This window comes from Copidosoma floridanum, unplaced genomic scaffold (genome assembly GCF_036245765.1).
Source record: "Copidosoma floridanum isolate Cflo_tuat_1 unplaced genomic scaffold, Cflo_Japanese_pri ptg000016l, whole genome shotgun sequence".
Lineage (NCBI taxonomy): Eukaryota > Metazoa > Arthropoda > Insecta > Hymenoptera > Encyrtidae > Copidosoma > Copidosoma floridanum.
In genome coordinates this window covers 11,585,960-11,658,048 of record NW_028321893.1, presented here as the reverse complement: position 1 = coordinate 11,658,048, position 72,089 = coordinate 11,585,960, and the positions used below count along the sequence as shown (strand labels likewise).

The window sequence follows — 72,089 nt, the reverse complement described above, 5'->3', positions numbered from 1 at the left end:
ATTTTAATTGTTCATCTGTTTTTGTATGATATCATACTAATACGTACATAAATTTAAATGACACTTAATTATACAATAATGCGAACCGTGGAAGAACTGCCCTATTAGGCTTATTGTTACGAGATAACTTACACTATTAGTCAAATTATTTGATAATTATTCATTATGCTGTTAGATGTATACGTGTTAGAAGTATGGGTTTGGGCAGGTGACTTGGCGAATGAAAATACAACACTCGAAATATAGAATTAAACTTGGACACGTTTATTTACTCTATCTTTAGGTTTAACTATCTTAACACTTTAGTATCTTAAGTACGGTAGCTATGCAAACAGAAAAGGTAGGATGAACTGTAAGTAAGATGCGAAGACAGAGTATGTGTGTGTTAACAGACTGACTGACTGCGCGAGAGTGAACAAAAATGTAGTTACTTGACGCTGAAGTGCAGCGTCACTGCGTCTCGTCTTCTTGCTGTTGCGCATGCATAATAATTCAGTTACAAGCGCCAACAATACATCTAACACTCCCTCCCGCTCGTATCTGAATTTATTAAAATGAAAAGAAAAGATATATTTTAACATTAACACTGAAGATTAATGAATTTTAATCAGCCAATGATGTGGAGCATGTGGGCTTCTGGGTCACTCATTGTGGTTGATTCCGACGAGCTAAAACATACACAGAAAATACATTCATCAGCATGTCTACTATCATTATCTATCTATTATCAATTTACTAATTTTACTATCTCAAGTTCAAATTTAATTATCATGCTTTTTACGCTAATTAACATTCAAAGTTTCTTTCGTTAGTCTTTCATGCAGTTCAAACGGCAGGGGTTTTGGAAAGATACCTGCTAGTTGTTTCTTGGATGAAATCCATTGAACAACTATTTTTCCTCTGGATACACATTCCTTAACGTAGTGAGCCTTTATCTCGATCATGTGTCTCAGTCTTTTGCCACCATCTATCTTACAGACAATATAATACTTATAGAGTGCTCTAGTCCAATCAATTCTTGACTTGCGTCACACATTGCCACATATTATGCTTTACAGGTTGAAATGGCAACATAATTCTGCTTTCTTGTTTTCCAGGCAACTGTATCCCCATACAGCCTTAGGAGATATCCACCTGTTGTTATTGAGCCTTTACAGTCTGCCAAACTAGCATCTGAATAGGCTTCTAATAATGTAAGTTAATCCTAGGGTTCTTGTGTGTTGTAAATATCGAAATACCCGTTTGACCATTTTCCAATCATCTTCGGTAGGGCCGATTTAATGTCTACTCAGTACATTCACCGAGTATAAAATGTCTGGTCTAATTGTGTTGGCCAAATACAGCAGGCTACCGACTGCTTCTCTGTACGGCACATTTTCTCTCGTTATCGTTGTTCTTAACTCTCCAGCATCTCCAGACTCTTCTCTATCTTTTCTTTGCCGATTCAAAACTTGATTTGTCACCATTGGTGTTCTTTGGGGTTTTGACTCGTTGAATCCAAATTTCTCTAACATTTTATCGATGTATGGTGTTTGCGTTAGTGAAATTGTGTGAAGTTTTCTATCTCTTTCCACTTTGATGCCTAGAAATGTGCCAACCTCGCCAAAATCTGACATCTCAAACTCAGATTGCAGACCAGTCTTAATTTTATTCATTTTGCCTACACAATTGCTGGCTATCATCATATCATCCACGTATAGGATCAGGACTAGAAAGTTATCTGCTTCTCTCCATGTATAGAGACAGGGCTCGCTCGTATATGACCGTAGTCCCAATTTAGATGCAGTCTCGCGAAACTGCTCATCCCATCTTTTAGGGCTGATCTTAAGTCCATAAAGGGCTTTTTCCAATTCACAAACCTGAGCTTTCTTGAAACTGTCACCATCAAGCAGGCCTTCAGGAATCTCCATGTATATCTCTTCTTTGATAGATCCATTTAAGAAAGCTGTCTTGACATCAAGTTGGCAAGTCTGCAGATTGTATCTATTGATTATTGATATTACTGATCTTACCAGGGCTAATCCAGACACCGGGACATAGGTTTCTTGCAGATCGTACTTGTTCCTATCTTTGAAGCCACGAATCACTAACCTCACTTTGAACTTCGTGTTTCCATCTTTATCTATTTTTCTCTTCAAAACCCACCTGGAGTCGATGATGTTGGACTTGCCACCTTCAGCGCTCACGGTTGGTCTTTCTACAAGTTTCCACACTTGGTTTTTCCGCATTGATTCCAGTTCTTCATCAATTGCTCTGAGCCATTTATCGCGATCCGGAGATGCGACAGCTTCTTTGTAGTTTGAGGGATCTTTGTTCAGTCCAGCAATCAGGGCATGTGACATTTCATCTTTGACTTCTGCGATCAAACAGTCAACATCGCCCTTCGATTGAAGCAGTTTATTCAACTTGTTTGTGTTGATGGCTCCTGCAAAGCTCGTATCATTTATTCTAGTGGGTTGCTTAGGGCTTTTTTGACCAAGATCTCCAACTTTCTTGGGCCGACCGCGCTTTCTCTTGACTACTGGTTCTCCCTCCGTTTCCAATGACTCTTTAGGGTTAGTTTTATCAAACTTAACGAACCATTCATCTTGTTTAATATCTGTCTTATGGTTTCCCCAGTTTGCTATTTTGTCCTTTCCCCAAATATCTCTGAACACGAGTCTTTCTTGGAATTTTACATCTCGACTCTCATAAAGTTTTCCATCTTCAGGTCTTAAGAAATAATAGCCAGTGGGAGTATAGCCAACCAGCATGACTCGTATCTCTTGTGGACCGAATTTGGTTCTAGTGTTCCTTTGTATCTTGATAAAAGCGACGCAGCCAAATCTTCTGATTTGGGTTATGTCTATCTTCAGATTGGGCGCAAACTTTTCTAAAGGGGCTATCATATCGTTAGACCGGTAAGGTGTCCGATTGTAGGCATATACTGCACTGCTCAGTGCTAAGTCCCATATGTGCTCTCTGATCCCGGAGTCGTACATGTAAGCTCGCACCTTGTTTTGCAAAGTACGATTAATCCGTTCTGAGACTCCATTGTGCTGAGGGGTGTCTGGACAGGACAACTGAAGTTCTGCTCCCAACCTCTGGAGAACTTATACCATTTGGCCTCCTGTAAACTCCGTGCCTTGATCGGTTCGAAGATAGCATTTCTTTGCATCAAAACCCAACAGGTTTCGTGCGCTTGTCACAAAATTGTCCAAACAACGTCCTGCTTTACATTTTGTCTTCACTTGGTATGCCATAGTCAATCTTGAGTAGTCATCCGTGTAGACTTCAGTTCTCGCTCAAGAGCCTACATCTTTCTTTGTTGAGTGGCTAGACGCTGCTCAAACTCAGCTCAAATCGCCTCTTGAGCCCTCCTACTTTCTTCTCTTTCCTTTTCCAGGGCCTTTTTATGTTGTGAGGCAACAACCTCAAACCTCATCGACATCCAGGAGCTCTGTTGATGCCTCTCCTGTTCTATCAGCTTCCTGATCTCCTCAATGTCTTTCTTTGAGGCTTCTGAAATTTCGTTTCGTGAGTTTATCATTTCTTTAGGTTTGATATTTTGACCGGTTCTTTTCATTAGTTCTTCCTTAACTTCATAATTTGCATACGCCATTTCTTTATGTAAGCTATCTAGCTCTTCCTTTAGGTTATCTTTCCTGTTTTGCAAATCTTTAAATTGTCTACCAATCGAATCTAGATTTTTGCTTTTCAAATCTTTAACCTTGTCGTAAATTGAGATATCAGTAAAATTTTTCTTTCTATCTCTCAAATCTTTATTCTTATCTTTAGATGAGGTATTACTCGAATTTATTTTTTATCTCTTAAATCTGTATTCTTATCTTTAGATGAGGTATCAATCAAATTTATTTTTCTATCTCTCGAATCTTTATTCTTATCTTTAGATGAGATATCAATCAAATTTATTTTTCTATCTCTCTAATCTCTACTCTTATCTTTAGATGAGGTATCAATCAAATTTATTTTTCTATCTTTAGGGCCTTTCCTTTGGATACGCTATTTAGGGACGAGTCGAATTTGCCCAGCACATTTTTCTATCAAGTTAAACAGGTCTAACATATCTTGATTGTGATGTGCATCTCCTCCCATGTATGCAACAGTTTCATTATTTATGGAAAATATGGCGTGGTTGTTTTTACGAGTTACGACCACCTCGTCTAGTTCCCCTAGATCGTCTTCAATCTTTTTATATGCATCATTTATTATATTTATGGCATTTTGACCTAAAATTAACGGGGAATCAATAGGCAAAAGTATTTTATATTATGTTTGCGTGCGCGTTAGGCTATTAGTTTTCTTGTAGAAGTGACACGGAGATAAAGCGTGAGTAAATGCGAGAGAAAATGGCGCTAGCATCATGTGCGGCATGGATAGATAGAGAGAGAGAGAACTAAAATGGCCGATAAACAGCATTTACTACGACGCACGCCACCAGCCGTAGCGTGAGAGGACGCGCACACTCAGTTCTGCCGAACGCAAGCCATAATCAAGGCGCGCATCCCCTCCTCGCCTCGAGGCGTCCCCCTTGGCGATGACTGGCAGGTTTATCGAGAAACGCGCTTCCTTTGTCACGATGCGGGCCCCTCCTTCACATAAACAAACGCGTGCTGGCTATCTCGAGTTCCGCGAATCTCCGTAAAAACAAAGGAAAGCCTTCTAATCAAGGGAACCTCAATCATGCAATCTTAAGTGAGCTGTCTTGCTCCATCTTAAGGCAAGACACAAATCTTTTAAGGGAAACTGTAAACGAACGTGAGTTAACGACAACAACACTTCACGTAATTACCGAGTCTTCAAAACAATATATATTTCCAGTACTTACTGCTGCTCACTTTCTTCTTAATGTCGACCTTTCTAATTGCTCCGCCCGAAGCCTCGAGAGTAGGGCCAACGTCCGCATCTCAAGGGGATTCAGCTGCTGTGCCTCCATCCTGACTCTGCTCTGCTGCCTCCTGGGGCTGTCCCTCTGCCGCTTCAGTGGTAGTCGGGGTGAGAGAACTGCCAGGCTTTCCGTCTCACAGTGCTCGCTACCCAATACAGAGCTCCCGGTTGCTTCCGCCATTACGTTTACACGTAAAAAAGACAAGAGGAAAGCACACAGGGAACGCGCGATGAGCTCAAGCGCGGAGTGGAAAGAAGAAGAAAGAGAGAAAAACAAGACGCAATCGAGCAAATTCCACACCCACACTACCATTTAGGGCCCATAACCTGTTAGTATTATGGGTTTGGACTGGTGACTTGGCGAATTAAAATACAACACTCGAAATATAGAATTGAACTTAAACACGTTTATTTACTATATCTTTAGGTTTAACTATCTTAACACTTTAGTATCTTAAGTATAGTAGCTACGCGAACAGAAAAGATAGGATAAACTGTAAGTAAGATGCGAAGACAGAGTATGCATGTGTTAACAGACTGGCTGACCGTGCGAAAGTGAACAAAAACGTAGTTACTTGACGCTGAAGTGCAGCGTCACTGCGTCTCGTCTTCTTGCTGTTGCGCATACTTAATAATTTAGTTACAAGCGCCAACAATACATCGAACAATACGTGATTAGAAAAAAATTTTGTTATTATTTGTTGTTTAAGTAGAATACGATGAAACTAGAATAGTCTTGTCTGTCCGAGGTTGAAAAATTAAGTATGTGTATGTAAATCTTGAAGCAATAACTTGATTAAAAAACTATTCGCTGGTCACCATTGTAATTTCATTAAGGTAAAATAATTTGTCAATGGTGGAAGGTGTAATTAAAAAGTAAGCTTATTAACGGGGGTATGTACAGCATTGGTAGGGAAAAGGGCTAGTGGGGATCATTGTAAGGTTGTAGCAAGATTTGTGTAGAATGCCCTACAGAAACAACTATATAATATGGATATATATATATACATAAATATGCAGATATTGCTATTGATCGAAAATTTAATTTAAAAAAAGCTACAATGTTATCAAAGAGCACATGGGAACTTTAACAAAGATTATAAGGAATAACCCAATAGCGAAAAAGTATAAACATTTACATCAAGCTAAATACGTAGACAAAGCTACCAAATTATAAAATAATAAAATGACGAAAAAAAAATAAAAACATACATTCAATTAACCATTAACTGCCGGATCTGCTGATATTATAGTTTCATATTTGGGACTTCCTGAAAATTTTTATTAATAAATATACCCCACAGAATTATCAGACAACTACCCTAAGAAAATATTTTTATGTAAAATGTCTTATTGATCAGATTGTAAGTCCATTATTTTTTCCTCTAAAAGATTTTGGCTGGTTATATTAGGATCACTTTACAAAAAATAAAAAACTTATTATGATCTAATGTTATACATACAGACTGTCTTACAGACCAGATGACGAGAATTTTATTACAAAATATATTTTTGGTAAAGTGTTGGAATACATTTATACAATTGAATTTTAAGTAACGTGGGCTACTACTTCATGCACACATTTGAATAACTGCATGCTTTTTAAAAAAAATACGCCTGAATAAATAAATACACTTACTTCTGCTTAAATTTTTTTAGGTACTACGTAATTTACAAAATGAGTCATTAAACACATGCTTTACGACCCTTATACAGAACATACCTCGTATGCTTTATTCTAATAAAAGTTGTACAAAATTTCCCAATACCTGTTACAAATATTCTACAATTTAAACTACATTTCAAGTAAACAGTAACCTACAATATAAAGAAAACAAATAACCTACCTGATAAATGTATGTTTACAAAACTTGGATAAAAAATGAAAACTTTCGTAGATAATTAAAAAATTCTACCTTACAACAAATGTTTACTGATGAAAAATATAACTGTTATATCAACATTAAATTTTATGCATTAATCCAAAGCATAAAATATATTTCTGACTACATTCATACAGGTAGTGACAGAGCGTACACTGAAACTAAAAAATTAAAAGATGAAGAAATGGAAATATTTAATAAAACAAATAGTTATATTGACGGTAGGTACGTGGGTCTTACAACAGCACGCTGAAAAATTTGTACAGTCGTATCGGCAGTACAACACTGCCGAAACGGCAGTGCTGGCCGAAGCGATTCTTGTACGGCGCCATCCTGCGGCTATCGCAGGAGAGTCTAGAAGTTGTGGCAGTACGTACATAGCTAATCCCTCAATTCGGTACCACCGCCGAAATCACTGTATTTACTCCCGCAATTTCGCGCTTACAGCTAACACAGAAGTACATAGGGGTAACTGATCCAATTACTGCGTAGTCACCAATTACTGTGCACTCGGTGGTATTAAAAAATAAGAAAAATAGACTGTAAAATTCGTGTGCTTCGATACTGTAACACGTTCGGACATTAATAACGTTTAATCCAGAATCATACGTTACATTATGACAATCATAATTGTTTAACTGAAAGACTCTAAGCGAATCGAACCTAAAAAACTTTGTAGTCATGCGCATTAATTGGTGTGCACTCATTGGGTCTGAGCTTCGGAATAAAAAACTTATGGAAGATACCTGGGTGGTAATGAGGGCGCAGTAGTTGGTGCTGATTTTATAACTGTGCACAGTAGTACAAGCACATAATATCAGCACTAAAACAATTATTTGAAATAAAAAATAAGTAACATAACTGAAAAACATTTGTACTTTCAATCCCATAAGATGCTGCAGATAGAGATATAGTAAAACTGCTTCAATTGACTTCGAAAAACATGGAGAAATGAGAAGTTTAGCAGAGTCGAAAATTTCAGTGCTCAGTAATTAAGTCATGAATACCTATTTATAATATATATTATGTAGTAAGAGTATGGTTACAGATATAATGTAAATAAGTTTTAATAAAAAGAGAAAGAGAACCTATCAAAAATGTGTACTTTCATCAGATTTCTGTTCATGTTTTTGTATAATTAGATATTTAACGTTCATCCATTCATTTTTATTTCATTCAATAATTCTTTTTTAATATAATCAAAAATGATAGACAAAACTGTATCGCATGCATGGTTAGATATAAAATCGCTACAAAGTAAATATGCTCTTGTATATACAAATACTTCGGTGTTCTGTAGCGTAAATGTATACGCATTATATGTTATAGATTGAGTTTAGCGATTAAATGTACACACATAAAGCATTGCATTAAGCGTGTAGAATGTATGCATTGCATATAGCGCAGGAAATAGTACAGTGGTTTTGACGGTGGTACCGAATTAAGGGATTAGCTGTGTACGTACTGCCACAACTTCTGGACTCTCCTGCGATAGCTGCAGGATGGCGGTGTACAAGGATCGCTGTAGCCAGCACTGCCATTTCGGCAGTGTTGTACTGCCAATACGGCTGTACAAATTTTTCAGTGCAGTGTGTTGACTAGAAGACTTTTAAATTTGTGCTAAAAGTCATATAAATATAAATTAAGCTGTCTACCTTGGAAACAAACAAAATCTTATATTCGATAAAAATAATTTTTTAAATCGTGTAAGACATTCAAACGCAACTAACAGCCTAGATATAGTTAAACACACATGATTATTTCCAAAATCAAGTAGGTATGTAAACATTTTATAACATTAGATTTGTAATAACAAACTTAAAATTTGGGAAAAAGTAGAAAATTTAGTAAAAAATATTACAATGGGTTAATTGAACAAAATATTTCTAAAGGATCATGTATGGTTATTTTTCTAAATTATTTTAAACTGAATGAATGGTACAACATCCTTCAAAGACATTAAAAAATGTAAAAAAATTAAATACTAGACGTTCAATGATATGGCAACTGAAATGGGATTAATCGATCGTGACTCTCAAATTGATAATACTTTCGAAGAAGCAATAACTTTTCGGTATCCTATTCAATTGAGACAATTTTTTTCTTTTAATTTAAGTCCAGAAAATATTCAAAAAAACGAATTAAAAGATAAATAGAAAAAAATATTGCAGAAGATTCTGTTGATAACATAGATAATCGTGCTGTATCATACGAATTCTGTCCGGAAAGTATCAGGCCTACATCTACAACTATACTCTGGCGTTATTCTTCATCATCCGGTGTATAGCATTCATCAAAGTGACCTCTATTTAATGGAACAACACAGTTCCAGCGATGTTTTCACTTCTCGAAACAGTCTTGGAACTCACTTTTAGAGATGGCCTTAAGTTCTTTCGTCGCATTATTCTCAACCAGCGTTTTGTCGTCAAATCACTGTATTTTCCGGATCATAACCGTAAACTCTTGACTCATCACCAGAAATAACCTTTCTAAGCAAAATATTATCATTATTGACCATTTCTAAGTTGCCCTGTGCGATTTCTAAGCGGAACTGTTTTTTGTCTGCTCTGAGAAATTTTATTATCAACTTCGTACACACGCGTGTCATTTGTACATTTGAGGTTAAAATTTTCCAAATTATAGTTTTTGGTATTCAAAGGTTTTCTTCTAGTTTCCGCACAGTCATACAACGATCTTGTTAGATCGTAAGTCGCACCCGCTCAATATTATCCAATGTATTTGATGTCGAAGGTCGGCCAGAACGAGGATGACTATTAACAGAAGTACGGCCTTCTTTAGAACGATTAAACCACTCTTTTATTCGTGTTTTGCTCATACACCCATTCCCAAAAGCCTTCTGCATCATCTACATAGTTTCAGAACTCGTTTTTCCGAGCTGAACGCAAAATTTAATGCAAACTCGTTGATCTTGCTGTTCAGTCATTTTTAACAATCATGGAAATCCACCAAACTAAAAAAAAACTTTTTAAACAAAGACGCGCTGCGCATTAACTATCGGTCCGAAAGAAATCAACGAATAACCGCTGAGTTCGTAAGGCCTTACTATTTACGTTTATGTACCACAGAGGTCACTCGAACACTACGATGTGGAGTTGTAGAGGTAGGCCCGATAATTTTACTGTACATTAACTAAATCTTATAATTAGAAGATAAGTCATGTCAATATTTCAATCTAGCTATATGGAAACGAATCAAAAATACACAAAATCTTGTGGATGGAGAAATATCTTTTAGTAAGAAAACGTTTATATCCTTGTACATAAATTTAATTAATAATACTAAAAAATATTACATACAATTTTCGGAAGAAATAATAAAAATTTTTTCTTTAATGAATCAAGAGATTCTAAAAAAATTTATTTATGGAAAACATTAAGTTGTTATTTTAATTTTCATAATAAAAAAATTTGTCAATAGCTTGGACTACCATAGCATAACTATTGCTTCTAAAATGACAAATTATAGGACTTTCAGACTTCTGTTGGACTGAAATAATACAGAAAGCGTGTTTTAAGAACTTAGAAACAATAGTAAAAAATTAGGAGAAAATAGTTTAATTATTTAGGATAGAGCTTCAATGATCCCAAAAAAGCCTTAAAAATAATTGACAGGAATTTAAACGATATATGTAATACAAATATATAATTCATTACAAAAGATCGCTGGTTTAATTGTTGTGAAAAGTGTTTTCTTTCTAACGAGGTGTAAAATAAATATCAAAATTATTAAATTTTCTTTTTTCGCATGTGCACTTTGGTGGTGTGGTGTAGCGTGATCTGATCAGCAAGATAAAATGAAAAATTCACTCTAGTTACACAGTGATTTAAAATCATTAATTTTAAATCGTCAGTTTAAAAAGTTTTAAATTTAAATATTACAGATAATTCTGTTTCATCTATTTAACGGAAAGACTTTTTGTTCAAGTTACAGTAGTAGGGGGTTGGCGCGTGGAGCACACAGAGAGGTGGATCCTCGCTACTAAATAAATTTATATATGCTATGCTACGTACGTGGTATGTACACACAGTGTCACACTGACAGCTTTCCTACGGAGATTTACGAATACACAAACACATAAATCAGGAGCTGACGGCCCTAGTGCTCTCTAAGCTAAGCTTTCAAATTATTTTCAACTGCACATTTTGTGTGTATTCCAGAAATACTTTTATAATGAGATATTATTGAATTTTTTATCATCTTGAATATATTTTAATATTTTCAATTCTACTGCACTTGATCTGTTGGTTAATTTACGATGTAAATGTTGTAATAGAGCTAAAGTCAACATGAGTCACATTCGCCAAATAAAGATTCGTAGTATTTTATACAAAATAATTGAATATTTATTAATTTTTCTCTATGACTCAAATGAATTTTAGCTCAATATGTGTACATAAAAATTTAAACAGTATGGAGTTTTTATTGCACATATTTTTTTTTCTCTTAAACGTTGCGCATTATCTAGGTTGGAGACAAAATGGTAAGCTTTATTGAAATATTGAACATATTTTTGTGCAAAGGAACGGATTATTTTTTTGGTGGTTACTAGGGCTACCATCGAGATCCACGGTTAAAATATTATATATGATTATTCGTTGTTTTTTCGATTTCGTATGAAAATACTATGTTATAATTTTCTATATATATTTAATAATGCAACTATTTAACCTATTCAGACTTTAAGAAAAAAAAATACTTGCTTGATATAGCACCACCTCAAGGGTAGTATGAAATTGTGTGAATGAGTTATATGTATAAAATGATTATTAATGGAGTGGTACAAAATGTCCAAAACGGGTTAGAAGAAATATTTGAGCATTTTTTAGACTATGCTATTATTGAATTAAAATCATTTACGTAGGCTTTAAAGTAAGAAGTAAAAGGTGTTAATTAAAGCTTAATACCCTATCTCAAAATAACAAATGTGTGATTTAACATACCTTCTTTATTTTTAGTCAATTTCAAGTCACGTGAATTTATACTTTAAAGAGTACTGACTAATTTTAAATCGTATTAGTAGAGCAAAATCTTTTGAAATATTAAGCACAGTTGACGGGATACTTTATAGTTCATTTCAAGATCCTGTTCTTGCTTCAAATTAAGAAGAACACAATTTTTCAATTCATAATATTTTTGAAGACGCGCGTTACGTTATGCTGCCATGACAATTGAAAAATTTTTTTGCGTGGTTTTTAATGTCTGAAGATATTTGAAGCAAAAATTTATAAAAAAAAAATTTGAAATAATTTTTATTAAAGATTTTAAAAAAGAAAAAGAAAAAAATGCTCTATTACAGCTGAATTTAAATGTTTAATTTAAAGACAACTATAGAAGATTTCCAAAAAAGCCAAAGAAAAAAATGCTCTATTACAGCTGAATTTAAATGTTTAAAGAAAAAAATGCTCTATTACAGCTGAATTTAAATGTTTAATTTAAAGACAACTATAGAAGATTTCCAAAAAAGCCTTTAATTGACAATTACAAAGTTCTATTAGATATGAAAGAAGAAAAAATTAAATCATTGCAAGTGCTAAATAAATGGAAAACAACTAATGTTTGTTTTGATATTTTTGGCAAAGATATTAACTTTTTAGTACATAACGTTATACTTACTTCGAACAACTAAAATACTTACTTTTTAAATAATAAAAATCTAAATTATGTTTAAAAAAAATTGAGAACATGTTACAGCATAGATCATGCTTCTACAATAGTGATAATAAATCTAATAGTGATATTTATATAAATTTCAAATTGAACTTTTAACCAATATCAATAAAGGCCTACCCCCATAACGATTTTATTCACAAGCTAGAATAATTGTTATGTTGATATAAGATAATGCAACTAATAAACTTATAAAGATAAAAGAAACAAAGATGAAACAACGATAAAAGATAAAAAAAAGATGTAATAATTTCTAAAGAAGTGGTGGAAAATGTCTGAAAAGGGCTACAACGAAAATTAAAGCATTGTTCAGACAATATGTTTAGCAATTATGAAGAGGCTGAGGTCGTTTTCATAAAAAATGTTGGAATAGCTGAGAGGAGCGGTGAAAAAAGTAGTTGAACTAAAGATGACGTAATAACCAACATATTTTTATCTTGCTGAAAGGTGTAGCTAAAAGGTGGCTGGGAGTAGTTCTTTTAAATGGTGAGAGATGCTCATTGGGTTATCAGCTTATGGGGTTACATAACAGTGAAGGGGGCCTGAGGGGAATGGCGGTCCGAAGGGGACTTAACAAATATTTAACCCACCAAAAAAAAGTTAAAACCGATAGAATTTTACCCTATTAACAGGGGACTAAAGGAGGCTCTTTGAAATTAATTGGGTGGCTAAGGAAAATAGGGAGGGTGTGGAGGGGGTCTTAAAAATAATTTAACTCGATAAAAATGAGGTAAAACCCAAAAGGATCGCTGAGGAGGGTTGATGATGGTCTGAAGGTGTGAATAGGATTGTGTGAAATTATGCTCTGAAATCACTTTATAATATAGGAAGATATATATTATAGTCGTTTGTCAGGGCAAATCCACATAAACCTCTAGAGACCCTCGTGGACCATTCTGCCTCCCACAGCCCTCATCCCCTCATAAAATGAGGTGAATTTCCGTCCATTTCTACATTATTTTACCTTATTTTACTTTTTGTTTGAACCCCGTACTGCTTCCTTCACAGCCAACCCAAAAGCCCTCATAGCTCTGTGGTGACTTTCCACATACTTTCACTGCCCCAGCAAAATTGTTCTGAACCCCTTGCTGTCCCCACACGATTTTTTTAGAATTGAACTAAGACTTTACTAACCATCTCGGATCTTTACGCCTACCCACATACATATATCTATAGATATATATTTTAATTTTAAAATTTAATTTAGAAGTAAACTATGGCGAGACATAAATTTTAAAAATAAACTATTTGGCGCACGCTTACATGTTACTGGACTTATTTGCTAGTATTATAAATATAATAATTGATAACATGGTGAATATGTGAACTTAGTTTTAGTTATTATAACTTACATTATTTGTTATCAAGACACCTAACCGTGCTTGACCAACCTTAAACATTCTTGAATAACTACTTTTAAATCCATATTTTCAATTAATTTTTTGCACTACGCAGGATACAAATAGTTAATAATTGATTTATTTATGCAGTTTAAAGTTAAATCATAAATATATTGATATTAATTTTATTTTAATTCATAAGTTAGCATGAAGTTTTTTGAGCGTTAAGATTTTTTTGGTAATATTAGTTATCAATTATGTAAAAAGCTTAAATTTTTTGTTTGTCCATGCATGACATTATCTGAATGTACATAAATTTGAATAACACTTAAATATACAATAATACAAGCCACGAAAGTGTTGCTCTAGTGAGGAAATCAACATACACAATTCATTAGGTGATTTGAATAATATTAATTAAGCCGTTAGATAAGAACGGCGTTGGCTCAGTGGTAAGCGTGCTTGTTACTGATACAACGTAGTTCTAGGGGTCGTGAGTTCGATTCCCGGTGAATGCAAGTTTTTTCAAAAACTGTTTTCATCGGGAAAAGTTCCTATGTAACCTCGGCTGTTTTGGGGGCGGGTTTTAACGTGGAATTTTCCCTCAGAGTAATTCCAGGGTTTTTTCTTCGCCCCACAGATTTTTGGGCCTGGGTAAATGTGAAACAGTGTTAGAGCTATAGGTAGGGATTAGCGGACCCGATGCCAGGCGTTGGGCAGGGATCGCCGGCCTGGAATAATAGAGTCTTCTCCGGGGAAAGGCTACACAGTGGCGAGTGGACTCCGATGCACCATTGGTGCAGAGAGTGCTAGCTTAACTGGCAAGGTGTGTTCTACCGGAGATACTGACACTGTGCCCATGGATTAAGGTAAGATATGAGGAAAAAAGGTTTGGAAATGGGTGTGGCAATACACCCCCATACATAGGTGGTAAGTGGGTGACTCTCGCGACTAGGCCAGTAGGCTGTCGTGGTAACCCGGTAGAAAAAAATTAAGCAGTTAGATGTTTACATATTTAAAAGAAAGTGTTGTAACGATTTATATGCTATATGAAGTAAAATAAAATAAAAATAGTTTTCTCTTTCACAGGTGTATACAAAGCTTGAAACAGTAGTTTTATTTCAAAATAGCTCACTAATCTTCATCAGAATTTTATTAAGGGGTGGGAAATTCTTTATACCGAGTACAGTATTTAATGTAAAAGGAGAGTGGGATCGAAGAATACTTCTTATGCTATTGCGGAAAGAATATTAGGATCAAGAAACATTATGAAAATCGGAGATACATGAAAATAATTTCTCATAGTTGCACGTAAGACTCGATAGCCTCTTCATCGACAGTCTGTGTAAGACTTACAGGAAACTCATATAATGATAGAGTAATGCTTAATTTATTTAGTGTGATTCGAATCAATTCGAATAAATTATCTCATTCACTGTAAGTGTATGTTTTTCTACACTAAAAAATCGACAATATGTATAATTTATCAATTAATTAAAAAAAATTTTATTTGGCTGTATCATTAAGCCACAAGATTGTCAATGCATCTATTATCAGATGCCTTTTGTCGATCCCGTTTGAGCTAATTATTTACTAACGTAAACTGTGTCTATGTAGAGTTATATTTATAGTTATGAAAATTTATACATTTTTTTCAAAAAATTAACTACGTACATCGATTTACTGCATAAAAAATAAAGCAAAGCAAAACTTTATTAAAGGAGAGATTAAGCTTGGATACGCTGCTAAATATTGCTAATTGCAGCCTCGATATGAGGAGCACGATACAGGTAATGCATCAATTATTAACTTTCATGTTAACGAACAATTCAAAAAATTAATTTCCTTGGAATTGTGATCGCATAATAAAAACTACTACGATGTTGCCGTTACATTTATACAGTGTATGTTATCAAGGTCGTAAACTTTTTATGTGACAATGAAACATGCACTTTTCCATGATTTTTGGTCAGATATTACACAAGCACTCTGTAATTTGATGATGCAACTTCCTATATTACGTGTTAAATATATAAAAGATGATCAAAATCGCATTTGACAAGTGCTCAGTTTAATCGTAACAACATCTCATCTAGTGTTAAGTATTTATTAAAGAACTGGATTATCATAGTAATCAAGCAGTACATACAAACAATTAGTGAAAATATTCTCATGTTTATTTTTAAACATTTCACAACCTTAATTCTTGTATTTACCCTACGCAGATAATTGAGGTTGGAGTATTTTAAATGAAATATATCCAGCGAAACTATACATTTGAGTATTCTTCACTCGCATTTTTTAATACTAATAACGCGCATTTTATTGTATTTTTTTCATAAAAATTAAATATATCCGACAATTATTATTGAATTTGACAGGGCATTATCCACGTCACACAATTTTTGCCGCTGTTTTCTTTGAAAATATTGAAACACTAGTTACTAATTAGCGCAGAATGATATATTTTACTCATGTCTGCACATAACTCGATACACCTTGATTAATAATGTATGTGTTCTTAGTACATTTAAACACACAAATACTGTTACTTTATTTGAGCTGCCATGTCGAAACTTTAGAGAAGCTATAATAATAACAGTACACCACGATTGTAGAAAAATTTAAGAGTCCCCTTTTATAGCTCTCTTAAATCGATGCATGACTCTAAGACTATAAAAAGTTCCTTTTTAACCTACTTTGATAAAAAAGCCCCTTTTGTGTAATAGGGACAAAGTAATGTGAATAATAACTTTTTTTATTTTTAAAAGTACAATGACTGTGTATTTACAAATGTCATTTATAAATAATATAATTCATTAAAGACTTTTTGAGATTGTAGGGATTTTATGGTTAAAAAAAGTTTTTTAGTATAGCTTTTAAAAGGATGTGTACAAATTTTTTGTTTAAGCCATAGTAGTTCCCAATCAGTTTTATGCAGCGAGCTTTATTATCGCTTCAGCAAAAATAAGTGTAGGTCACGTGGTTACGGCTGCTATATTGAATTCAGAATGTAGATTTACTACATATGCCACTCGGTATTAAAAACTGATTTCCAGACCTTTTTTTAACTAGGGGTAAGTGAACCTATCTCCGTTCTCTGCCCTATTACCGTGGATTTTGAAAAACTGATGATTACTTGCTCCAAATAAGAAATATTTTGTATAAAATAGTTTTTCAATTTTAACAATGTAAAATGACGTTAATGTAGATGCAATTCAAACGGAAATATTTGTGTATATTTTGAGTAAATAATTATTTTCCACGGTATTCGGTACAACGCGCTCATTAACTGATTGTGTACATATTTCCACGGTGAGCGTACGTAAACATAACCCTGTACTTACAGAACACACGACAGTTAAGGCGTAAACAATTAGTAGGTAAGCACGTCGATCTAACGTAACCAAGATGAAGAAAACTAAAAAAGGCAAGAAAGACAAGAAAGGCAAGAAATCGATCGAAATAAAGAAAAACAAAAAGTGTTACTCCCCAGAGACATTAAAATTAGCTTTGAAAAGTATCTATTCTGCAAAATCTATTCCTGAGTGCTCAAAAATGTATAAGATACCTACTAAATGAATAAGCAAGTACAAAAAAAGTAATATTTTTTTAAAACAATAAATAAGTCATGTAGAAAATGTAGGTGAAATTTGCATTTTTTTTTATATTCCGCAAATACAACTTTCTTCACCCACGGTAATACGGACACGGTGATTGAGACATCCGCGGTAATACGTACACGGTAATAGGTACACAACCACGGTAATACCAGCATACCGTTTTTATTCGTTTTAAAAATATTCTACTGCAGTTTAAGCTTCATAAAATTTTTTAATATTCCGTAAGAGATTATGTAAGATTTAAAAAAAAAAAAATTCCAAAAAATTGTAGTATACCATTTTTTATGGTGCATTTAAGTTGGAATTTTCAGTACGTGCCACGGAGATAGGTTCACTTACCCCTACCTACAGAACTTTTATTAATGAAATTATTTTCATATCTTAGTGTATTACATACTAATTTAGGTAGAACTCACCACATTTATCCCCCACAATCCCCCTCAAAAAATAAGAGAAAGTTCGCTTGTTTACTCCCTTATTCATATAGGCTTGATTTTCAATTAACCGCTCAAAGCCCTCCCACGGCTACCCCACTGAATTTTTGGTAGTCTCTACACAGCTTTTACCGAAGTAATATCTACCATTCCCATATTGCCAATAGGAGAAATAGATCTTTTTTTTTAGTTATAAAATAAGAACATTCTTCTTTTCAAATAAATTCAAAGTCTCAAGTTCGATGATTTAAAAAAAATTATTATATGAATACGTATAAGCTTAGAAAACTTAAAAATATAAGAAAAACAGTAACTTAAAAAGTAGTATTTATGATCTTTAGGAAAAACTATTTTTAATCTGCCTATTGCTGCATTTTTTAAATATTTTTTTTTACTCAAATTTTAATGTTTTCAAAAAGAAAATAGTTTTCTGGAACATGTACGTACTGTAATGATTTTTCAAAATAATCGAACTTATTTGACTCGAACCAAGCTATTAAAGGCAGTTTTCATTTTTTATACGTTTTTTTAATTCTATCCCCTTCAAATATTAATTTCTGTTTATTGTCCAGATGTACGGCTAGATAAATCACTGTGACTTCTAGCACAAATCACAAACTCTTGCGATCTCCCTGATGATTTGTTACTTTAATTAGACTTGAATATCTACCTTCCACATAGCTTTTAATTTTCTATAAAAATTTATTTTCATAACTATTTACTCTTTGAATTTCCACAAATGCTCCATCTCTGACCTTATAGACGCAGTCATATATTTATTTAATACTTTGCATAAGTGCTTAATATTCAACATTTATGTGACATTTATATTTCATTAAACAATCATTTTTTAGATGGTACAACTATCAAATTATCAACTAAAATTTTATCTTCATTTTTAGGTTTAAAATAATTATTTTCTGGAACATTGTTTATTTCAACCTCCTCTGAGTAACAATTTATCTTTGATAATGCTGTATGAATAAATAGTTTAGGAAAATTTTTGACTCATTTATCATTACGTTTATCTCAATATAGACTTTGTAAGTATGAGGGCCATTTAGCACATTTTTAATAGCTTGTTCTGTTAAATGTATATTGTTTAAAGGTATTCCAGCGTATATGATTTTATTAATGCGTTCAGAGATAATTATTTTGCTGTTTGGCTGTAATGTTATTAGAAGATGTGCATATGGTCATATTATTAATACAAATTTAAAAATAGAACAAAAAATCTAGGTTTATTTTAAGATACTAAATAATTGTTGAAAAATAATAAAATATTTCTTAAGCAATCCATCAAGTATGAAGCGTTGCATAAAAAAATTTAATAATAGTCTAAGAAATTTTTATTCTTTTACAGTTTTTGTAATGTGTAATGTGTAAAAATTATCTTAGGATCACTATAACGATATTTAGTAAGATAATCAAAAATCGAAAAAGAATCTTTCTAAAAAAAGTATAAAAATTTAAAGGTATAATTAATTTGATAGGTCGTGGCCACGCAAAGTGGGCAGAAGAGCGAACTCCCACTAGCATATATATTCATATGTATATATCTACTTATATTATACAAATGTTTGTTGAGCATTCTACATAAGCCTCGTACAACACCCTCATAGACCCCTATTGACCCCTCACCACTTCCCATCTACAAAATAAGGTAAAATTCAGTTATTCTCTCCCTTATTTCGGTTTAGCTCACTTTTTGTATAGACTACCCTCACATTATATCAAACTCACACACACAGATTACAAAACTCCCTAGCTACATTGAGCCATCTCGCCAATATATACCAATATTCGATGGCAATCCAGTAAAACTCCCATTGTTCGAACAAATGACTAGAACGGTAGCTTTCGCGTTAGGACCGCAATACGAAAAATTTCTGATTGGAACCCTTGAAAACAGGTTATGGAGCCGGGCGGGCGAGTTCATTCCTCGATTCTCACAATTTTTGACAGAAGATGAATTTTTGACACAACTAAAAAATAGGTAAACTTGCACCGGGAATGCCACCACCTTATTGGCAAAACTAAGAACCATGTCGCAACAAAGAAATGAACCGGTGGAATCGTGTTGTGACTGAATCCAGACATTACGCAGACGAATAATAATCATGTATGACACTAGCCCAATTTATTCTGCAACACAAAAGTGTCGCTAAAAAAGACGTAGAAGCAGAGTCAATAAGGCAATTTTGTTATGGACTACAGGCTCCACATAGCTACCAGGTAACTTGTCGAAACTCACTAACATTAAGTGAAGCAATAGTGATTGCACTGAAAATAGACAGCAAAATAAGCTTATGCTACGATGTACTAACATGGCGTAGTGCGCACATAAAGATGTCACAAGTAGGAATATGAAAAATGGAGAAAAGCGATTACATATACAACCAGGCGGAAATAGAAAACACGCCAAAATGGTACCCGAGCGAGACAAACTAGGATCTCCGCTTATTCTGCAACGGGCACGACCATGCGATGGAACAGTGCAAAACATTCCAACTGAATGTAGATACTAGAAAGACAGAACATTTAAATAAACGGGAACAGAATACGGCAGCAAGTAACGATACTCAAAAAAATTTGACCGCAACAAATAATCAAGGAAATTTGACCCCAAGTTGCGCGTTCTGTAGACAAAAATGACACGGTACGAGCGAGTGCACACGTTGGTGAGAGATGCGGAAATGGGAAAATAATTTCGAGCAATCCGTGGGACCGATACAATAATTATAAAAGAGAAGAGAATTTTTACGACAAGCAAAACTGGCACGGTGACAATCAGAACAACCAAGGTTACAACGGCAGCAACGACAGATTTGTTAAAAATAATTATGATAATCACCACGATAATAACAACTAAAACAACCAGAGTTACAACAGGGACAATAATAGATGGAGCAACAACAACAACAACAATAATAATATTAATAATAATAATAGTAATTTTAACGACAATAGATTTGGCAGACATAATTATAATAATTTTAATGATAACAGAAATAACAAAAACATTCAAGGATGCAGTGGCAGTGGCGATAGATTTGGTAGAAGTAATTATAATGATTTCTACAATAATAACAATCAGAATAACGAAGGTTATAATGGGGCAATGATAGATTTAACAACAATAATAATAATGACAACAGGTTGAGCCAGAACAACCAAAGCTACAACAGGAATGACGGAAGATTTGCTGGAAATAATTATAATAATTGTAATAACAGAAATAATCAAAAAAATCGAGGCTACAATGAAAGTAACGATAGAGCTAACAGAAAAAATTATAATAATTTTAACTATAACGGTAGTAGGAAATACAATGGGAATTTAAAGTATCGAGACAGAAAACCTCCGCACGAAATAAATTATCAGCCTATGAACAGAACAGGAAACCACCGTACAGAGTATTGAAACTCACAGGACGCGCGCCGTGCTCCCCAAGCGACGAGCGGAACACAGCAGCAAAGAAAGGAAAGATAAGTATGCCCAAGAAAGAGGTAAAGACAGCAGGTAACAGGCAGGTGTCGCCAGAAAAAAAGTATGCTGAGCCCTGCGTTACCCACGATGTAAACGCAGGTGACAAAGTGTATATATATAACACAAAGAAAATGTAACGTACGGTAAACACTTGCACTATGGGCATACAAAATAATAATAATTGTCTCGAACACACATCGATGACTCAAAGCCCTAAAAATAAAGATGAAGAAGAATTCCTTCGCAAAGTAGAAATAAAAATATCAAGTACATTTTATTCGGGAATTTTATAGCAAAAAATAAAGGAAATACGCAGAAATAATATAACAAACGAAAAAAAAGGTATCAATACTGGAAGTAAATTTAATAGAATGTAAAACTACGCGAAGGGCAGAACCAATTGCCATTGAAGGGGACGATGCTAAAGGCTTGCGAAAAGTGATGATATAACTTTTTAACTTAGAATTGAGTGAAAACTCAAAAGTAAATCAAACAGGAGGAAACCATACCGAATTAGTAGTTGTTCAAGAAAATGAACGTATGGGAAAGGGGGGAGACAAAAAGAATTATAGCAACAGGGAGACACAATTTACTTGCCAAGGAGCAAACATGCAAGCACGGATCGAAAAAATAATGAAACTTGTCGTCACATTAAGCTGCAACGAAGGAGAAATAAAGCACGTACGAGAACTAATAAAAATTAACCCTCTCATATTCGGCCCAGAGGCTAAACCACTAAAAGCAACTAATTTATTGATACAGGACATAAACAACAACAACAGATAGACCCACAACTGCAACAAAGGTCAAATGCCCTATAAAATTAAGGGAGCAAATGCAGACAGAATCGGACAAATTATTAAGTGAAGGTATAATCAAACCATCAAAATCACCATATAGCTTCAACACACGGATCGTGCCGAAAAATGTAGGGCCGAATGGAGAAAAACGCTGAAGAGTGATCACAAATTTTAGGCTATTAAATGAGGTGACAGACTACCCATTACCATTTCAAAACGAAATTCTAGAAAACTTGGTGGCTGTGCGATACATAACGGTAATCGACTTGAAGAGCGAATTTTTCCAAATTAAAATACATGAGGATAACGCACACAAGACCGCATTCTCAGGCCCAAAAGAGCACTACCAATATAAAAAAAATGTAGATGGAAAGCTGCGTTTCAACCAATACTTTTATGCGAGTGATAACAATATTACTTGCAGGACTGCAGGGCCAAAAATTTGAAATATATATGGATGATATTATGGTATTTGGGGAACACCTGGAACAGCATGACATACGCTTTAAGAGACTGTTGCAAAGTCTATCGAATGCAAATTTAACGATAGAGCCAAAGAAATGATAATTTCTCAAGCAAGAGGCAAAAGTGCTGAGACACATTGTTGGGAACGGAAAAATAAAGACAAACCGACAGACGATCGAGGTGGTAACAGAATTTCCAAGACCGACAAAGGCCAAGAAAATAAAACAATTTCTCGGGTTCTCGGGGTACTATAGATGGTTTATAAAAGACTATGCAAAAATAGCCCAACCACTTTCAAAACTGACTAGGAAAACTATTTATTTCAAATAGAAAGATGCAGAGAATCAGGCATTTGTAAGACAAAGACATGCATTACGTAGCGAGCCGGAACTAACAGACTTAGACATGAGTAAACTATTTATAGTAACAGCTGACACATTAGACTGCGCCGTTGGAGCAATCTTAAGCAAAGAGAAAATAAGTAAAGATCTCCCTTGTGAATATGCGTCTATATGTTTAAAAGGCAGTAAATTACGATACTTAACATACGATAAGAAATAGTTTGCGATAGTGTGAGCCAAAGAGCAATTTAGGCCTTATTTGTTCGGTCACCAATTTGCAGCCGTAACAAATCACAAACGCCTCAAGCATTTTCACACATCAAAGAAGCCGAACTTAAGATTTACAAGGCTAAAAGTAGAACTCCGGGAATATGAGTTGAATAAGGCATTGGATGCCCTTCCTCGTAACCCAATATTAAAAGAAGGGGAGGAAAACCCAGAGCTGCTGTGCCGGAAGCTGTACGAGCTCGGAGAAAAACAGAAAAAAGACAATCATGAAGACATCAATGCGCCATCAGCACGCATTTATAAGATGCGGACAAAATGACAAAGAAACTCAACAAAAAAGAATAGAAAAGATAAGATAGAAATATCAGACTCAGAAGAGTCAGAAGAAAAAGTAATTAAAAAAGCCCAGAAAACTTACAGCAAGCGAATGCATATCGAGTACCAGCAGATACAGTGATAGAGATACAGGATTAAAGTGGGAGATAACGGAAAAACCAAAAGATAAGACAGAAAAAGATACCCTCACATCTGTAAACAACGAAGAGAAAATTTCATCGCAAGGACCAACGAACAATAAGCTAGGGTACATGCATGAAGAAACAAACATGGAAAAAGAGGTGAAAACAACGAGCACACCGTTTATGAGCGAGGGTACAGCAAAGAAAATACAACACAAAACTCGTTAACGTCAATTGGATACGCTACATAGGAAAATCCCATATTTTTCTTACACCGTCGAGCAATCGCGCAACTCAAAGGAAATTATTATTGCGCATTGTGATACACTAGCAGCAACACAGAGAAAACCCGATCCAGCAAAACATTGGGCATACCAATTAGCGCGGAATAGCGAGACAACGGAAAGAGCAAAAAAAAGAGACAGCAGAAAGCTAGGGAAGCAGTAGAAGAGACGGTAGCAGCAGAAGTACCTGGCGTAGACGAAGAAGGTAAATAAAAAACGAAAAATAAGGAGAGGGGTACATGAATAGAGAGAAAGTAGGGTTAAAGACAAACAGCAGATAGATGGGCGGGGGACAAAAATGACCGGGCCAAGCAGAACGGCACTGAGCTGGTACACGATTAAACGACTGCCATATACAAAAAAATCCAACTGCAAAAACAATAATTACAATAACAACAGAGGCCCAATAACCGATTTGAAGTCAATACTTAATAAATCAACCAACCGATTTCGGGTGAAGGTCTAAATCGACATTGAAAGAAAGTTATCAGAGAGAAAGAGGGCATAAGAATCGATGTATGCGAAAACGATGATACACCAATCGTGATGAATGATAAAGAAGATGCAAAGACTCAAGTATCGAGGTTCCAATGCGCAGAACCCCACAAACAGCTAATAATGATCAATGTTTCGAGATATAGAAGCTGTTTGTTCCATTGTATAATATTATTTTACGAGTGAGCACAATCAATAGACAAACTTAGAGAAGTACTACGTGAGCCAGAATGGATAAATAAATGTAAAGAGCCAAAAAAATACTCAATAGCAGCCATGAATTCGGCAATGGGAAATGCGCTTTCGTATTCTCACAGCAGTATAAAGCAAATGTGTACATACACCTACAAGTATCACCCGATAGGATAGTATACCAATACTTCATGGGAGGGAGGGGGAAAGACGCGGAATTCAAACACATGCATCTTGAAGGCCAACGTTTTCAAGCTTTCGTATAGGACGCTGGTAGTGACTCTTCACCTACAGCTAACAATAAAAATCAAGACTACAACCTGAACAAACAGAAACCTCCAGATAATATCGAAGTAAACCTTGAGGGAGACAGTAACGACCAATCTGTTCACAAACTAAGCGGAGAGAATAGAGAAGAGAACGAGTGGGAAATGGAAAGCAAAAAAAAGAGTGAGAGAGAAGAAAAAAGGGGGAGTGCAAATGAAAAGCGCATCATACCCCCGCCTAAACCTTCACCACCACTAAACATTAACATCAAACGTGACTCTCTCTTACTGGATGGCGGCCAGGGCCTAAATAAAGCTTTAATAGAAGAAAGCGACTATAGTCCAAGCAACGAGAGAAAAATTTTGTGGACAGAAAGTTGATAAAACAGGAACATGGAAAAATACAGAGTATGCAGAACACGACTGCTATAAGAAAAATCACAGGGAATCCCACAGAATGGCTCAGAAACACCCCCATTTCAAAGGATGCATCGAGCGAAAGAACACCCGCTCATTTATTTAGACAGTTTAGTCTTCGCAACCATATGGGACAGTGTTTCCGATACAGAAACGATCAACGCACTATATGAGAGAGTATATAGATCCGATAGCTCTAAATAGCGAGGATAAGCTGGTAGGTGACGTCATACGCATCAACGCAAGAAAAGTGTTGGTGACAAGAATGTACATAAAGTACATTTCGAAGATACCGGACTAAAATTGGACATAAAAAAATGTATAAAATCACTCAAGATACTAGTAACACTAAATATACTAAAATCAATAAGGGTGATACGTGATCTCGTGATAGTTAACATGAACCAATGGACGTTTTTCGTTGAGTAGTTCGAAGAAATTTTTAAACACCTAAAAATTACAGCAACAATTTATCTGAATACCTTAGCTGTATTGCCAGTTGATCAAAGGTACAAAGAAATCAAAAAATATCACGAGTCCACAATCGGGGAACACAAGGGCATGAATAAAACCTACAATCAATTAGCGAAAGACTTTTATTGGAGAAATATGCGATCGGATAACAGACAATTTATACTTGGCTGCCCGTCGTGTCAAACGAAAAAACTGGTAAGAGTAAAAACGAGACAAGCTATGTTAATTACAGACACTCTAAGCCGACTATTTAAAAAAATATCAATAGATTTCTACAGACCGGTAAATAGACTATCGGACGAAGGGAACATACACATTTTATCCGTTCAAGATTGGCTAACAAAATATATTGTATAAGGGCTAGTACAACGAGCAGCCGCTAAAGAAACAGTAAAAGCATTAATAGAAAAATTTATTGCATACTTCAGAGCCCCAGAGATACAACTATTTAATAGGGGAACCCACTTTATCAACAAGACGATGAAGGACTTAGCCAGATTATTTAAAATAGAAAAACTCGGCAGCACAGCATTTTACCCGCAAAGCAATGGCGCAATAGAGTGCATGCATCACATCTTGTCAGAATACTTGGAAGCATATCTGGACAAAACTGAAAGATAGGATAAGTTGCTCCCACTATGCATGCTAGCCTACAGTACAGCTAAATATGAATCGACAAATTTCACGCCGTACGAATTCATATTTGGGCAACAAGCAAAACTCTTAACAAGTCTTAAATCCCCAGAGCCAAACGTACACTGACTTATTCGAACTACAATGATACGAATACAAAATAGATACAGATTCAAACAAATTTACGACATAAAACTGAATACGAAGTTTTTCATGAAAGAAGAGATAGCTCATGTATTAGAACAACCGTCCAAAGGAAAGTAGGAATACTATTTCGAGAGATCATATGAAATAACGGGCATATACTGTAAAAATCACTATGTGAAATTACAAAGAGACAACGAGATACAAGTAGCGCATGTGGATAGAATTCAAAAAGCGTGTATACTAAAATCCCTCCACCCAGAAAAAACAAAAAAGGAAATGAGCGGAGTACTACAAAATAAGCACTATATACGAGGTGTGATCAATAAGTAAGGTAACTTTTTGAATTGCGCGCGCTCTTTACACTCTAAGTTAAAAACTTTTTTTTTTTATGTTGGTACACTAGTCACGATCATATGTTTATAGTTTTGACTATATAGCATGTGTTGTTTTTATGTGAGAGACTTAGAGTTTAGACTCGTGTTTGCGTACTCGGCGATTTCTTTTTGTTGAAAATAATGGAGCAAAGAGTTTGTATTAATTTTTGTGTAAAAAATGGTATCAAGTACTCAAAAACTCTTGAAAGGTTGACAGTGGTCTACTATGAGCAAAAAAAATGTTTATAAGTGGTATAAGTTATTCCAAGAGGGCCGAGAAAATGTTAATGATGAACCTCGCTCTAGGCAACGCAGCACGTCAAACAGCGACGAAAATGTTCAGTAAGTGAAAGAAATGGTGCGAAAAGGTCGTTGAATCACGATTAAAAAAATAGCTTATGATCTTGAAATATCGTTTGGCTCATGCCAATGAATTTTGACGGATGTTTTGGATATGAGACGTGTATCCGCGAACACCATGATAATGCACCTGCGCACAAGTCGTTATAAGTTAGTAGTTTTTTTGCCAAAACCAGTACTTCCATCATGCCTCAGCCACCATATTCACCAGACTTGGCCCCCAGCGACTTTTTCCTCTTTCCAAAATTGAAAAAGCCATGAAAGGACGAAGATTTGCCACGATTGAGGAGATTAAGGCTACGTCACTGGAGAAGCTCAAAGCAATACCCAAAATAGTATTTCAGAAGTGTTTTGACGACTGGAAAAAGCGTTGGCACAAGTGTATTGTATCTGAGGGGTATTATTTTGAAGGGAATAACATAGTTTATGATGAATAAATAAATATTTTTTTATAAAAATGAAAAGTCACCTTACTTTTTGATCACACCTCGTATATACTAGTGTAGCTTCGCCCACCTGCACGCTTCGCGTAGCAACTCCTTAAGAATATTCAGAACTTGAAAATTTAATAACATATAACAACAATAAAGATTATATAGCTTTTTTTTATATTGAACAAATTTTAGAATCACAACATAAATCATGCAAATGCTTTTGTGACGTACAGTATCTAGAACCTTTGTAAGTTCGCGCCCAAGACTCATCTCTCACGGCGCATGAGCAGCGGATACAGAGTATGATGATCACTTTTTGGCGGCGCGCCAGAGCATTATCAGCTCTCCCGCTCTCCCTCTCTCCGATCAGCCTCCAAAACCTAACGCCACGCACGCGACTGCTCTCGCTTTAAGACTCTAATAAACGAACATATACTTTCTTCCACGTGTATTCAATCCCCTTACACCCCAAAACTCCACTATTCCCACGTAACAGGAGATTGTAGATAACCTGACCCCAAATTTTTGGCGCTCGACGTGTGGCGAGTTGTGTACGACAAAGTGATAGAAAATTTTTTTTTGGTTTTCTTTCGTTGTCGGGAAGCACCCACAGTGCAGTGTAAGTGGAAATAAAAAGAATTATCGTGAAAAGAAAAGTGAAATAAAAAAAAAAAAAAAAAAAGAATTTAAAGAAGAAACAGTGAATAATATTAAGAAAAGACAAAAAATACAGTGTTAAGAAGACACACGCGGCAAGACACGTGAGAAACGAGCAGGTGTCAAGTACCAGCGTGGGCGCTCAGCAGCCATCCAGGAGGCCGGCACCGTCAGGAAATAAAACAAGGGAGAGCCAAAACACGAAACTACGTCACACCACGCACCCTCTGGTAGCAATATTTTTCTTTGGACACTCTGTTTACGGACACGGAAATGCTTTGGATCATACTACTTACAATACTGTCTAGGTAGATGAAATTTATATAAACGGTAAATAATATTACTGCTGGGCATTAAGTTTTATCAAATTGGCCCATAACAAACAAATACAACCAAACAAACAAAAAAAAACACAAAAAAAAATAACTAAGCGAATAAAACAAAATGCAGTCGGGAAAAATTGATAACGTTGTAGGTGGAACGGTGGACCGCTTAGCAGACGCGGAGGTCGTAACAGACGACAGTTTATGGTTACAATTTTGCCACGATCCCAAAGCGGTCAAAGAGTTAGAAAAGTCGAACAAAAAAACAAAAGACTTAATTGGAAAAAATTTTTAAGGGCATGAAGACGGTCGTACTAAGAGAGAAGAAAAAAGAGGGCCCTAAGCAAATAATTGGAGGAAACAAAGCCTCAGAATAATATATAGAGCACCTGCGTAGTGATGATAGTGGAGAGGAAGGGGATAAGTCAGATAGGGGGCCCGCTAGGAATTAGCTTGGTAATTGGAGAAGGGAGACAGAGTTGCCCTAGAGATAGCCAGAAAGGGAGGGGGGAAAAAATGAAAAAGAATTCCGCAACAGAGATAGAAGGAAAGCTAGACCGATGCGGGAGTTCAAAAATTTTAAAAATAACCAGGAGAGGTGGGAGCAAACAACAGGTGGATCTACACACAGATCGCCGCATCACCGGGAGTATGAGAGGAATATAAATTACTCAATTAAAGAATTGAGCACAATAATCCCAACAATACCAATATTTACAGGGGACCCAATAAATTTGTCGGCGTTCACAAGGGTAGTAAGGGCAATAGGCCGACAGGTGGACGACAGAGACGTCCTATATTTTTTGGCAACGCTATCCAGCAGGCTAAAAGGTCGAGCGGCAGCACATTTAAATGATAGAATCACACAGTTTGAGTCTATTGAAGAATTTCTCGAGGAGGTTACGGAAAGGTACGGGGCCATCAGTAGCACAGAGACAGTTATGGCAAAAATTAGGTCGGAACGACAAAGGGATAGTGAATCTGTAGAAGAATTCTCAGATCGAATGCAAAAGTTGTTTAACAGAGCTATGGGGCTTCAAGAAGCAAACCTTGAAGTTTCTGAAATGTTAAAGCAGGAATTCAAGAAAAATATTCAAAAAGAAGAAGTGACCCAATATATATTAGGCCTTAATCCCCCGTACAACCACGAAGTTTCAATGCGTAGGCCCATAACGCTAACAAAGGCCATTACATTGGCATTGAAAGTCGAGGATATGATGGCCATAAAATCACCTCGAGTAGACAGCAATAAACATGAGAGATGGGAAAAAGAATTTAACAGAAAGGAAGACGAGGTAAACAAGTGTAACTATTGTGGCCAAATTGGGCACGAAGCAGAAGAGTGTCGCTCATTGTGGCACGACATAGAAAAGGGGCTGCTAGTGAAGAAAGGTCGCGGTAAGGAGACCAGAACACCGTACTATACAAGGTACCAGGATAGGGGTGAAGAAAGAAGAGGTAAAAGATCATATAATGATAGAACGAAGAAGACCCGGAGACTACAGACATAATAATATGGCTCAGGCAGAGAATAAATACAACTACGGTAGATATGGGAAAAATTTTGAAAGAAGGTATGCTTATCGCGAAAACAATAACAACAATAATAATAGTAATAATAGATATTATGAGCCGAATGGCAGAAATTACGGCCAAAGAGACAGTGGTAGGGATGATATCCGAAATAATTATGATTGGAAAAGTAACGAGCGTTATGAGCCTAGGCACACAAACGGGACACAAGACGCAAGGGAGGCTGAACCTAGACGGGGTGATATCTCTAGTAAATAGAAGCCGAATTTTTATAACGATGCTCGAAGTATTCCCCCAATATCGAGCATCGGGAAAAAGTGGCTACGTATTGTATAGGACCAAAAATAAACGATGTGAAAATTGGAGAGAAAGAAGAAAAACCCATACAGTCGGAAGTGTGGAAAAAGGAAATAAACAGAAACAAAATTAATACTCGTCAACAAATTGAGCCAAGTTTAAAAAAAATCTAAAAGATAAAAATAAATCGATGGGAAAAGAGGACAAAAAAGAAGTCACGACGGTACTAATTAATTATGCAGCAGTAGGACGCAGACCGCCAACAGTAACGCTGGAGAGTGAGGATTTCCGAAATAAAAAATTAGATTTCTATGCTGTCATGGGTGCTGAGATCTCGATACTAAAAGAAGATTATATAAAAGAAAATTCGCCATTGGATGAGAATGTAAAAGTAAAAATAATTGGAGTAACTCATGGAGAACGTGAAACAAAAGGCACGGTGGACACAATGATCGATGGTATGAAGTGCACTTTCCATGTAGTCCTGCAGAATTTTCCGATCGAAGTCGACGGAATCCTTGGATGGAATATGTTTCAAAAATACAATGGCGAGATGAGCAATTAAACACAAAATAGAGGCTACAACAAATAAGCCAGTAGTGGTCAGAAGATATAGATACCCGCCCGCGGTGAAGGCAAACATCAGGAGAGAAATTCAAAAATTGATGGATTTGGATATAGTAGAACCGTCAACGTCCCCATATAACTCAAATATATGGATAGTGCCTAAACCGCCAGGACAAAACGGCGAGAAAAGGTGGCGACTGGTCACAGATTTCAAACAGCTAAACGAAATAACTGTTGGAAGCTGTTACCCACTACCCTTTCAAAGCGACATATTGGAGCACTTAGCGGCGGCTAAGTACATCACAGTAGTTGATTTAAAGAGTGGATTCCATCAGATTAAAATTCAAGAAGAGGACGCGCATAAAACTGCATTCTCGGGATCCGACGGGAACTATCAATATAAACGTATGCCAATGGGGTGCTCAGAGTCACCAAATACATTCCTGAGAGCGATAACGTTAGCTCTAGCCGATCTACAAGGGCGAGAAATTGAAGTATACATGGATGACATCATGGTGTTCGCAGCAACTCTCGAAGAACATGAAAAACGCTTCAAAAAATTGATAGAAAGATTAGCAAAAGCAAACATGACCATAGAGCCAAAAAAGTGTCAATTTTTGAAGAAAGAAGCAAAAGTCCTTGGTCACGTGGTTGGAAATGGTAAGACAAAGACGGACCCGAAGAAGATCGAAGCCGCAAAAGAATATCCAAAACCGACAAATACAAGGAAAATTAAGCAGTTTTTTGGATTCGCTGGATATTACAGAAAATTCATAAAAGATTATGCAAAGATAGCGCGACCACTCTCTACAATGACAAAGAAGAATACGGAGCTTAAATGGGGCGAAAAAGAGGAAGAGGTCTTTAAAAAACTAGTGAATGCGCTATGTTCGGAACCTGTATTAACAGCACCGGACTTAAGTAAACCGTTCATTGTTACAACAGATGCGTCGGACTATGCCATCGGGGCAATCCTTAGTTAGGGAGAGATAGGTATACCTTATAAGGATAGACCATGTGAATATGCGTCACGGTGCCTCAAGGGTAGTGAACTTAGATATCCAGCGTATGATAAGGAGTTGCTAGCAGTAGTTTTTGCAAAGGAACAATTTAGACCTTATCTGTATGGCAGGAAGTTCACGGTGGTAACGGATCACGAGCCGTTGAAACATTTTAACACGTCCAAAAAACCCGACATTCGGTTCAACAGATCAAAGGCAGAGTTGCGTGGTTACGATTTCGATATAATTTATTGCCCAGGTATCTCAAACAACGCACCAGATGCTCTTTCAAGAAATCCAGTCGTAAAAGAGGGCGAAAAGAACCCAGAACTATTGCGAATAGAACTGTATCAAATGGCAGATGAACAAGAGAAGGAAGAGGGTGTAGTAAGTGATGGCCCACCAGCGCGTATGTTCAAAATTAGGGCAAAATCAAAAATACGGATCGACGGTAAGTTAAAAAAGGTAGTAGTGGAATCAGACTCAGATTCATTACATAAAAAACCCAGGAAGAAAAAGACTGAAGTGAAATTGTGTTCGGAAGAAGAAGTTGAGGAAAAACAACAAACTGAAGAGAAAATCTTATCGCAGGGGCCACTAAAGAATAAATTAGAGTACATGAAGAAAGAGAAGGGCTGGATAAAAGGGGTACAAAAAACGAGCACACCTTATGTCGTCATAGACCACTAAAAAAGGCAAAAGCAAAGGAAGAAAAGACAAAGGCAGCTCGACACTCTAAACAGAATTATACAGAATTTTTCTGTCACTCCTGTAAAAAACACACAGACTGAAGAAAATATAATAGTGAATTGGGAAAAAAGACCAGAAATTAAACACAATAATTTGGAGGAAATTAAAGTAGGCTTGAACGGATCAGAGCATGGGAAAGAGAGAGACGACAGTAGGGAGAGAAGCTCAAAAAGTCGTAGCACTTCGGAGGATCGAATGTCCGGGGAAGAAAAAAAAATCAGAAAATCCACGACGAGAAAGGCAAATAGAGTCTAACTATTTTGCAAAAAAGGATCCAAAAAAACTTAACGACCTTACCAGCATGTTACAAGAAAAGACAGATGGACTCAAAAAAAAAGTTTTTGTCGACATCAGAGAAAGAGAGGTATAGGGAAAACCAGGAGTCAGAATAAATGTATGGGATGTAGAAGATAGCAGCAGGGATTTAAGTAAAAAAGGTGATCGAAATAAAGAAAAAGAGGGAACCGTAAGTACGGAAGATAAAAGTGAAGAAGAGAAAAGAGAAGGCAAGACCAGCAGCGAAGGAGCAAATCTTTCGTGGGATAATCAGGGAGAAAGGCTATCCTTAAATCATGGTGAGACGTTTAGGGCGTTCGATAATTTGAATGATGAAGAATCAAGCAAAAACAACCAATTGATTTCAAACGATGCACTTAATGAGCAAAAACGTGGATCAGACGGAAATTGTGCAGAGCCATGGAAAGAGTCGGATTTATTAGATGTAAAGGGCGATGGTAATTGCTTGTTTTATAGTCTTATTGAACTGTTCGATCTGGACTTAACAGCAAAGCAGCTAAGAAAAATCTTACTGCATTCTGAACATATTAAAAACTGCGTCAACCCGGAAAACACTAAGAGAATTTTGAGGAAGGATTACGAGTTCGGGGATGGAGAGTGCATTTTTGTCTTTTCTCAGGAGTTCAAAAAGAACATATGTGTGCACTACGTAAATGGAGATGGACCTCCAATGTGTCATCCCTACACAGGAATAAAAGGAGATGAATGTAAGCACATGCGGTATGAGCCGGAGCACTATCAGGCGCTCTGCGAAAAAGGAAAAAAACGCTATAAATCAATGGATGAATTATACAAAAATTCAAGTGATGAAGACAGTAAAATAGTACGAGGGGCGAGACGAGCAACATTGAGGACAGATCTACAGTTCCCAGTAAGCGAAAATATAACTACAGAAGAAGAAATTGGATAAATCTCAGAAATAACGACCATGGCATTTAACGGCAGAATAATATATTACATACGGATACCACTGGTTACGAAAGAAAATTTGGACCTTCTTAGGATATCATCATTGCCAGTGGAACAAAAAGGCTTACATACTATGGATTTAGTGGCATATTTGCAGCCAACATACGAATACATAGCGAGCAGTGTTAGTGAGAAAAGATTTACGCCAATCCCGCAAAAGGTGATAAGACTATGTAAAAGACTAGGAAAAACACGAATATGCACACAAATGGAGCCTACACAGGAAGTCGAAGAGGACCACCCCTGTGAGATACGTATTATATTGGGGATTGCAGTGAAGAAACCAGAAGAATGTCCGATAATATTAGCCAAGTTAAAGGGCACATTTTGGACACGGCTCCATGCTAAAAACCAACATGCCTTTACCACCACGAGTAAGTACAAAGTCCACATACAGTGTGAACACACCGAACACAAGACACTGGAGGTGGTGGATTCTGGGGTAGTCAGCTTAGCAAGGGACTGTATAGTTCAAGCATCGGATACAGGACTGGATCTAGGACAAGAGGAAGGTGAAAATCGCATAATAAAGCTTGAAAGCGCAAGTCTAAACTTGGAGGATATACTACAAAAGGTGAAAGGGACTAAAGGAGGTATGTTATTGGAATTAATGAAAGCAGTGATAAAAAGGGACGGACTACAGGAACTCGATAACTAGGAGCACGGACTTGACGATAGGATAAAAAGAGGTACTAAGCTAGCGGATATACTCCAACGGGCACACGAGTTAGTACAAACAAAGGAGGAATTCTCAAATTGGAAGGAATACGCATTGTTGGCAACGGAAATAGCACTAGGAGTGGCAGCCGGATCTTTTGGATTTTTAAAATGGGGGGGTCCAATAATACTTAAAGGTTTGAGAATGATTACAGGTGGACGGGAGAGGAACTGCGGAAACACCAACTCAGTACTACAAGACTTGTCAACCCAGAGGGCCATGGTTAATGCACGAGAGGTACAAGTGCTACTGGGCGAGCGGGTAGGATCAGAAGGCAGAAGACTACCAGCTCAGTTAACAACCAATCCGCGATGATCATTGAGACTGACGATGTAATAAAAAGGGTTATACAAAAGATGTGTACAGATTGAAAAAAATAAATAAATAGATAGAAAAATACTAAGAATTATGAAATAAATAGTAAATATACAAATAATATAACTATACAAAAATAATGTAAAGAGAGCAGCGCAAACAAGAACAATTATGTATACACAAATAATTCACAGACAACATAACACAAATATACTCGCACACACAAACCAGTATGGCCATCGAGGACGATGACCGCGTGGCCTCGGACGTGTGACGTACAGTATCTAGAACCTTTGTAAGTTTGCGCCCAAGACTCACCTCTCACGGCGCATGAGCAGCGGATACAGAGTATGATGATCACCTTTTGGCGGCGGGCCAGAGCGTTATCAGCTCTCCCGCTCTCCCTCTCTCCGATCAGCCTCCGAACCTGACGCCACGCACGCGACTGCTCTCGCTTTGAGACTCTAATAAACGAACATATACTTTCTTCCACGTGTATTCAATCCCCTTACACCCCGAAACTCCACAATTCCTACGTAACACTTTAATTTACCTACACCAAAACAAATGGAGAATAAAAAAGAGGACATAAATAAAGAAATATGTTTCAGTAGAGAAATGTTCCACTTGATGTATAAAAGTTTAAATAATGACCTACAAATATTTCATGTTATTTGCGAACAAAAAAATTAAAATTTTGTTACAGATTGTCTTGGAGAATCGGGAAAAATTTCTTTACATAAAACGTTAATTGATTTTTTTATTTCTCAAAATAAAAAAAATTTGTCAATGACATGGACTGGCATAGCATCAATTTTGCTTTTAAAGGAGATGATAAGTCATAAAACTTTTGGACTTCCTTTACATCTCAATGATATACAAAAGTGCCTTTTTAGAATTTGAGTCTGATAAAAAAAGATTAAGAATAGTTGATTTAATTATTTGGGATAAGGCTCCAATGATTCCAGAAAAAGCATTAAAAATATCAGACAGAACGTTAGAAGATTTATATAATACTGAAAAATGTCTTGGAAATAAATTGATTATCATAGGAGGTAATTTTCGTCAGATGCTTTCAGAAATACAAAACGGTAATAGAAAAATTATAACTGAATAAACTATTAAATCTTTATCTTTATGAAACTCATTCTAATTTTTAACACTAGAAATCAATATTCGTTCAAACGATAAATGATTTTCAAAATTATTATTTGAAATTCGGAAAGGGGAAATAACATTTCTAAAAATTGGATATCAAATAATGTATGTCCCCAAAAATTTTTTAATATCTGTCATTGTTTGATGAATAGTGTTATACTAACATTACATAACGAGTACACGGGTTATTGAAATAATAAAATACTGTAAACAAATTAAATGGAATTAAAAGAGTTGATAAATCGGACGATAATATTAACTTAAATTTTCAGGTGGAAATGTTGAGTAATATTCGTAAAGGATTACCACTTTATGAACTAAATCTAAAAATTGGTACAAAAGTGATGCTACTTAGAAATTTAAGTATATCAGATGGACTGTGTAATGGAACACGTTTACGAATCATGAAATTATTACAGTATAATATAGATGGAGAAATAATAACTGGAGAAAAAATTGGAAATAGAGTCTTTATTCAAAGAATAACTTTAGACACAGGAAACAGCTCAACATAACCTTTTATTTTGTATCGTAAACAATTTTCCAATCGTTGTGCATTTGCTTTTACAATAAAAAAATCTCAAGGTCAAAGTTTCGGTAATGTAGGTTTGCATTTTAAAAAATCCTTATTTTCTCATGGTCAATGATACGTGGCTTAATCAAAAAGCAAAATTAAAAATTATTTATTTATTCAAGTAAAAGAAAAGAAAATACAGAAATAGAAAATATTTTTGGAAAAAAATTTTACATAATTAAATTTACTTTACTTGATAATTTGGATTGATGGATAAAAATTTTTAATGAATCTTTAAAATTTATGGTAATAAATAAAAGATATTACATGTATACACATTTCATCGTTTAACAATAATACATATTGTAATGTATTTTTTTTTTACTCATGTGTACTTTTATGTTAAAAAAATTAAATCCTAAATAGGTTAGTATACATGTTATGAAAAAATTATTATTTATTACAAATATTATTAGTACAATAAATGTATAAATTAATAATATTTATAAATATTGTCAGTTATTTTCCTAATTTAAAAGTAAGTACTGGGAGTTCTGTCTCTTCGTGGTTATGATATAGCTGAATTTAATAGCTTATTGACTTAACCTCATGACATGAGGTGATACTTCCACAGTTATTGCTATTTAATAATTTTGTAACGTTTTAATTAGTTCATGTATGTGTATCATGTCATACATGTACGTATAAAGAATAACAAATATTGCATTGTTCTAAAATAATAGTAACACAAAAAAGTTGAGTTCACCAAGAACTTTATACTTAATAATGAATTGAAACAATTTTATGATAATCGTATAACAATATATTATTTATTAATATTAATACATGATTAAACATGAGTTCTATAATACTAATGTGCTTAAAATCCATCTATTTGCCTTCTTGGTGGTGTGAACAAATAGATGACAATTTTTCTTACCTTTACCAATAAAAATAGTGTCGGGGGGGCTGTAAGGGGACGAGAAAAATAGTGTGGTTGGCTGTGGAGGGGATGCGGGAGGGGGTTTCAGAAAAGAGGTAAAAATGTCAAATTAACGGTGAACACGGTCGAATTTCAACTTATATGTGGGGGAGGGGGCTGTGGTGGGGGATATGTGAAATGCCCCACAAAAATAACTATGCGGTATAGGGACATATATATATATATATGACTGATTCTGCCGTAACTGACTCAGACGATGTCTCAAGCTCATACGCGCGTAATGCAGTTTTATGTATTAATGTAAAGGTGATAATTTACGTAAAAAGTAGTGTTCTTTCTGCTCCTTTAATAAAAAACAACATTCAAAGTCGTTTTCGTGGTCAAATTTACGAAAAAAAGGTCAAAATGTCCCTTCCGTCCACTGGCACTTTTCAGTTTTTTCACCTTTCGACTCTCTGTGGGTAAACATGAAGCTCGTATATCCCAAATGCGGAGGCACGTCCAAAACTTTAGGGTATTATCTACCTATTCGATCTAAATTATCTAAACCAAATTCGATCATAAACAGTCCGAGAGGTCTTACTACATTTTGGCACTAAAATATCGTCGAAAGTAGTGCATCGCACTGTAGGCCTTGACAACTAGCCTCAGTGTATTGATGGCGCCACGCAACGGTGGATATTTAAACTATACTATATAGGTAAGCAATCGACTGCGCCGTTATCAGTCTGTATTTAAAATGGTGCCACCAAGCGCTCAAACTTTGGAACTGCGCGAGGATAAAAGTCTCGGACCTTTTCCATCCGCACTGGCACGTGACTTGTGGATCATAAAAAGGTACGTAGTGCAGATTGTTTTATAAAACTCAATGGGCTCAAATGTTTTATGCGCGGAAAAAGTTTAATATTACACCTGCGAGCTGTGAGAATACTTGAAAGTCGAAATGTCCGTTCCGTCCATGTCTCTTCCGTCCACCCTAATACAAGAATAATGAATACTATACTTTGAACGGTATTTTTACTCAGGTAAACTTTTAAAATGGCTCCAGTCACGCATGGAAATTTAACGACATCAAGACAACATAAAGTTGAACAGGCTACCATGTCTCGATTGAAATCACAAAGGGCACACAAGAAGAAAAGTTCGCTGCTTCGAACATCAAAAGAGGTAATGTAAATAAGATGATTTCAAGTTCTAAGTTAGATTGTATTTCTATCCTCTCTTCTCTGATTGTGTACATATAACATGTACCGTCATTATGCCGGTCATACTTTTCACATTGCTAGTCCTACCTCTACCCTGTATGTATACATTTCAGATCAAAACAAAAAAAAAGAGGTTAGAGTGGGACAGAGAGAGAAAGAAACGGCAACAATTGAAACTGAAAGAAGATCCCGAAGCATACAATGAGTATTGTGAAAAAGAAAGAAGAAGAAAGCAGGCGGACAAAGAACGATCAAATGTTAAATCAGTCAATGATTTATCCAGCAGAGCACAAAGAGCAATTCGAAAAAAGTGGCGTCTGGCGAGAAGAGTGATATGAAAAAAAAAGAAGGCACAAATCGCAGAAATTTTGTTGACATTTTCTCAGTTGTCTGTCCAGGAAGATGAAACACCTACAGTTACAGGTATACCAAGTAGTGGCGGTGCTTGTAGTAAACAAAAAGTCTCTGGTGAAAATCGAGCAAAAACGATGAAAAAGTTATGCTATAAAAATAATAGTATATTAAAAAGGAAAATCATCACTTTGTCTGACAAGTACAAAAATCTTAGAAAAAAAGTTAAAAGAATGAATGAAAGGCTTGTTCTACCCCAAAGTAATTCACCTTTATCCCGTGTGCAAAGTTTCTTACATGATAAAACTACTACATATAAGGATATCCAAGAAAAATTAGTTAGTAGAAACATAATTATTTTGTTTTACCAACTTAATACTAAGCATAAACTATTTCAGGTCTTAGCTGAAAGTCTACGATTGCAGTTCAGAGAGTCATACATTTCACAAAGGGATCAGAAAGCCAAGCTGTTTCTTCGTACAGTGATTATGGAAAAAATAATAAAAAACTATAAACTTTTAAATCGTGCAAGAAATATTGTACCCCAGTTTAGAAATATTAAGTCTATTAGTGAGCCGTTGAACACTCGAAGAAAACTGAAAAGCCACAGTAAAATTGTGCAGAAAGAAGTGCAAGATTTTTTTGTTAATAACAGTGCTACTGACCTGAGTAAAAGTAAATTTGTCCTGATTAATGGAGAAAAAGTTTCTAAACAATATTTGAATTTTAGTCTTAGTGATCTGCACTCGGAATACTGCACAGAAAAGTCTACTGCTATTAGTTATTCTACTTTTTGTAAATATCGTCCAAAGTTTTGTTTTATGCCTACATTAGACGCTCGAGAGACATGTGCTTGTATAATTCATTTAAATTTTGCTTTATTAGTCCAAGCACTACATACTCACAGTGTGATACAATACAATTCGACGTACAAAATTATACAAGCACTAGTTTGTTCGAATAAAAATGATGATTATTTATCTAGAATATGCAAAGATTGTTGCGATAAAAAAATTGATTTTCATCTTTCTACAGCAGAAATAAGCAATAAGGTAACTTATTTTAAGTGAGTCAGTGTAAAAGAAACAAGGAAAAGTGCTAAATCGAATAAGAATATAGTTGTAACTATCGCTCGGAAGATTTCAATTGAGATTAATTTAAGAGAACTCATCACATTATTTGAAGATGAACTAAGTAGTATATTTATTCATGAGTTGAGAGTATTACATCAAGGAACGTCATGGAAAACATTGATTGACTCATTGTCTGAAGACGAGTGTGGTCTCCTGATTGATTTCAGTGAAAATTACTCATGCAAATATCATACAGAGGTCCAATCTGTTCACTTTGGTGCAAGTCGACAACAAATAGCATTACATACAGGAGTACTTTATCGCAAAAACACAACTCAAAGTTTTGTCACTATATCTAATTGCCTTTGCCACGACGCTCCTGTGGCTTTTGCACATTTAAAAAATGTTTTATCTGCGTTTTTAAGAGAATATCCAAATATCCATACACTTCATTTTAAAAGTGATAGAGCAATTAATCAATACAAAAATAAGACTATGTTTTTCATTATTACTCAATTGCTTCCTCAACTATTTCCTCAAGTTGAAAACATCACTTACAATTTTAGCGAAACTGGTCATGGAAAAGGACCTGCCGATGGAATCGGGGGTACAGTGAAAAGAATAGCAGATGATAAAATTAGGTACGGTGTTGACGTTGCTAATTTCGAAAGCTTTTTCAAAATAATTAATGAAAACGTAAAAAAATGCATGTATCTAAAATAACGTTAGAGGAAGTAAATGCTTGTGAAGCTCTACTACCAGGTGATATGAAACCTTTTACAGGCACACGGAAGATTTTCCAGTATACCTGGAATAGAAATTTTTCTAACTGTATTTGATTCAATAGTTTAAGTTGTTTTGACTGTGATCTTAGCGAAAATTGTAAGCATTATCATAAAGGACTATTATGTTATGATGACATAGCTCAAGCCTCACATGAAGAGGTAAATGATAACCACCGAAAATCAGAACAATTAATAAAAAAAGCAACAGTGAGAAGAAGTGGACGAGCTCCTGTAGCGAATAATTTGTACAAAGATTTTCAATGGTATTAAATTGACCAGTTTTACTGTTTTAGATTAATTACTATCTAGTCATTTCTTTGTAAATAATTCATTCATTTATCAATACTGAATTAATTAGAATATCTCATAAGATATTCGATGGTACTCTACAGTGATAATATGTACCAAATAATTATTAAATACATTTTTTTTTTTTTTAAACAGTCATTATGATTTTTGTGAGAGTGATCCATAAAATTGTCCTTTCCGTCCACCTCAAAAATCATAAAATGTTGAATAATTATTGATAGGAGTAACTTGTAGTTGAATCGTTCCAACAAGTTTTTTTAAACATGAACACGAGCCGTAATACGTAGAAAAAAAATTTTTCATGCAACTATTACTTGGGTCCATATATGAAGTTATTTTGAGTCAGTTACGGCGGAATCAGTCATATATTTATATACCTTCCTATATTATATAGTTATTTGTGAAGGGCTGCCTACACCCCTTACCTCGGCCCCCCTCACTAACATTTAATCCCCTCCCAGACCTTCCTCTAAACAAAAGAAAAATGTATTTTTTTTAATGGAAAATTAATCCTCGGTGTCATGATTTACCCCCCTCGGCCCCTCTAACATTTTTTACTCTCCCTCCTTAGCCACCCCTCAGCCCTTCCTCAAAACGAGAGAAAATTGTATTTATTCCATTGGAAAATAACCCAATAAAATTTTTGATTGCTCCCCTTATACCTCCTGGCCACATCTTAATTTGTTTTGTGCCTGCTTGCCCTCCTCGTTCTCTTTTTACGCTTTTCTGAACCCCCTTCAGTCCCCCTCGCCCCCCCCTCAAAACCAAGCAAAATTTTTTTATTTTAATGTGCAATTAACCCAATAAAATTTTTTATTACCCCTATTGTTTTAACGCCTGCTCACCCCCACCCCCTCATTCTCTTCTCATGCTTTGCTCCCTTCCCCTTAGCTGTCTTTCATTAGGAATAAAATATTCTTGATTCGCATGTGAGATTTATCAAATAAAATCTTGGTCACTGGTTTATCAAAATATTAATGTAATTTGGTATTTTTTTACATACTTTCTCCACACCACCCATAAGGCCAACATTTTATCTATTTTGTCCACACCGCTCATGAGGCAAATAGACAGGCGCGTTGATCTTTTTTTTGTTGTTATTGTGTAAATATGTGTACGACCTGACTTACGTCAGTGTAACTATAAAATTTGATATAATGGTAAAACAATAACATTACTGGAGATCATAGCCAATTAGTCTTGTCGTAAGAGTGCAAGATCTACTCCCGAATGGAAATCAAAAGAAGACGTAAACTGGAGCCAAGCTTGGCTGCCATGCTACATACCTTGGCCGCAGTTTAGCACTTTAGTTAACATACATTTCCCTATATTTTAAAGTTATCTCAGTCGGGCATACCACACAACCCCCCTCCCTTACCCGCATTCACCCCCTACCGCCCCCCCACAAAATAACGTAGAAACCCGTCATTTTCTCCCTTATTTTAATACGTCGCAGTTTTTCTCAAAACCCCCACAGCCCCCCACGCATTTTTTGGTGGCCACCCGTCATCCCCACACTACTTTTGGGGAACCTGACAAGGATAATACCGTCATTCTCGGACCTTGATGTGTATACAGACGTGTACAACTGTCTTATCGACATGATTTATTTAATCGTCAAGAAGACATTTAAGGTCATAATTAATTTATAGGGGGTCGTTGCGCAAAGCGTCATTATTATTATATATATTAAATTATAAAGTTAACTGTTATATTATATAGTTAACAGTGTGGGGCATTCCAAGCCAACAAGATCATGTTTTTTTTCTTACAATAAATTTTTTATTCATCTATTTTTCCACACGGCCCAGGAGGCAAATAGATGGACTTTATACATACTAATAATTAATGACCATTCTATTTATACAACTAACTATGACCAGAAGCCAATTTATATTAATTGTTTTTCAATTTATTTGTACGTATAAAGTTCTTGGTGTGCTAAACTTTTTTTTTGTTAGCATTTATGATAAACTATGCGTAAAATTTAAAAGTGTATGTATTATGCTATTTTGTATATGAGTTAATAATACCAATACATACATGAATTCAAATTTCATTTAGTTTATTGAACGAAATTTTTTTTTTTTTTTTTTGATAGTTGTAAAATCAAAGCTGTTTTCATTTGATCTTTTAGACATGATTAACTATTATAAAATACAAAATTATGATAAAATATATATTATAACGTCAAAAAAATTTCATATACAACTGTCTAATTGGTTATAAAATACTGTATCACCTAAATAATAATTGACAACATCCGACACTACATTCAACTTTGTGTACGCTCATTATTCTGCTTATTTCTAAAAATTATTCCATATAAAATAATTTTAGTAAATTTTTGAGAGAAATTAAGATTATAAATTTAAATACTAAAATGGATAAGTAAGTATGTATAAATTGTTCTAGAAAAAAGTCGAGACTTATTAATCTTAACTAAGAAAATATTAATTTTAAAGAAAATAAGTTTTAATTTAGTACATATATATATATATATAGTATATAATTTTTTTTTCAGAATAATTAACTTAATTAAATGCGAATATTGCTCCTATGTTTTTGGTAATAAGGAAAAATTAATGGATCATAAATAAAAGCATAAAAAATCATTTTTTTAATTTACAAAATGCAACATCATCATTAAATCAAAAAATCATTATTTGCGTCATGTGTCGGAACATGAAAATGGTAAAATTATACTATGTATTGTCTGTGGAAAAAAATTTAAGAGACAAACATATTTACGACGACATAAGACGATTCATCAGTCTGATGATAATGTAGTATGCTCAGAATGTGGGAAAAAATTTTCAAGAAAAGATTCGTTATAAAGATATTGCAGAAACATTCACAAAACTGTAAGTAAAATGATGTTTAATATCATTAATTAACACGAATAAAATATTGGATTTTAGTAAAAGGTTTACGTGTTTTTTTTATTTCAGACAATAGATTATATGTTTTAAGATAATTTAATGTTACTTTGACCTATACAGGAATCACAAATTGAGACGAAAACAAAATTTGACGAGGCGATGTAATTTTCTAACAATTACTTTACTGTATAACTAAAAAAGTTAAGAATAAATAACAATAGAATTATAAATACAAAAATTAAAAAAATACTTTTCTTATAAAATACTAAAAACAATACATCATAGCTCTGTATCATGAAACAATTATGTTTTCATAATATAATCGTGCAATACAAATATAACATTAAATTATTATCGTTTAGATTATAAACTTTACTTTTTTAACATCACAACAGCACGCTATAATAGTAATTATATTTCAACAGTAATGTTTACTCCACAAAGAAACTGAATAATATCATAAAACTAAGATCAATGAGTCAAATACAGTAATACTTCCATCTTTGGCTTCAAAAGGTTTTGATAATTGGGTTCCACGACAAAGCTGTTGGTCAAAAATTTTTTTTTTTTCAAATCTAGAAGTTGAGAAATTTTAGTTACATGATTTTAATTATATAAGTTTATACGCAATAAAATTTTTGTTGACAATGTTTCCTTACCTTTAGTCTTAGTTACATCTCTATATACCTCTCAAGTCTAATATCAATTGTAGCTTGATGATTTAAAAATATTAACTTTATTATAATGTTTATAAGAGTACCCTGTAAACTGCAAATTTTAGGCTATGGTTACATACAAAAAATGTAGCCAGAGTCACAGCAGAAAAAAGAAAAAGTCCCCTCACCTTCATTTTAATAAAATTACACGTTTACGCTCTGACTTCCATTACCGAGCGGAAAAGTAGTGTTGAGAAGTATTGAGATGTAATCAAAAAATTAATCACCAGGAGGCAGCATGTGTATGTGAAGTACTATATTATGCTACTGGTATATGTATATTCCATACGAAACCAAGAAACGGCTTGAAATTAAATTAAATTATAGCATACTGAATAAAAGATTACACACCCGTTGGTTGTGTAAGTCGTTGATGTCACAATTAAACCTGACGAGGTGTATAACTATGCCAATGATAATAGGATATACGTGTATAGTAAAACGGCAATGTAGAGTTGTTATATCGTTCGTCAGAATGGTTGTAGAATGTAAAAAAATTCCTAATTCTCATTTTATTTCTACCAAGTTAATTAATTTGAGCCTTCCTTAGCCACTATCCGCTACTCCTAAGCTCCATGATATGATTTATTCAAAAGTGAAGTATTTAATCGATTGAAAAGTTGGGGGTTGGCATGCAAAGCGCGCAGGGGGCGGAGCCCCACTAGTATATATATATATATATATATATATATATATATATATATATATATATATATATATATATATACATAGTAATGGATAGTGACTCATGCGGACTTTATGTGCTTCTAACATATATATCAATAACATGGTAGAATTATGCGGACGTCCGCATAGTTCCACTTTTGGCCTCATTTTTTTTTCGCGGCCATCGGACGCACCACGAGAGTACATACATCAACAGAAGCAAGTAAACAAACTATTACGCTAAGGGCAAGAACAAACAAAAACATATACATGCGTACGAGTAAAGGTGAGGAATTATAAAAATAGCATACGCACAAAACAGAAAGCGTACAAGAGGCGCGCGTGTTGTTTTCTAACGAAAAATGTAACAAAAAAATGTAGCATAAAAATAATAATAAAAATAATGTTAATTATAACAATAATAATAAAAATAATAAAAACAATAATGATAACAATGGCAATAAAATAATAAGCAGGTAGCGTTACCAAAATAAAAGCAAGACACTACAATTAACGAAAAATTACTTAACACGTATAAACATGAAAGAAATTGGTCTGTAAGCATGAAACATGCAGGGTCAATCAGACGAACAAAAATCAAGCGTAAGAGGTCTTAGGACCACTGACAGAGTCAAAGGTGCCTCATGTATGTCGCAGCGAAACATTATCCGACAATAATTGTACCAATAATGTCGGTAGATACACACATACATATACATGCTAAAGCATACACGAGCGCCCACATACTAACCCACCCACACTATGTAACTGTACATTGTTTGCTGAAAGAAAATAAGTAATAATGAAATAAAAATCAACAAACTTGACAAAAACGAACAAAATAAATATAGGTTAAAAAAATAGTATTTATTCGAGCAGAGTATAGCAGTATATACAAAGTTTAGACACAATCCGTATGAATATATATTCTAGTATCAATTGATGAATAATAAAATTTTTTTGCTAGTATTGTAAAAATAACTACAAAGTACGTTTGGCACAGCTTAGAGTATTTAGGCTCTGTCTTGATCCGCGTTTCAGCTGGTTCTAACTATAGTTAAACAATCATGTGTATTTGTATGTTCATCTAATTTAAAAAATAAAAATATGGATTTATAATAACTAAAATATTGTTACATCCCGAGTTTATACGAATTATATTATAACTAAAAGCTGTCCGTCCTTCAAGACGTATTGTAAATACAGAGCAAACTCATATGACAAGAGAAGACTATACGTAATTTATTTACGTGAGCGTAATAGCTTTAAGGTGAATGTTCAATAGTATGCTGACATACGGTACAGCCAACCTGTTTGTAAGAATGAAAGTATGTATTAAAATCGTATTATATGTATGAATAAATGAATTGTATTGTATGTACGAATGAATAATTAACTTGCACATTGATGATCCACTTTAATAACACTGATATTAAAATTTGTAATTAACACACTATTTCATTATATTCGAAATTGATTGTAAAATCCCCAGAAGGATTATTTTTTAAATTTATAAACTTACTGTCACAATTTAACTTATATTTGGCGTTCTTATATTGATAATGCGAGCTTTTATCGTCACTGACCCAAAAAAACTCAATTGAACTTGTCAGAAAAATGCGATTGGTATGGTTGTACTGTTATTTCCTAATATATGAAATCATAACATGTAACATAATCGTGCAAGCCTACTATTTTGCTGTCAACGCAGTCTGCAAGAACATTTCTCATTGGTTGACCTAATTCAACCAAAGGCCTCTTTTACTCGCTCTGAAGCTGTAAAAACTCACCATCGAGCGGAAAAATCGCTCTTTTTAAGACTGTCGCCTGTCCTCTAAAGTTTTGTCTACTTTTTACTCCCACGACTCGCGAGTACCTTTAACACGTAACGCATAACGTGTTGGCTGAGGCATTTCGAGTGTAGTTCGAGAGTATCAATAATATTAGACTTCGGTAAGAAGCGAGGTACAACGAAAGAGGCCTGCCTAAAGTGGTTCCGGCGATAGCAAAGAAGGTAGAAACCGCAACCCCTTACGGGCCACGAACTCATTCGTGTAGTATGAGTAATTACTGGAAATTACTGCACGAAGCATAAGGGAACCCTGAAGCAGCAGTAACAACAGTCAGTGATAGTTGTAAGTATTCCATCAGTAATATAATTAATATCAAAATCTGTAAAGTAATCTGAATGGACTGTATTGAAGAGGAAATTTGTTTTGAATCGTTTTAATAAAAAAATTGAAAATTGAATATTAATTGAATGATCCATATTATTTAAATAAATATTTTTACTTGATTAAAAAGAACAACTATAGCTCACGAGCTGAATCTTAAGAGACTCACGAATAACATTAAAATAAATCGGTTAAGACCATACTTTAAACAAGTCGGGTCATAACAGTATGATGCGTATACTATCGATGTAATGTTATATGAAAGTCTTGCAAAAACTGCATCAATAGTTGTCTTAATAATTAATTACTTAGTAATAACTTTTTTTTTTTTAATGTCATGAAGCCTAAATTTTAGTTTTGTAAGAAAAGGTAAAAAATATATACGTATAAAGTATCACTTGTTTATAATAACTTAATCAGAACTGGCTAGCTGCACTGTACACACACACACACACAAACACACACACAAACACACACACACACATGTAAACAATGTACATGGAACATGCAGCCGCATAAGTATACAGTACGACGTAGTAATACGAAAACGAAGTCAGTGAGAGATCAGAGAACACCTTCGAGACGACGAAACTCGACCGCTTCCGAGCTCATACAACCAACTCTGTATACTATAGCAGCAGCAGCAGAGATATATTTATGTATACACACGTCTTGCTATTGCGGTGCTGAGTGGAGTGGGAGAAGCATGTCGGTCGATTTAAATCCGTCACTTTTTGCCAGCTTACTCCCAGCCCCAGAACACCCCATAAGAAGCTTCACTTCAAAAAATCGAAAGGCAGAGAGAAGTCTGAAAAGAAAATCAGACAGGTTTTAGGTAACGCAAACTCACTGTCGTTGTCGCTGGATACCGTGATCCCCTAAAGCAATCACATGAGCGGCGTTTTAGGACCACCCCTTCCTTCCTCGAAGATAACCTAAGAGCATCCCACTATTCTCAACAATTCCACAAAGATCCTTTCCTAGGCACGGATCTGGAGCAATCGAAAACGATTTTTGTAACCCAACTGAGGCCCGCGGGCTGCGCAGTGAACTCCTTTAGCTGACGCTAGTATCCAGAAAAGACAAAACAAGCAACGCATTGCAAGTCCACAAAAAAAAAAAAAACGTAGCGGATTACCCGGATGCTGGAGTGGCGCTCGAGAAATAACCAGCAACGCTACCGAAAACAATACCAACGACTCTTACTGAAATGAACCCGCCCAGCAACTTAGGGCGTGGGACACACCAAAAATCAAGGGTAATTACGGTGGCAGCAAACCACCAGGATAATGCAGCCAAAAAAAAAAGAAAGTAAAAAATAGGAAAGGTGGTTGAGTAGCTGTTACATCCCCACAAGGGACAGGTTACATCCACACATAACGACCCACCCAGACAACCACAGTGGCTACGGCACGCAAAATACAGCGTGCGAATCAACGGAGAGCCGCAATACAAGCTAGCTAAAAGGGAGAGAAGAAAGTACAAAACAATAATTGCAGTCAATGGGCGCCAGCGCCATCGGATCATCGAAATCAATAAGGCTCCATCATAATTTCCTCTTCATGCATGACACACAAAAACGAAAGGAGGGGAGCGGAAAAATTTTACGAACAGGAAATCAGACTTGTCCAACATGAACCAATTGAGCCTCCAGCACAAGATTGATAACCTTTCCAAACTCGTCTCTGTTGGAGCGTAATAATAATTAAATATTTTAATACAGTGTACTTATTCAATTACCAAAGAGAATGAGAAAATATATGAAAAAAAAAAACCAATTAGAAAGAATAACAAATTAGGAAATGACAAATGAAAGGAGAACTGTCAGACTGGAAGGATTACGCGTGGACGGCAGCGGAAATATTAATAGGAGCAGCTGCAAAATGGTTCGGGATTTTAAAAATGGGGGCCCCGATATTACTAAAATCATCTAGAATGATTACAGGTACACAGAGCAGAAACAACACTAACAACACCTCAACCAATAATCATCCAATAATAAGAAATACAAAAAATACATTACTAATAAGTTAAAGCAGTACATCTTTGACCCTCAACATCTTCAACAACAATCATGAAACACTCATCAACCATAACTGCTAATATTACTATTAACACAATAAAATAAATACGCAGCAAGTAAGCGCAAGTATACATTATTACACTTAAATATAGTAGTAAGTGTATTTGAATCACGAAAATATTTTCGAAGCACGATGTATCGTAAAATATAGGTAGTTTATGATAAGCGAAATGATAAAAAAAAAAAATTGAAAAATATTGTATGTAATAAAAATAACATAAAGAATAGCTATAGCAATGATAAAATTCATAGTAGGATAAGCAATAAGACAGACGCTAGTAACAATATTATATATAGGTTAAAGAATTAAGCCCTTGCCCTCGACATCCTTGACCACAAAAAAACAAAAAAAAGAACAAAAAGAAAAAGTACAAAATGAACAATTATATTAGTATGTAGCGATTACTTATTACTTAGTTTGAAAAAAAACTGGTTCTCACAAGCAATATATAACTTATAGTCACACGTAGCTATATATATAAATATATATATATATAGCTCATGTGTAAATAAATATAAGAGAAAAAAAAACAAGACAAATGTATGTAAGCGATTATGTACCATAAGTAACTAAGAAAATTTTGTAACAAAATTATTTTGTATGAGGAAAGGGCGCAAACATAAACAAATATCTATACCCTTAAGATACAGTAAAATAAACCAGTAGGATAATCAGGGACATGGCGCTTGGAATTACCCTCTTTCCTCTAACTAGAAGTAATATACAACACAAACAACATTACACTACTCTATCACAGACATACAAGTCCAGAAGAAAATCGCCGAGGGCGTCTGTGTTGCGGCTTCAGACGTGTTACGTACGATAGCATATAGCTATGCGTACGTGCGCCCTCGCTGGCCTGGGCCCAAAAGGTAGGGAAATAGAGAAGAACAGTTATGGGAAAGGGAGAGCAAAGCAAGGGAGTAAAGGGGTAATTCTTTTACAAACAGAACGGATTTTGAACTTCACCTCTCTGATTCGGCTGAAAATTTTTTCCAGTAACTATATTGAAAAATAAGAGATACGTGTCAGAGAAATTTTTTTATCGCCTATTTTTGATTTTATAAGTTATAAAAAATTTCATAATAGTGGTTGAAGACTCATTTTAAACAATGTATAGCTCCAGATCCTTAAGAGCTACAAAATTTTCACCGATGGCACTTTTGTAGCTAAAGAGTTAAATTTAAGAAAAAAAATTATCAACAAATTAATATTGTTATTAACAATTTAATTGTTTTAATCGATTTTTAACAATTGTCCTCAGAATGAATCGAGTTTTTATTATAACCATCGTATTCTGCGTCAAATTTTACGTAAAAATCATGTTTTTAAAACGTGGAGACTTTTCAATTGTTTAGATTGTACAACTATCCAGGAAGTGTCAAGAATCAGTATGCAAAATTTCAGCAAAATCAGTTAAGTAGTCCTTACGATTAGCGATTACAATGGTTTTTGCGACTTTGCTTTATATATTAGTGAGACTGATATTTCATCTGCATGCTAGTTTGTTTAATTATACAAAGCTTTAGAATGTAAAATAGAATCTTGTGATTTTGCAGTAAGACTTTCTCTGTGAGCTTTTCCTTTAAAATTTGTACCAGTTTTGTCATGAATACTTATGCCATACGCAGTCGCACAATAGTGTAACTCCGCCTCAATGCTAAACTATTCTTCATGATGCAACAAATTTGAAAATTGGAATACATTTTTAAAGTGCTTATTAGCACCATTGGTTACGGATGGTAGTTTTTTTAACCGTTCTTTCATTTTCTTAAATTCTGGCATAAACAGAGTGTAAATACTGTCAATAGCAACATTATAATGTGTTAAGCTATCTAATAGAAAAAAATTACTTCTGAGCTTCATTTCTTAATTTTTCTGGTAATAAAATATGGTAGAAAAAACTGTACATTAGCTTTTATTTTTATGAAAGCCCTATGCAGTGTCTTTACATACACAGCAGTAGTTAATTATTAAACACTAGGGCATTTACTACATTAATTAAAATTACATTGATTAGTGGAATTTTCACACATAATGTTCTGTAAGTACTCCTTACAGACATTGAATGTAGTACTCATACTTTTCGTTTCTTTGTGTCAATTGCGTCCAGCATCTGTTTTACGTTTAGGTTTATTGTTCAAATACACTCTATATGTAAGTTAGAAGGTCCTCGAAGTACGCAATTTTTCGGTTTAAGTTCTACAAAAGTTTTAATACCGACTGTACTGTCCGAATACTCTTGCTTAAATAAGCTGCATGAATCTGACAGATTAGAATATAGTAAACGTTTTTGTTTATACACTCACTCACCATTACACATTACGGGGACAACTTCTTTTACCCCTGCAAAGTAAGTCTCCTGTTAACATCACTGATATACAAACCTCACACTGTACTTTTTGTTTCTTTTGATAAAAATACACCTGACTTAACATATTTATTTTAGCTAAAACACTCTCCTTCAATTCAAAATTTATAGCTTTTCTGGCAAGATAACGTACTGCACCAAACTCACTAGCATACCAGGATGAGAAAGGATCCTATAGAGTGAGGATCTGAGAAGTAAAGGCGTTGTTTATAAGTGAAGGTCTAAAAATTTTTTGTCTAAGTTTACAAAACATGTCTTCCAACCTCATCGCTTCATGAGATCGCTGTTTATTACCATAAAATTTGACATAATTATCTTTAATATCACCTTCTGTTTCTAGAAATCATTAGAGCACTTCATAAAAAGTGTACAATTTTTAAAATTTTTTAAAGATATTTTATCGCTGTTAAATTTATTACTAAATTCTTTTATAACTTTTTAGAAAATTTTACTGTTGGCTGGCAAATAAAAAAACTTTTTTAGCACATATTTTAATATGTTTTTTTTAAGATTTGCCATCGTGACCTTTCTTTTGTAGAATTTTAAATGGAATAACGCATCCATGAATTTGAGAAATATTCAACATTTTGTTGTATTATTTTCCACATACAGTAGAAATCTCTGTGAACAGAAGTGCAAATAAAAGATAAATAACTTACTTCAGACCTTAGTCATAGTTATAATGAGCTTACTATTTCAAATTACTATTACTTTACTTACTATTATAACTTACAAAGTTTTGTGTCCTGTCAATTAAAATGTACTAATATATTTATTTACAGACTGACGTTCCGTTGTTACCTTACTAAATTAATCGCGATGCCCACTAAAGGCGTGCCATAAAAATACATCATGTTAGTGGCAAGCATAATTTAAACTTGGTACATTTTATGAGTACAATACAAAATGATATTTTTAATACTAACTTTTCTACTTTAAACAGTGAATGGAGTAAAAGAACGACATCTCACATGAGTTTGCATAATTAAACACTAAAGTTATAAAAGTAACGTATTAAAAATTCTTATTTTAAAGATGTTGCCCTGTTTACACAAATAATAACAAAACTACTTAAAACTTAAAAGTGCGGTAGATTGGAGCACTCTTCAGTTGTTTCTAGATAACAAATTTTTTGTATTTTTTCAATTTCTAATTTCATGTGTTTTTCCATATAGCATTACATATAGCGTCACTAATCCAAAACTCCTTATGTCAAGCCATATGTAAAACCACATAGAATGCCGTACGGCATTCCTAAAGTAATTACACATAGAATCCTATCATCCGTCTTCAGATGGGCAGCTAGTTAAAACTTCTGATCGGATACATGTGTAAACGTGACGTTCATAAACAGCGCAAAAATCTGGAAGTACATAACTAAAAGTTTTTAAAGTAAGACGGCAAAACAACAAGCGATAAATTCTTATAAATACAAAATAATAAATAAACACCAACAAATTTTGTATTATTTTAATAAAATAACATTATTTTACCAAAAATTTATATAACTTAAAAAAAAAATACTTTATAAACCTTCTCGAAGCTTTTTCGCTTTTTCCATGGGTCCCGCAAACCATTATTTTTTTTTTTTAGAATTTCATTATTTCGGCCACCACATTAAATCTTTTATCACGTAAAATGGCTTATTTTACTATACTTGTCATGCCATTTCATTTGATGCCCATATCAGAGGGTTGTAGAAAAAGCTGCCATCCACCATTTTTTAACTACCGTATTGGATCTTATATTATGTAAGACAGCTTATTGTATTTCACTCGTTGTGCTTTTTTGTTTGATATAAGTTTCAAGGGAATCTAAAAAAAAGGTAGTCGGCCATTTTCCGACGTCGGCCATAATGAATCTACTGTGGTGTAAACCATACTACCTGATTTTATTGTCAAAATTAAGTCCAAGCAGGACTTAAGACTGATTTAATGCTGGGAACTAGTCGAAATATTTAATTTTCATAACGATTACAAATTATTTATAAAATTTTCTCTCCCTCTTCGATACTGTTGATCCGCCATTTAAAAAATCATCAATCACCATATGGCATAAAAAAAATTTTTAGGCCTCAATACATTACTATAAGTTGAACAATAAAGTGTAAAGGGGTTGGCTGATTTGACAGAGAATTCCTCATAAATGCTTGTGGGGCTCTAAATTCTGCGAGCTCTGTGGGCTAACCTCCTACCAACAAATAGTGCTATGTAAGTCTAATTTTTTCCGAATTATTTTTGAATTCCCTCTGAATCTTAATAATTATTTCATTTACTATTCAGTATGCGAAGAAAACATTTTAAATTTGATCTTACCATATTCTGCTTTTCAGGAGGTTTAAAGAATAAATTACTTATTCCAAATAAAGGTTACAAAGTTTACGTAGAAAAAGTGATCTGCTTTCGAATTTTTTGTCGATTTTAATGGTAAACAGTGACAGGGATCTGGTGCTTAGAATTGGCTGTCTATATTTTTTATATTGATAGACATTCCTAAAATTCATTTGTCAAGTGAGCACACCTTAAATCTTTCAACCTTGGTTAACGTTCTGTTTATAGGTCAAATTATGTTACAATATATCTACATCAACAAAGCCTTAATGCACGATGTACATGAAAACAAAGTTTCGTAAAATGTATCTGCTTATGCATCATAACTTATTTTTCAACTGTATGAAATACATTAAATGTTTTAGGATAAGAATATATTAATAAAGTTTTAATTATCTTTTTTTTAAATTTTTTAAAAGTTTTACTGGCTGTTGTCATTAAATTATTGCATCTTAAGGTATTCATGTCAATACTCACAATTATAACTGTATTTAACTGATATATATATATATATATATATATATATATATATATATATATATATATATATATATAACAGCTCAAAGTAGGGTTAAACGGCACTCCGTATACGTTCAAAACACTGTTTCAACCTTCATGAACGAATTCACCAAAGGAAAAAAATAACTATGTAACTCTCATTATGTCAGTAACATGGAATTAACAACTTTTTTAAGCTCAATATCTTTTTAAGTGTGAAAAAAAATAAAAACAAGATTCCTCCCATAAGACCTGTGTTATTTCGCATCTATATTAGTCATATATATACTGAGGTCACGTGGTAAAGGCAAAATCCCAATAGACAAAGAAAAGACTTTAGTTGAAGAAGACAAGATGGCCGACAATGTGAATTGTGTCTTACCAATTTCTGAAGGAAAAGATTACAGCGTTGGGAAAAAAGGACTGTCTGTATTTTAAACGTTAAAGAAATGTGAAGATTTAATAATAAATAAAACAAAACCAAGAACAGTAGAACAAGAAGCATGGAATGAAAAAGAATAAAAAGCTATGAATTATTTCAACTGTGCGTTGTCAACAAAGCAGTTTGAGTTGGTGAGTAAGCAGCTACATCATATGAAATAATTGAGAAGTTGGACAAGACATCCTGACACGTATGAACTGCATTATAAATTTGCTTGGGAACGATGTTACAAAAATTAAGATTGGAAAATTATAATGACTCTAGTGAATTCTTTGCTGAACTTGAAAAATTAGTTTTGGAACTAAAAAATGCTGGTGCACAAGTGAAAGAGAAAGAAAAGTTAGACTACATGTTAAACGTTTTGCCATCATCATTGAGTTACAAAGATGACTTTATAGATGTTTTGAAAGAAGAAGGTAAAAACGTTGAATATTTGAAGAATAAAATTACAATGCACAAAATGAAAACAAACGAGGAAGGAGATAGAAAGCAAAAAGGTTCCAACGCATTTAAAGTAAATATTGTAAAGAAAGCGTGTTTTAAGTGCAGTAAACCTGGACATTATAAAAATAAGTGTTGATCGAATGAAAATACAAGAAATCAAGGCAGAGATTGGTATAATAATAATAATAGAAGCCCACGGAAAGAAAATTTTAACAGGCAACAACAGCAATATAGTGAAAACTATAGAGGTCGTGGAAAAACCCAAGAGGCAGAGGAACCTTCTAGACAAGAGAACACCAATATTAAAATCGTCAATATCAACAAAGCTATGAGATTGCGAATGTTAATGTGAATTCCAGCAACGGTGAAGATAGAGGCAATGATTTTAATAAAAAAATTTCATGTAGTGAGGTAAAGAGCAATTTAAATAATAATTATGCGAATAACTGTAATATTGTTAACAACAGGAATAACCAAACTGAACGGATTTTAAATAGTAGATGCTCAGATTATATAATTGACAATAGTAGTTATTTTTCTGAATATGAACAGTTAGAAAATCGTATTAATGTTGAGGTGGAAGACGGTAGAAATTTGAAAGCAACAAAAGTAGGTAGTTTAAACTTAAAATTTTTTTCTAATAATATAATTAAAAAAATTAAAATGATTAACGTTTACTACGTAAAAGATATAAATAAAAATTAAATGAGTTTTGAAAAAGTTGCTAAAAACTTCAAAATTATTGGTGAAAATCGTACTGAAGAAGTTTATGATAAAAGAAAAGAATTGTTAACTGTCGCTTGTGATAAAAATAATACGTATAAAGTTTACAGTACAATAGATATAAAAAAAAGCATATAATGTGAGCAGTAATATGTTATTGAAAGAGAAATTTCATAGAATACTTGGGCATGTACTCTTTAAATACTTGGATATCTTCAGTAAAAGTAACATGTTAGATGGTTTGAATAAGAATTTAGAGAATGACTATTCGAAATGTAATATTTGTATTCAACATAAAATGAACAATTTAAAATTTGAAAATAATAGACATGAAATCAAATATATACTTAAAGTTTTACACACAAATTTATGTGACCCACACATATAAAGTTTTAATAAGCAAAAATATTTTCAAACTATAGCTAATAATTTCAGTAAATGTCCAAAAGTGTTTTGACCAGAATTGTTTAGAGTATGGTCTAAACATTTTTATTTTAGTGTCATTCGTGGGTCTCTCAGGATTCAGCTCGTGAGCTTTATTTGTTCTTTTTATTTGAGTAAAAAAATATTTATTTAAATAATATGGATGATTTAAATTAATGTTTATTCATTAATTCTTTAATTAAAACAATTTAAAATAGTTATTTTTTTACGTACAATTTACTCTGATTACTTCAACAAGGTTTTGGTACTAATTATATTACTAATGAATAACTTACATCCATCACTAATTGTTGTTACTGCTGCTTCGAAGTCCCCTAATACTTCGTGCAGTAATTTTCAGTGGTTCCTTAATCTACACGAATGACTTCGTGGCTGAAAAGATGTTGCGGTTTCTGCATTCTCTGCTATCCCCGGAACCATTTCCAGTGGGCCTCGTTTGTTGTACCTCACTCCTTAGCATAGTCCGATACTATTGATACTCTCGAACTGCACTTAAGCTGCCTCATCCAACACGTTATGCCTTACGTGCATAAGGTACTCGCAAGTTACTGGAGTCAAGAGTGGACTAAAACTTTAGAGAACAGGCGACAGACGTAAAAAGAGCAATTTTTTCTCTTGGTGGTGAGTTTCCATAGCGCTAGAGAGAGTAAAAGAAGCCCTTGGTTGAATTAGGTCTACTTATGAGCGATGCTCTTGCAGACTGCATCGACAGCAAAACAGTAGGCTTGCACGATGATGTTACATGTTATGATTTTATATAGTAGGAAATAACAATGCAACAGTACCAATCGGATATTTTTGACAAGTGCGGTTGTGTTTTTCTGGGTCAGTGAATCTGGCATCAGCAATAAAAGAACGCCAAATACAAGTTCAAGTGTGACAGTAATTTACAAATTTCGTAATTAATCCTTTTGGGGAACTTACAATCAACTTTGAGTGTAAAGAAATTATGTATTAATTACAATTTTTAAATTGGTATACATTATTACAAATGAATAATCAATGGGCAAGTAACTATTCATTCATACACACAATACGATTTTTGCACTCATACATGTTCCGTACAATTTCAATACATACATGCATTCTTACGACGAGGCTGGCCGTATGATATGTCAGCATATTACGAAACATTCGTCTTAAAGCTAATACACACACACGCACATAAGTGACGTATGAGCTCCATTTATCATATGAGCTTACGGTATATACACAATACGCCTAGTATGAATTTTACAGATGAATTGCGTTTTAACTTATAATATGATTCGTCTATATCAACTCGGGATGTTACAAAAGTATACGTATAAAAAACAAAACCGAAACAGTTGACTGTATTATTCATTGTGTAAATTTTTTTGAAAATTTAAAAAATCGAAAAGTAAAACAAACTAGATGTGATAATAGTACATAATTTCTAAACCAAAATATGTTTAATTTTGTAAATAATAAGGGTATATTCTTAGATACATGTCCACCGTATGTTAATGAGTTTAATGGTACGGCTGAACGATTTAATCGAACAATAATGAACACAACTAGATGTTTAATAGCAGAAGCTAAAATTGATAAAAAATATTCGCCTAAAACAGTAAAAAAATGCAGTATATTTAAGACATCGAAGAATAGCAAATACACCAATAAATAAAACTCCTTATGAGATTTTAACAGACGAAAAACCTAATATTACTAATTTGATCTTATATGGAAGTAGGGTATATGTAGGAACTCCAAATACAAAAAGAAAAAGCAAGTGAGATAAAAAAGCTGAAGTTGGAATATTACTACGATATGAGAAAGTAAGATATAGAGTTTTATTAAATGGTAAAGTAATAATTGTTTAAAATAAAGATACAGTTGAGGAAGGTACTAAAGTTGTAGAATTGAATGAAAATGAGAGTGTTACTGATAAAAACGAAAATGATAATTCTGAATTGAAGGCAATAAATTTTACGAAGAAGTAAGTGGTGATGAAGCATTTAAAAATGAAAATGTAAATCGAGATGAGAAAATAAAAGATTAATACATTGTACCGGTTGGAAGATCAAGTGGATCTCAAAAACAACCTGATAGGTGTGATCCTTTCAGCTACAGTACGTATATATATGTTAATTATACGAGTGCTGATACACCACTGAATTATAACGAAGTGATGAGTTGTAGTGAAAGAAAAAATTGGCAAATAGCAATGAAAAAGGAAATAGATTGCAAACAAAATAATAGCACGTATGATTTAGTCAAAATGCCAAATAATAAAAAGATAATAAGTGTATCTATACAAAGAAAACTGACAACAGGTATAAAGCTAGACTAGTAGTTAGAGGGTTTGAATAAAGAGAACATCTTGAAAATACATATTCTTCAGTAGCAAAAACTCAGACATTAAAAAATATTTTCAAATTATTATTTAAATAAAAATTTAGTAATTAAACAATTAGATGTTGAAAATGCTTTTTTAAATGCATATATAAGGTCTGAAGTGTATGTTCAACAACCTGAAGGTTTTAGTGATGGTTTAAATAAAGTATGGAAACTAAAAAAGGCGTTGTATGGTTTGCGTAAAAGCCCAAGGGCGTGGCATGAATGTTTAGATATGTATTTAATAGAAATAGGATTGAAGCGAAGTGACAAAGATAATTGTTTATACTACGTAAATGATGGAGATAATTCAATATACTTAATCATATTTGTTGATGATATACTTATATGTAGCAAAAACCAAGAAAGGTTAAACAAAATTAAAAAATTATTGAATGAAAAATTTAACATAACAGAAATGGATAAAGTAAGTACATATTTAGGTATGGATATTAATTATGAAAGTAAGAAAGGAAAAATGACTTTAAGTCAAGCTAGATATATTGAATCATTAGCACAAAAATATAATATTAAAAATTCAAAATTATATAACACATTGATGGAAGGAAAATCAAAATGTGAAACAGAACAATCAGCACATGAGTTTGAAGATTAGAGAAATTTGATTGGAGCATTGTTATATATAAGTACATGCACAAGACCTGATATTAGTTTTAGTGTGAATCGCGTTAGTAGATTTCAAAACAATTCCAATCAAACACTGTATAAATATGCTTTGAGAATATTAAAATATCTATATTTAACTAAGGATGTAGTATTAAGTTTTGTTAGAAATTTGAATTCTGATATTTTGTCATGTGATGTTGATGCTGATTGGGCTAGTAATACATATGATCAGAAATCCACTGCTGGATATGTAATTAAAATGAATAATAATGTAATTAACTAGAAAACAAAAAACACAACAGTGTATCAAGATCATCCACAGCAGCTGAATACATTGCATTATCTGAAGCAGTTAGTAAAGTCTTATGGATTATAGAACTGTAAAAAGGTTTTGAAATAATGTTAGATATACCAGTTAAATTTTGCAACTACACAAAAAACTCCAAGTATATTGAGATTCATTATCATTTTGTAATTAAAGATTATATGAACAAAAAGATTGATATTGTAAAAGTTACTTCTGAAAATAATTTTGCGGATATTCTAACAAAAGCGTTAGGTAGAATAAAATTTAATAAATAAAAGAACTAAATTAACTTAGGTGTTTTAGAATAATTGATCCCAATATGTCTAACATAAACTTGAGGAGGCATGTTGAGAATAGTCAAATTTATATTGAGTGGTGCGCATGACCAAATATATATGTATGTATACTAATAGGTGTCAAGTAAGATGAAGAACTGTTGTACTTGATATTGTTGAGAAGTCGTTGACCTAGAGCGTTAGAGAGAGGTACACTGAGTAACTAGTATAACACATTATATTTATTTATAATAAACTTTATTAACTACGATAAATACCAAGTCTTGATTTATTTTCTTAATAATATTATCAGGACATTTACATCTTGATAACAATACGTACAGTTGACCATGAGAAAACAAAGGTCGTTTGTAGTAAATTCCTAATTTATCAAAACTTTGACTTTGCGATTTATTGATTTCCACGGCAAAAGCTAGAACTAATAGAAACCATTTTCTGTATATTATGAACGGCAAAGATGAATTATTACCAGTAATTAACGTGATTCTTAAAATGAAAACTTTATTACCAGATTTCTCACCAGTTATTTCTTCTGCTTTTTATTTGCATTTAAATAATTTAGTTATTCGTATTATTTTGCCAGTACACAAACCATTGAATACATTCAAGTTTCTTATCAACATAACATATGATCTACTTTTAAATGTAAAATAATCCTTCATGGTCATCCTTCGGCGGTAATTTTTTATGTATATAATTGAAAGTTTCTATAGGAAAATTTACATTGATATTTTCATCAGTGCGATCACAACCGTTATATTTTGCATAACTAATACTGTGCTAAGTATGCTCTTTCCCTTTATTAATATTCAAAATTTTATTATTTAAAATATACGAAAGTTCGTTATAAGTTGTTAGGATTACTTCGTTTAGGCAACTATTTAACATATTTTTTCAGAACCTCCTGGACCATCAACAAAATAAAATTTTCTATCGTTAATTATAATTTTATTAAATATTTTTTTTGACAACTATTCAGTTTAACAAATAAATCCTTCAAATTTTTTTCCAAATTATTTATAGTTTTATTGTCCTCAATATCTTTAGATGGTATAGTTTCGTTTGGTTCTAGTCTTACATAAGCTTATGATTTTTTTTTGAATAACAAGATTTCATTTAAATGTAATAAAGCATAATTTTGCTTATTGTTTTTTAAATTTTCAACAAAGTTTTTTTGGAATGATTCAAGAATAGTCTTACCACGAATGTCTGCAAATATTAAAAACCATGCAACAAATTTTCTCACTTGATATGGCAGCACCAGAGATTAGTAGGAAGATTGCTGATTGCAAAGCTACGGAGTCTGCGCACTTTTTTCCAACGGTTGGAGCGCCCTGTTGTGGCCAAGTGGCCGAACCAGGCGCACATTTATTTTACATTGAGAAGCATGGTAGGAATATGTACCTACAAGGACAGGAGTGGATTTTCATGGAAATGTGCATATAGGCGGACATTTTGGAGATACGTAGAAAGGGTGTACCGAATGTACGCCTACGAGGAGAGGAGTGGAAATGTCAGCCATAGCTGTATAGCTGAGCACGTAATAAAAGTAAGCGACGACGACGACTGCGACGAGTCTTCCTTGCTACTTGAACTTTAGCTGTAACTCTACGTAACGTGTAATATGCTATTCGACTGACTTGCTTTAATTTATGATTCAACATCTTAGAAATTAAGGGGGCATAAGTAAATAGGGAACAAAAAATCGGCAGATGTTTATAATATGGTTTGTTCTTTGATTTTTATATTATACTAATCTCAGGCAGAATAACGTTACAAGCTTCCTCAAATATTTTATATACTTGAGAATCATGTTTAACTAAACCTTAAGCAGTAGCACTAGCACTATCTCTAAACGTACTGTAATGTATGTTAATAACTAGTTTCAAACTTTCGAAAGATTTAGCTCCACTCGCCTGATTTAAAATTGATTTCAAAAAGGAACGATCAAAGTGCTTAGGCAACACTATATTAAGTCGAACTATTGTTAAATTATGTCCAACCCTTTTTTTCTAACCCAAGTTTTTAGCATTGAATTGAAACAGTAATATTCTGGAATATTTGCGTATCTAATTTTTTTCGCCCAGCTATCTATTTTATTTAATTAAAACCGAGCCGCTAATATTGTTTCAGATTTTTCTATAGCTTTAAATACTACTTTTTTGAAAAACTAATTTTTGTTAATTTTCAATGTGTACTGGTAAGTTAAATATAGAATGACTTCATCCACACAGAGAAAACTCTTGCATTCGCAATGTTGCTTCTATACGGCTTTAATAGCGACCATGTACATACTTTGATATTTCATCAAAAATTTCTGTATCGTCTTCTTTACCACTCGTATCTGTTTTCATCATTTTACATGATGCTCTATCTCCTCCTTTAAAAATGTAATCGAAAATATACTCTAAACTTTGGTTGTTCCAAATTTCAAAAAATGTATCTTCTTTTCGAATCTAAATTCCGATTAGACTTTAGTTTGTAATTATATTTTGAAACTAAATAAATGTAGAGTAAGATTTGTTAGATATAATTTATCGACTAAATTATAGTGTGAGGCCAGAATGTTTTTACAAAAGTAAATACTATAGTTTTACTAATTATAAGACTTTTCGAAGGAAAACCAACACCTGGCCAGCTGATCGGGTGAAGTCATTGTCGGTTATAAAAAGATCAGTACAGCCAGTTAGATAGTTTATTGGAAGGTATTGTTGGCTGCAAAACAAAAGGGCTCAGTCATCAGAAGCGCACAAACCAAATGATAAAAAGCGCACAGTGTGCTTATAAGTGTGCAATTAGCTTTTCTTATTTTTTGGTGGAAACAAAACTTTTCGTAGAAACAAAATATAAGGAAAATATATCTACTAACTACGAGATTTGTTGAATTTATGACGGAAGAACAAGTAAATAAAAGAACAAGTAGATTTGGCGTCGACTTCTCTTGGTTTTCAAATTTTGACTACAGTTTATTTTTAAATTTTGTCTTATCGTTGTTTACTAATGAAATAAATTTTTCAATAAAATAATTCGTACGCATGTATGTGTATAGGTAGGTGTCGCGGTCTGCAAAGGTAAGTAGGGATAAATATTAATCAAGGTGACTTATGTGGATATATAGTGTAAAGAAAGATTAGTATGAGGACAAAATTGTATTTATGCGTACGGTCCGCATAACTGTCCAATTTTATTAGTTTGCATCCTTGTGAAGTCTGCATTAGTCACCTGACATGCATATATATATATATATATATATATATATATATGTTAAAAGTGACTTATGCAGATTTCTCGAGCTTTTAAGATATGTGTTAATAATAGGTAAAATGATAGAAGCGTCTGCTTAACGCTTAATTTTTTCGCGCGTAAAGTCTACATGAATTACTTTCATCAAACAAAAATAAATTTATTTTAACACACACACACACACACACACACACACACACACACAGAGTTCTCACGATTTCCCACGTCTCCGCTTCAAATATAGACTACGACATTGTTTTTTTCGACTCTCTCAAAAGTTCTCTTTTTTGTATTCGATCATTTTAAACAAAATTGATTTTTTTTAAGTCACTAAAGAATGTCAATCATCTGGAAAACAGCAATGAATAGGTAGAACAAGTAGAATACTTTGTTAAGATCGTAAATGATACTGTTTTTGGAGTTATTATGAAGTACAAATCATGGAGCAACATTATTTGAACATTAAAAACTATATCACTCTATAAATATGAAACGTTTTAATATGCTACATTTGCTCAGGGTTTATTTGGTTATGAAACTGACATCGATAAAATCTTTTAAGAAGCTAGCATATATAGTATTTTTCATAAATCAAAAAAAATTTTAATTTCTTATTATTGTTTTTTTGCGACCAGAGGTCCACTACTCTCTATAAAAAGGCCCGGAGGCCCCAAAAACTCGCTTACTTGATTTTCAACCCTGTAACGGTAGACTGAGTAATTTTAGTCCGCTTCTGCTACCTCCCAATCTACCACGAGGTAAGGATATGGTTCATTTTTACTCTCGAACTGTCGAGTGAATAGCTAGAGTCTGCCTCTACTACCATACGGTTCTTCACAAGTGCGGTTCAATTTCGGTTTCAGTTATCTCGCGCTCGTTTACCACGCGTAGAGTTTTTTTTTCAATGAAAATAAGTGTAATATTTATTTTTTTTCTAATTTCTTCTTCTTTTTCCGGCGCGGGCATAAAATCAACGTACACACTATTACTCGCAACAGTATTGGTACTTTTGGAATTCCGGGAAATAAACAATCAATTGAACCACATGTAAAAATCTAGAACAAATAATATTGACAAATCTTAGGCATGCCGCAAGTTAGTGTATTGGGACACTACACAACTACCGCTTCGAGCCATTGCAATTTGATTCCCTTCACTCTCAAACAGTCGTACCCCTTTTCCGAGTACCCCTACCGCGCAATTAAACTATTTTCTAGACTCACGTCCCACGTACGCGACCATTGTGAGTCCTGAGTTATTAAGTGCAAGCTTGGCTCGAAGAATATGTCGCACCGACGCGCGACGTAACAACGTATTTTAAACTCACGATCATTTTTTAAGTTTAAAAAATTCCAAAAATACAATGCAAATATTGAAAAACTATAGTATTTGTGTCCTTTTCCAGCTTAACGGAAGGCTGATTATGTATTCATGACGTGAGCGCGTGGTGGCTCGGTCGGCTGGTTTGTGGGACGGCATGCGGGAGACTGCGGGTTCGATTCCCGGCCAGTGCGACTTTTTCGAGCAAGTACCTCTGTGATTTTCATACGTGCTTTTTTACCAATCGTTCCTCGTGAAGAGATGGGGCGACCTTCTCGCAGCAAAAACTGCCTACCACCTAGATTCTTAGCTGAAGTAGTCTTTGTGGACATCATCACTGAACCAAGAAATTAAATAACTGTATCCAATAATGTAACACATGTGAAACCAATATAATGTTGATGTTTGTATAACCAATAATGTAATAATGTGCCCTACTGTACCAAGGCTATTTGTACTCGTTTACAATAAAAGACTTAAAAATAACTACACATACATTCGTGACGTCACGACTATCTTGAGCAATAAAAAGCCTGTTGAGCTCCACAGGATACAGTTGAGTTTTGTGTAATTTCAATAATTATTTTAGCCATGAAAATGGCATTGAAAAATTCTAGAAAAAATATTTATAATGAAAAATTAGAAGATTCAGGAAAAAGTTTTTTTTTTAATTCATGAGAAATGATAATTTGAAAAAAGAAAAATACGAAAAATTATGAATTTAATAATTAAGCCTTTTTACACATAAATTATATTATTAAATATAAGGTTAATCATGCTTTACGAAAAAAATCAGCTTAAACTATCGTGGCACTTAAAAAATTGCACTCTGTAAACACATATTTTATTCTATGTATCTTTTGTTGGATGCTAATCAAAACTAGAGGACAGTGGATGCTTGGGTACATAAGCATGAAGTTATACGTCTATAAAACATACCATACTAAGAAGTAATCGCGTTTTCAATGTCAGGAGAGCTCATAGAGTCGGTAAGGGATTCTGTTTGGGTGAAGGAGGTCGGAGGTTTGAATCCAGTAGGAAAGTTTTTTTTTCTTCTTCTTGAGAATTAGTTAAAGAAAAATGTATAAAATTAAATAAAATTTCAAATGTATGCTGTGCTGCGCTGGCATAGCGTCGTATGGTGTGGTATGGTGTGGGGTAAAAAAGACACCGCACGGTAAGGTGAGGGGGACGGGAAAAAGGGGAAGTAACATGCAAAATCCACTTCCGTCACACATTTTCTTAAGGTCACCAATCTGAAATCGTTGATTTACTGTAGCGCATAACACGCCTGTAGAGCAAACTAATAATAGTTATTTACGTTACAAGTGCGGGATAAAAGATTTCCCGCACGAGCTGTGATTGACGCTCACAAGTGGCCGAAGTTGCTGGGAACGAGTACCAGTTGAGCACACAAGTGCGTAGCACGAGTGTGATCGCGAGGTACGAGTTACCCTCACCGGCCACGAGTGCGAGTCTATCACACAAGTGCGGGAAATCTTTGATATACGTCTATAAAACATACCATAATAAGAAGTAATCGCGTTTTCAATGTCAGGAGAGCTCATAGAGTCGGTAAGGGATTCTGTTTGGGTGAAGGAGGTCGGAGGTTTGAATCCAGTAGGAAAGTTTTTTTTTCTTCTTCTTGAGAATTAGTTAGAGAAAAATGTATAAAATTAAATAAAATTTTAAATGTATGCTGTGCTGCGCTGGCATAGCGTCGTATGGTGTGGTATGGTGTGGGGTAAAAAAGACACCGCACGGTAAGGTGAGGGGGACGGGAAAAAGGGGAAGTAACATGCAAAATCCACTTCCGTCACACATTTTCTTAAGGTCACCAATCTGAAATCGTTGATTTACTGTAGCGCATAACACGCCTGTAGAGCAAACTAATAATAGTTATTTACGTTACAAGTGCGGGATAAAAGATTTCCCGCACGAGCTGTGATTGACGCTCACAAGTGGCCGAAGTTGCTGGGAACGAGTACCAGTTGAGCACACAAGTGCGTAGCACGAGTGTGATCGCGAGGTACGAGTTACCCTCACCGGCCACGAGTGCGAGTCTATCACACAAGTGCGGGAAATCATCCCGCACGAGTTGCGTACAAGTTTTTTCGCAATGTGTGAGAAAAATAGGTACAAAATAGGTATGAATTTCAATTACCAGTGTGTAGCAAAATTTTTTCCGGTGTGTGGCTAAATCATTCCGTACACCTTATCTGCACACTTTTTCCACACACTGTGCGACAAAAACCTTTGCCACACACCTTTTCCGCACACTGTGTGGAAAAACTTTTGCCGCACACTATGTGGGAAAATCGATTTTCCACACTAATACTAGTGCGGAAAACATCCATTTTCCGCACACTATTGCGAAATAGTAGTTTTCCGCCCTCGGGTGGTTTTGGGAGGCTGGTACTTCCTCGGGCGAAAAAGCAATTTTCCGGAACTCGTTCGGAAAGTCTCCTTTACGAACCTTGTTACGTCCCTCGCCTTGGGCTCGGGCCGCAAACCTCTTGGTTCGCAAACAGAGACTTTTAAAACTCGTAGGAAAACTACTTTAGACGACCTGAGAATTAAACTGAGAGAATGGGTCAAAAGAAGAATTAACGAAGGAAAAGGAAGCGAGGTGATTATTTTGGAAGATATCGAATCCGAAAGTGAACCAAACGAAAAGAAGAAATATACGATGGAAATAGCAGCGCAACTTGATTTTGATGTAAAAAAAAGACGATTGAGAAAAATTCGTTGATAGGTTGGAGCAGTGCTGTATTGCCAACGATATAGTGGATAAAAAGAAAATGAGAGCAATCTTGTTGAGTAAAGGAAACGCGGATACTTACGATTTAATCGATCGAATTTGCAAGCCCGAGAAACCTGGCAAAAAAGAATATGAGGATATCGTCAAGCTTGTAAAAAATCATTTGAAACCAAAAGCATCATATTTAGTACATCGAGCAAAATTTCATCAGCGCTTGCAATTGGAAAATGAATCAATCACCGAGTATGTGGCAATACTAAAAAATCTGAGCAAAGATTGTAAATTTACGCAATTGGAAGAGCAAATTTTGGATCAATTAATAACAGGACTGCGAAGTAAGGATATAAAAATGGCGCTGCTCAAAATGAAAAATCCAACGATGGCGACGGCTGTGAAGAAAGCGTTAGCATGCGAAGCAGCACATGTAGGAGCAGAAAAATTACAACGCAAGGAAAATTCCGTAGCTCAAGGTGAAATACATAATGTAAATATTCAATCTAAAGGAAAAAGCAACAGAGGCAGAAATAACAGGGGGAGAGGCAGAGGTAATCAAGGCCGACCAACGGACCAATCAACGACACCAGGGGCAGGAGCATCGCAACGAGGCGGACACCGAACAGCGGCGAAAACAGGTGACGCAACAAAAATTTGCTATTGTTGTGGAAAAGCGAATCACTTTGCGCGAGAATGTCGGTATCGACAGCACACTTGTAATATTTGTAAACGTTGCGGGCATTTAAGTACAGTGTGTTTTGAAAGATCAAGAGTGTCTGATGCGAATGAGAGAAAGAATACGAGAGTTAGTTAAGTAGATTCCGCGAACAAAGACAGCGATACAGATAGTTTGACACGCGAAATAACTCAAATGTTTTCCAAAAATAGAGTAAGCGAAATTTATTATTAAAGTTCGTATGTGCGGGGAAGTACACGAGTAGACGCTCAGTTTATAACAGTAAAGATAAATAACGTTGAAATTCCTATGGAAGTTGATTCGGGTGCTGCGATTTCAATCAGCAATCTTGCCGTTAAAGTACAAAAATAGATTTTTCCACGATATTGAAATGTATGAGTCAGACATTACGTTGCTTAATCACGATGGATCTGTATATAAGCCAGCAGGTATGCTACGACAAATTGAAATCGAAGCAAACGGAAAGTCTGTATCTGCTGATGTTTACATCACAAATGCGAACGGGCCAGCAATAGTCGGTCGAACGTGGCTCAAAGCATTTAATTTGTGGCCTCTATTTCACGATTTAAAATATCAAACGATCGAACCAAAGGTTGTAGCGAACGAGAAATTGAAAAGTATAATAAAGAAACATGAAGCGGTATTTACGGGCCGGGGAAAATTTACAAAAGGCGAAGTAAAATTAGAATTAAAAGAAGAGGCCAAGCCAAAATATTTGCTTGTACGATCGGTACCATTTGCGTTGAAAGAGCGAATTGAAAATGAATTAAAGCGATTAGAAAGTCAAGGAACAATCGAAGCGATTGAGCACTCTGAGTGGACTACTCCAATAGTGCCAGTGCTTAAACCAGATGGCAGTATACGTATGTGTGCTGATTTTAAAGTCACTATAAATTATGGGATTATTCAAATACAAGTACATGCCATTTGGAATAAGTTCAGCCCCGGGAATTTTCCAATTACGTATGGAGGAAATTTTAAAGGGAATTCCCGGAGTAGCGATTGTAGTAGACGATGTGGTTGTGATGGGTAAAACTACAGATGAGCATTTGACAAATTTAGATAGAGTTTTAAAAAAATTAAATGAATGTAGACTTAAAGTACGTGTGGAAAAATGCAAATTTTTTGAAGATAAGATTACGTACTTAGGTTACGAAATTAGCGGTAACGAAATAAAAGTCGATCCACATAAATATCAAGCGATTGATGAAATGAGTAGACCTAAGGATCATAAAGATTTACAATTGTTTTTGGGTAAAATTAATTATTATGGAAGGTTAATAAATAAGCGTGCAGAAAAACTTGCAGCGTTATACGAATGTCAGGGAAAGGAAGAATTTGTGTGGAACAAGGCATGCGAAAAAGCATTTGTAAGTGCGAAAGAGAGTTTGAAACAAGCCGTTGTTAACTATGATCCTAAACTACATCTAATTTTGACGTGCGATGCATCGCCGCTAGGATTGGCAGCATATTTAAGCCAACCCTATCCGAATGGTGATAAACCAGTAGCGTTTGCGTCAAAACGTTTGTCAGAAGCGCAAAAAGGGTACTCGCAAATCGATAAGGAGGCGGCTGCAATAATTTTTGGAGTATCGCGATTTAATGATTATGTATATGCACGTAAATTTATTTTAAGAACCGATAACAGACCGATTTATAGAATTTTCAGACCGGAGATTACTTATTTACATTACGTGGTCCAAAGTGACATTGCTTGTTTTGATTATAAAACTGTGGCTCACGAGACGAGTAATGATAAAATTTTATCAATTGTAGAGCGTCTAGTGGAAAGCGGATGGCCCGAACGCAAAGTGAATGGATGGCCTGATGAATTAAAAAGTTATGCACAACGTAAGGACAAATTATCAGTTGAGCGAGGCTGCCTAATGTTGGGACAGCGTGTTATTATACCACAAAAAGTTCGAAAGCGTATTGTCGAACAATTACACGAGTGTCACTTTGGCATCGTTAAGATGAAATCTCTGGCAAGGTCGGTCGTATGGTGGCCCAGCATCGATAATGAGTTGGAAAACGCAGCAAAGTATTGCCAATATTGTGTTCAGGTATACGATTCTCCTCGAAAAATGGTGTTGACGCCGTGGCCATGGCCTGACCACCCTTGGCAGAGATTACACGCAGATTTTGCGGGGCCGTATATGGGTTTTACATATTTTTTGCTAGTGGATGCGTATTCGAAGTGGCCAGAAGCATATATTGTAAAAAATATGTCTGCAAATGCGACAATCAATTTATTTAAAAAAATTTTTTCGGTTCACGGACTGCCACGTCACGTAGTGACGATTCAGGATCACAGTTCAAAAGTGAAGAATGCCAGACATATTTTAAAAATTTAGGCATTAAGCAAACCTTTTCTGCGCCAAATCACCCAGCAACAAATGGCGCTGCAGAGAATTTTGTCAAAACGTTTAAACGTAAAGTAAAAGCAATAATGAATAGCACAGGAGTTGATGTACAAACCGCGATTGATAAATTTTTATTTGGTTGTAGAACTACGAAACATTCAACAACAGGCGAAACACCTGCCAAATTATTATTTAAGCGTGAATTAAGAACTTTTTTACATTTAGTACAACCAGATGTCAAATATTGTGTTACACATAATCAGAAAAACCAAGTAAAAAATTAAGTTGGGAAGCGATGCGAAGAATTTAAACAAAACAATTTAGTTATGGCAAAAGACTTCCGTAAAAATTTCGACCCAATGACCAAAGCGGAAGTTGTCAAAGAACTATCTCCAAACAGTTGTTTAATTAAATTTAAAGGGGGAGGAATCCATAAAAGACATGGAAATCAATTGCGTCATTGGCGCGCGAATACAAACGATATACAAAATCAGAACACTGTAATTAGCGAAAATGATAAAATTTGTAACGAGCCAATTAACAGAATTTTAAGGCGATCAAATCGAACTGTAAGACCAGTTCAGCGTTATGAAGCGGAGATATGATTTTATAATTCATCGACACATTTGTTACATAATATTATTAAATGTATTTTCTATAATAAACAGTTGTAATCACTTAACGAAATAAAAAAGGGGAGGTTGTAGTGTATGTGTATGAACGAACGTGTACGAGCGAACGACCAGAGCGCCGCGACGCCAAGCTTAGATAATAGAAACATATGTACCTACATTACAGTTGAAATAAAAGTCAGTTCCTTCCAAACAGCAGTCGGGTTCACTCATACCTCTTCCTAAACTGAATAACCATTC

General features: G+C 34.4%; 1 protein-coding gene across 1 annotated transcript; it reads left to right on the top strand.

Moving 5' to 3' along the window:
- Window positions 1-38,493: 38,493 nt before the first annotated feature.
- Window positions 38,494-70,967, top strand: LOC149374681 (uncharacterized). Its single transcript, XM_089592418.1, has 6 exons — window positions 38,494-38,591; window positions 68,158-68,587; window positions 68,667-68,856; window positions 69,178-69,717; window positions 70,004-70,474; window positions 70,918-70,967. The coding sequence occupies exons 1-6, from the start codon at window positions 38,494-38,496 to the stop codon at window positions 70,965-70,967; spliced, it is 1,779 nt and encodes a 592-aa protein (XP_089448544.1).
- Window positions 70,968-72,089: the final 1,122 nt, after the last annotated feature.

Coding starts and splice junctions, on each gene's coding strand:
- LOC149374681 (XM_089592418.1), top strand. CDS start 38,494: ATGGTGCCACCAAGCGCTCAAACTTTGGAACTGCGCGAGGATAAAAGT. Junction 68,588..68,666: donor TAGCATGCGAAGCAGCACAT/GTAGGAGCAGAA, acceptor TTCAATCTAAAG/GAAAAAGCAACAGAGGCAGA. Junction 70,475..70,917: donor TAATGATTATGTATATGCAC/GTAAATTTATTT, acceptor TATTGTGTTCAG/GTATACGATTCTCCTCGAAA.